We start from the raw sequence: 72,089 nt of genomic DNA, 5'->3' as shown, positions 1-72,089 counted from the left end.
TCAGCTTCGTCCTTAAACAATGCTCGAGGTGATACCGTAGATCGAAAAGATAATAGACGCTCTAAAGCATGTCGGACCTCACTACCCACAATCATACCACTCGAAAAGTGATGCTGAAGTTCAGTAATCTCGGGCGGTACATTATCTACCGCATCAGTATCCCACTCTTCTCGCAAAGATTTACACATTTCCTCGTACACAAATCGTTGTGTGGGCTCATTAAACTGAGAAAATGTCTCGAAGACTATACGGGAAGTGTACTTCGCAGGATAACTAATCCATGTACGCGCCAGTTTTACCAACGACTCACATTCTCTACCATCAGGAATTTGACTACGCCTCTGAGAGACATCAGAAAGATCGGACCCAAGTATCGGCCCAAAAAGCGGAGAATAGAGATTAGCGACAGTATTAAATATGCGACTACGAACAGAAGGGGAAGAAGAGGGAAGCACAGGAGTAACTACATTAGGGGTAACCGTAGAACTAGTAGAAGTAGTCGAGATAGCAGGAGTAGTAGTAACAATAGGCTGAAGAGGTACAGGCAAAGGAGCAATAGGGAAAAGAGCGGGTAGCGGAGGATGAACAATTTGCGGCACAAGAGGATTCGTAAGAACAGGAGGAACAACAGGCTGTCCAGCAGCCGCCAAGACAGCAGGTTGGGGAGCAGGAGGAATCACAGGACCCACAGTATCTGGTGCATAGGGAGGTGGTGATTTCAATAGATAAGACAATAAGGAATCCTCGACCGTTTCTTCTCCCGTCTTATCAGGACTAGACGGTAAAACCGGATAACATTTATCCACCGCCATATGATGCAATCTAGCAGAAACTTCCTGCTCCTTCTCATCCTTGTCTCGCTGATACTGTTCTGCATTTCGCATCACCGCAATAACACCTTCTCTCTTATTTTTCTTAGACTGTTTAATTTCTTTCTGCTTGGCCTCTTTATGCCATAACCGAAAGGAATCAAACATGGCTGGCCTAGCCTTCTTTTTAAACAATTTAGTTTCAAGATTATCCAATATTGCAGTTTCGAAACTACCATGTGGTGGCCAACTAAGAACACCATCGTTTTTAGTATATCGAATCCAATATGCATTATATACGATAGGACCTACTCCATGGCGACTATAGAGCTCATAAATTGGAGTTCCAACTGGAGGTATCGGACATGAATCCTCTAGTCGGGAATCCGTGCTACAACATTTAAAGAAACCAAACAAAGTACTACGGCCAGGCATCGTGCACACTAACCGAGTTTACAAACTTCAAGGGCTATCGAATTACGATGTCCTCGCAAAAAAAAATGCAAGACCCTGGGTTTTGGGCAATTGCAATCGTCTAATAAAACCCAACAACTAAGAATCAACGACTAAGAACCACAAATGCAATGGAACCATGCAAACAACCAAGTCTACTTTGGGAGCGACCCACAAATACTTAACTGAAAGAGCAATGGCGTCACCAGGAAGGCCCGTCTATCGTCTCGCCGTACAAAGGACTACGCCAGGCGCCAAAACAGGTCGACAGTCAGGGCATCAGTCCGTCGCAGCCGTCAGGAGGCGGGAATCTTCGCGGGAAAAGTCTTCGGGCCACTTATTTCGACAACTGGATCGATGAAGCGGGGTGCACCTTCCCTCGGAGATTTCACACAAAGTTCCTCACGATCGTCGGGCTTTGGACCGGTACCGCTGATGTCGCCCCACGTGGGGCGCCAACTGAAGGACTGGGCTATTCTAAGGCCCAGCGGTGCCAGGGGACAACACCTGAAACCTTCGTGGGTTACCTGTTCCGGCGTACAAAACACAGAGACACGGGACACTTCCTGCAGTGTCAAAGATCAGCATTTATTCACTGCAGGGATACAGAAATCGCAAGAAGTACACAACGTCTAGGTTCTGAGAGACTGCTTCGAATTGCACAAGTGGATCGCTCCTTTTATACACATTTTCGTCATTGCTCAGCATGGCGAACAAAGGTTACAACTCAGTTCCCACAATAAACTTCAAAAATGTCGCATTCATGTTTTCAGAAACCCGAAACATAATTACAGCAGCATTGCCGGTTCCCAACTGTAAAAGCACATTAAGCACATTCCATTCTGACCGTAACGAATTAGAGGAAGGGACAGAAACAGATGCAAAGGAAAAAGACAAGGATGTACAACAGTTTAGAAAACAGTGTAGAGAGCAATAACGGAAACTTGATTGCAGGATCAAAGGACTCGTGCCTAATGTATGCACGACTGAAACAATAAACGGCATGGCAAGATGAGCCTAAAGCGGGGCCATCTGCCTCTGCCGTGTCAGCCCCCTCACCATAAAAGACACCTTCAAAGGAACATGTGTCCTCCACGAAAGCTTGGGAATCCCAGGGTCACGAAGCAGACAGTGTCCGATCGCTGGCTACTTGAGGGCAAGAGACAAAATGGACGTCGTATCTAAAATGGAACCCAAGGGTTCAGATGGACATACCCAAGAATGAGACGAACCATACATAGTAGCGTAGCGAAAACGCGTACACCCACTAAACTCGTCATTTGCGGTTCGTAGATACCAAATTCATCCATATTCGAACATACCCAAAATGTCAGTCAGATTCTCACGGAACCTCAAAACTTTTATTGATAACCTAGCTGTCTTCTTTCAGACCAAGGTAAACCAGGTCTACGAGGAACTTTTGAATCTACCCCAGGTCAATAGGACTACTCCGCTCGAGACTTGGGATAGACAGTCCTGCCATGGGAGCCTAACCCATTTTTCCAGTCTGGATGTGAAGCAAGTGGTTGGTCTACTTTCCCGCTTGAACTTGAGCACTGACCCCTCTGCTCAATTTAGTGATTGAAACAGGGATCTTTCCAGAAGGATGGAAACTGGCTTGCATCACGCCTATATTAAAAAACCTTCCCTTGAACCTTTGGAGGCGAAAAATTACCGTCCCATTTCATGTCTGCCTATAACTTCCAAGATCTTGGAAAAGGCCATTAATCAGGATCTGACAATCCACCTGGAGAAAAACAACCTGCTGGACTCCACCCAGCATGGGTTTAGATCGCAACACTCCACCGAATCTGCCCTGATCATGGCAACAGAAGAGATTCGAAGGGTTTTGGATGATGGTGGTAGAGCCGCCCTCATATTACTAGACCTCACGGCAGCGTTTGACACTGTAAACCATGCAGTGTTACTAGCAAGGCTGCAATCTGTGGGAGTCAGTGGTAAGGCCCTGTCCCTTCTCGCTTCCTTCCACGACTCCAGGGAACAATCAATTCATTGGGAAGGTCTGTAATTGGAACGGTTCACTCTCCCGGGCGGAGACGACGATACACAACTGCTGGTGTCGGTTACGCAAAACGACAGTTTGTCAGCCGAGCGGTTCCGCGACTGTCTTTCCTCCGTAATGTCATGGATGAGGGTCAACCTTTTAAAGCTTAATACCCCAAAAAACGAGATCCTCGAGTTCGGTAAGAAACCCTCCATCTGGAATCAATGTTGGTGGCCCCCTGAAGCTGGCACATGCCCCTCGCCAGTCACCAAGGCTAGAAACCTTGGCTTTCTCTTTGATGGCAGGCTCACCTGCGACCCCCAAATCAATCAAGTGGTCTCTGCTTGTTTTTTTACACTCAAGATTCTTTACAAAATTCTCCCATTTATTCCGCTTTCCCTCAGGAAAACAGTAGTGGGCGCCCTTATTCTATCAAGGATAGACTATTGCAACGCACTCTATCTGGGCACGGGGGTAAAACAGCTCACCAAACTCCAATCACTCCAAAACGCTGCAGCCCGAGTTCTATATGGCCTTCCCAAACACAATCCCACCTCTGCGAGCATCATATTACCTCACTGGCTTCCGGTAAGACGTCAGGTAGAGTTCAAGGCTCTTTGCCTTGTACACAGAGCCCTTTCCGGAGGCGGGGCAAAAGACGCTCAATCTCTATTCCCCCACTATATCCCGGTGCGCTGTCTACGGTCTTCGGACGTTGGGCTGGTCCATCCTCCCAAAATCAAGAGAGCTAGCTGGGGAGGTAAACGCTTCTCGTTCCTGGCGGCCAAACTATGGAACTCCCTCCCTGCTTCGCTCCGTCTTCAGCCATCGCGATCCATCTTCAGAAAGGCTATAAAAAACAGGCTTTTTATACAAGGCTAACCTTCGGTGCTTCCCCAGATCTTGCTACCTAGCGCCAAGACGCCTCGACATAAGTGCGCTCTATAAATACAGTCAGTCAGTCAGTCAGCTTGGCTCTAATTGGCTGCCCTCCATGTGCCAAAAACTGAAACTTGAACTTTTCATGGCCCAGTATTGCTACAGCTGCAACACTTCACTGAATGTGCAATAAACATTCATATCCACACAGATGTGTCATGCCCACCATCTTTCATGTGTGGAACTATGGATGAATGTAGGGTCAGTGATTCTCCGTACCTTCCTTGTTGGCCATGTTGTGGGACTTGGCTCACAGAGTGAGACATTGGCGCTTGCGACCCGGGTCACGTCAGCACTACAACAGCAACACCCGCATCAGTTGATTACTCATACAGCCCAGAACGGAGCCACGCCCATAGCTCCAGAGTCATTCTTCACAGCCTCACGCAGGACTGGCATCCGCCAGGCCAGCCCACTCCACTTACAGGGAAGGACAACAACGCTACATGGCCCAGATCTCCATTACAGTGATCTGCTGGTCACAGTCTAGTTGTCAGTACGCCACAGCCGCTCCCTCACAGCTGGTATACACCCTCACCACACCCATCCAGCACAGGCATCACAGGACACATGACCCTGCCTATAAAAAAGACCGGGCGCACGTGCTCTATGCCATTTCAGAGTTGCTTGCACCAGATGCACTGCAGCCGGCACAGGCACACCGGCACGGGACGGTGACGTTCGGTCCACTGAGGTACGGGTACTGTAACTGCTGAGTGGGTGTGCAGCCTGCAGTGATGGCCCGTCCCAGCGGTCTGGACAGCTCAGGTTTTGTGTGCCCTACTGGACCGCAGTGTAGTCCTGCGCCATCAGACAGTGCAGGCTTACTGTCACGTGGTGTCGCATCGCTGGTCACAAAGTTAGTGGCGCCGCAAGAGCTGAGCGAGTGTGCAACTTGCGATGAAAAGCCAGGTGCACTGGTATGTCCTTTACCATGGCGAAATCAAGACCCAGCACCAAATGTGAGACCTGGTGGCCTGCGAAGCGGGGCTGCATGATATGCAGGGTGCCCTGTCTGCGGGCCCCAGGCTTGGGGATTGCAGCGGCATGTGGTTGACCCTCCAGGTTGCGAAAGTTGAGCAGAGAGGCTTGTTTGTGCAGCGGCAGACAGTCACCTCCGGGCAGTGGGAGTGGATGTGGTGCAGCAGCCTGGGTGCACAGCGGTGGGCAGTCACCTCCGGGCAGTGGGAGTGGATGTGGTGCAGCAGCCTTGGTGTGCAGCGGCGGGCAGTCACCTCCGGGCAGTGGGAGTGGATGTGGTGCAGCAGTCTGGGCGCGCAGCGGCGGGCAGACACCTCTGGGCAGTGGAAGTGGATGGGGTGCAGCAGCTTGGATGCACAAAGGTGGGACAGCGATTTAGGCGTGCGCAGACGTATGTACTCTGCCATTACTGATTCTGTACTATGTTTCAGATGAGGGAGCTTGAGGGCTCCACTATGTCCTGGCACAGGGTTGGAGACACACCAGTGGTGGAAAGGTGAGCTGTGAGGGTTTTGTCCACAGTGTGGGCACTCACTTTCCCTCTCCATCTCTTCCTTTCTCTCCCTACACTCTTTCTCTCTCTCTTCCTTTCTCTCACACTGTGTCTCTCTTTCTCTCTTCTTTCTCTCTCTCTCACTCTACCTCTGTTTCTCTATTCCTCTTTCTCACACTGTTTCTCTCTTTCTCTCTCTCTTCCTCTATCTCACTGTTTTTCTCTCTCTTCCTCTCTCTCTCACTCTTTCTCTCTGTCTTCCTCTCAGTTTTTCTTTCTTTTTCTCTCTCTCTCTTCCTCTCTCTCACTCTTTCTCTCTCTCTCTCTCCTTTGATGGATGCATGACGCACAATATTATCTTGCTTTTTGTCTAGCAGGCTGTGATTCACAGATTGACGACGCCCCCACACGGACCTCCCACCACGAGGCGATTACTTCAGTTCACTGAGTTAGTGCCAACAGAGCTGAACGCGTGTGCAGCCTGTGATGATGTGTGGCCATCCTGTTATCAACACCCACTCTGAATTGTGAGCTCGGCTTGACCACGTGTACGCAACGCCTGAGGATGTTGCTTCGGCAAGTGGTGGACCCTCTTACACACGCCGGTGGCGGAAGGTGAGCAGAGTGGCTTGTTTCCGCAGCAGCGGGCAGTCACCTCTGGGCGGTGGGAGTGGATTGTGTGCAGCAGCCTGGGTGCACAGGAGCGGGCAGACATCTCTAGGCAGTGAGAGTGGATGGGGTACAGCAGCCTGCGCAGAGGTGGGCAGATACCTCTGGGTGACAGGAGTCGATGGGGTGCAGCAGCCTGAGTGCACAGGGCAGACAGACATCTCTGGGCGGCGGAAGTCAATGGGGTGCAGCAGCCTGGGTGCGCAGGGGCAAAACAGAGAATTACGCATGTGCAGTTGTATGTACTCTGCCATTACTGACTCTATACTATGTTTCAGATGACTAAACTTGAGGGCAGCACTATGTCCCGGCACCTGGTTGGAGACACACTGGTGGCAGAAAGGTGAGCTGTGAGGATTTTCTCCACAGCGTCAACACTCACCCTCACTCTCCAGCTCTTGCTTTCTGTCACTCACACTCTTTCTCTCTCTCTCACTCTCTATCTCTTCCTTTCTCTCTCTCACGCTCTTTCTCTCTTTCTCCCTCTCTCTCTCTCTCTCTCTCTCTCTCTCATTCTTTCCTTCTCTCTCTCTTCCTCTCTGTCTCACTCTTTCTCTCTCTCTTCCTCTCTCTCACACTGTTTCTCTCTTTCTCTCTCTTCCTTGTTTCTCACTCTTTCTCTCTTTCTCTCTCTCTTCCTTTCTCTCTCACTCTTGCTCTCTTTCTCTGTCTTCCTCTCTCTCTCACTCTTTCTCTCTCTCTCCTTTGATGGACGCAAGAAGCACAATCTTATCTTTCTTTTTGTCTTACAGGCTGTGATTTACAAATTGTCGAGGGATGACACGCCATGCCTGTACCCACATTTATTTTGTTGTTTTGTTTAAATAAAATGTTTTAAATGTTAATCCATAGATGACTGAGATTCTTATTTGTCCAACCTCACCTGCATCTTCTTTATTATAATTGTGCGACATCAGCCAATTTGTTACGTTCCAGATTTCCTATGGTTGCTGTCAGATTTGTTTGTGGGGGGTGGGGGTGAGGGGGGATGGCGGACAAGGGGCTGGTGGCAGGGGGTGTCGGAGCAATGTTGGTTGTCCGAGCTGTATGATCGTTGGCTCCATTGCATCTGTTGTCACATTTATTTGTGGGGGTGGGGGTGAGGGGGATGGTGGAGAAGGGGCTGGCGGCGGGGGTTGTCAGAGCAGTGTTGGGTGTCCGTGCTGCATGATCGTTGGCTCTATTGCATCTGTTGTCATTCAGGTGTTGCTCTGGGCTGGGCTCCCTTTCATGTTGCAGGTTGTAGTCCGACTTTACACCAGCTCAGAGCAGGTGTAAACTTCCTGCTACTAACACACCTTATTGCCTGTTTTGTACTCTCTTCGACGATCTTGCTGGTGTTTGAGAAACTTGTGATGTGATGTGTTCGCTGCTTTTTGCATGGGAATGCCTACTCTACATCTCATTAGAAATATTTGCCGGGGTCATCCGTCGCGATGCTTTTTGAGGCTCCTATCGCTGGTAAACTGGTGATATGGGCTGTTTGCTCCAGCTTGTGAATGGTGCGTTAAATTCATCGCCATTTTGGTTGCGATAAAGTGCCGTTAACTTAGTGATGTGTCCTTCAGAATATACCCCTCGGTGTTTTAAAGACTTAAGAAGTACTCGAGTGCCGCACTGAGAGCCGCGCACCCATCGCTTTCACAAGGGGGGCTGCGCTGAGAGCCGAGTCCGAGTCCGACTCCATTTTTTATTTTTTTTTAATACGTCCACTTTCACCAATTTACTTTCGCCTTGGGGACCCCATCCCCCGAAGCATGCCGACGTGTTCATTAATAAAAAAATTTAAATTAAAACGAGAAGAGGGCCATGTCTGCCCCCCTCCCGTGGCCAATTCCGGCCCCAAGGACCCCATCTTCCGGGGCCTGGCCTCACTGTTGAGGACCATGGGGGGATCCCCAATGCCCCCATGGTCCCGCTGGCTCCCCGCGTCCTGCGGGAGCCGGCATTGCTTTTCCACACTGGGAGCTGCTGAGAAGCAGCTCCCCGTGTGGAAAAGCAATCAGCTTTTGATTTTGGAAGTGAGAGCAGGTTTCCCTGCTCTCGCTTCCAAAATCCAAAGCAAGTTTGCTATGACAGGGCGGGAGCTGCGCGCCCCCCGCCCTGTCATAGCAAACAGCAGTGTCCTGGGGGAGGGCACACCGGGACAGTGCATGAGGCGGTCCCCAGGGCCATCACGGGCTCCAGGAGGAGGGCCGCGCACCCCCCCAACATGAGTGAAGCCCCGGGGGTGGTTGTTCCCGGGGCTGCGGGGGCCCCAGAGGGCCGCCGCTATTATTTTTTAAGAAATGCCCCCGGGACCTAGACCACCCGGGGGCCTCATTAAAATAAAATGCGGGAACCAGTGCTTCATTGTTTTTAAACAATTTTGGCGGAATTCGCGACCACAGCGCGTATTGTGCTGAAATTTTTATATCCTTGTTTCTCTGTTTTCTGGTGACCCGCTTCTACCGAGTCACAAGATGGCTGGCAACACTTCCTGGTTTGGAGTGCCAATTAGAATGAAGCTTGTGGTCGTGGCAGCCAATTAGAATGACGCTCGTGGTCGGGAGGGGTCGCGACTCCACCGTTGCCCTAGATATTGAAACTTTTATTGATTGAATTTCTCAACAACTACTGAACGGATTTACACCATTTAAAAAAAGGTCACTTTCTGAACCAAGCACTACCCTTTTGCTAAATTTTGTAGCAGTTTCGTTCAGCAGTTTCGTCTGTAGCCTTGACCAAAGTTTCCTATAGGAAATTGATTTTTTGACTCTTATTTTTTAAATTCCTCAAAACTACTGAATGGATTTACACCATTTAAAAAAAGGTCGCTCTCTAAACCAAGCTCTACCTTTTTGCCAAATGTAGGGTAATTCCGTTCAGCAGTTCGGGCTGTAGCCCGTCTCAAAATTTCCTATGGAAATTAACATGGAGAAAACTTTCAGGATAGGAGCTGACCTGGATAGACTTTTTTGGGGGAGAATTTTGCGAAGATTCGTCAAATGACACCAAACTTATTAGCAAATCAAAAAATGCTTTTCCTATGAAAACTAGGTTCTAATTATATATATTATCTACTGGCGGTCGCCAGTAGATAGTTATAGTTAGGACCGTGTTTCCATAGGAAATCTCAAAATTCTATTTTGAATAACTTTGGCGCCGGTTGACGAATATTCGCGAAATTTTCAAAACTAATGGGGCGCTCCGCTCAGCTCCTACCCTGAAAGTCTCGGGGGGATTCGTCAAGCGGGGGCCGAGAAAAAAGGGGGGTCCCAGAACGCGTTTTCCCCATGCATTTTCCCATAGGACCTTTAGTCGAAGGTACAGCCCGAACGGCTGAACAGAATTACTTGAAATTTGGCAGAGAGGTAGTCCTCAGGTCAGGGAAGTGCCTTTTGCATATATGGAGTCAATCTGTTCAGTAGTTCCTGAGAAAATTGCAGTTAAAAGCACATACACATCTATAGCCGTGCACGGTGTGCACACAGTGCGCGCACCGTGCGCGCACCCTAACGTGCGTGAGCGTAATTCTGATTGGTTGTTACATGTCAGTCAACGTTCGAATCGGTCGAAATCAGGAAGTGTCGGCCGCCATTTTGTATGTTTTCAGTGCGAGAGTGGAAAAGGAAGGTGGCGAAAGTGAAAAGGGGGCAGGGTAGAAAGTTCCTGACCCCCTAGCCTTTGTCAGGGGGTCCCTGAAGGACCCCGAAGGCATTTTTTTTTTTTTTAAATCGCGGGGGTGAGCGCACCATGCGCGCACGGTGAAAAACCATTAAAAAAAACATTTTTAATACGTAGTTTATTGAAAAATAAATATATAAAAAAAATAATAATACATACATAACTTAGCATTTAAAAAAACATACAAATTCACTGAAAAAACCATAGGTTTCACACACGTTATAGTTAGGAATTAGCATTTAAAAAAACCTTGCAAATTCACTTAAAAATCCATATATACCAACTATAACTCGTGCGACCGCCACTCTATCACAAGGATGATGTCATCAGTGATGTCAAGAGTGATGCCACTGACCATGTCATGAGTGATGTAATATGTGACGTCATGAGCAGAGGATTGCGGGCGCGCGAGTTATAGTTATCTGAAGTAACTATAACGGGGGAATTTCATTGGTTTTTTACGAGTGAAATATCCACCTAACTATAACATGTGTGAAACCTATGGTTTTTTAAGTGATATATATATATATGTATAGCACTGAAAAAACCATAGGTTTCAAGGGCGTTATAGTTAGCTGGACTTTTCACTCATACAAAACCATTGAAATTACCCAGTTATAGTTAGTTCAGCTAACTATAACTTGCGCGCCCGCAATGCACTGCTGATGACGTCACATATTACATCACTCATGACATGGTCAGTGACATCACTCATGACATCACTGATGACATCTCAAATGACATCACTGATGACATCACTGATGACATCATCCAGTGAATGTGTGTTTTTCTGAAAATTACATATGTTTTATATATGTATATCTCAAGGTCGATGGAAGTATAAATGGGTATATAAGTGTCTAAATGGATGATTTGTTTTTGAAAAATTGATTGTATAACTGACTGATTAAGTGTATCTTAGCGAATACATGGCTTAGTGAGTAATGTTTAAATATGTAAATATCTGTATCAGTCTCTCACTTTGTGTATAAGTGGCTGCATGGGTTGGTGAGTAGCTACATGAGTGTCTATATAGGTTATTAGTTGGTTTTTTGAGTATCAGTATGAGTGTCTGAGTGTCTGTATGGTTCGGTGGGGGGTATTACGTAGTGCATAGTAGGCCTGGGCTAAAAATCCGTTCCGCTCGCGGAAATTGTGCTAATTTGACATTATCGCGTTCCGCGGACAGCGCGAAAATGTAAAAATTTCCGCAATGTGCATATTACCGGAAATTTTTTGCTTGCTCGCGCTGTAAAATAATACATTCTCGCGTGTGGGCGATCGCCTTACATGAATCCCCGCGTTCGCCAACAAGTTTTCCCGATCCGGTCGCGTTCTCCACGGGATGTTGGATTGTTGGTAGCCATTTGCGCTGTCTCGCGACAGTTCACGCCCGCAGTAACGTCATGCGTCGCGCGATCACGTCTTTCTTCTCGCGATCATGCACCGTGAGACAAGTGAAAACAAGATGGCCGCGCCAGCGAGCAACCGCATGGGTAAGTTGGCGAGCCGCGACCACGCAGAAAATACCGCGAACGGGCGGGAAAAAAACTTCCACATCTTCGCGATATTTCCGCGTGTTTGCGGAGATTTTTAACATTTTCGCGATAATTTGCGGAAGTGAATTTCGCAAATTCCGCCCACCCCTAGTGCATAGGTGCATGAATGAGTGACTCACTGTTTGTATGTGTTGAAGACAGCATGTGTGCAGGACTGTATGGGTGGATGAGTGTGTGCATGGGTGTGTTAGTGAGTGAATTACTGTCTCAATAGTGTCTTTATGAGTAACTACATATGTTTTAAAATAGTATATGTGACTATTGGTGTATATAAGTGAGTATATGTGAGAGTGAGAGATTGAAAGAGTTCCTGTATGAATAAGTATGTGTTTCTATAAGTGATTGTTTAAAAGACTAAGGGGCATATTATCAAGCCAGGCGATAAAATTATCGCCGCTTTAGCGGCAGAAAACTGCCGCTAAAACGGCGATAATGGGCTTGATAATATACTCTATGGAATTCCAATTGAAGCCCATGTTAGATGTCCTTCACATCTAACATGGGCTTCAATTGGAATTCCATACAGCATATTATCAAGCCTATTATCGCCATTTTAGCGGCAATTTTCTGCCGCTAAAGCGGCGATAATTTTATCGCCAGGCTTGATAATATGCCCCTAAGTATGTGTAGAAATAAGTGTGGTGGTGTGTGTATAACTGTATATGCAAGTAAATGGATGTTTGATTCTTTATTAGCATGAGTGACTATGTGTGTGTGTAACTCTATGGATGAGTGGCGTTGTGTAACAGGATGTATAGGTGTATGAGTACATATGATGAGTGAGTACATGTATGAGTGACTGTATAGGACTGTTGGTGAATGAGTGGATGTGTATGTGGATCTTAGAATTACTGAATAGGTTGTTGTAACTGGTATTGGTATGTCCATTGTTTTGAAAATTTTAGTTTCTATTTTTGAATGTGTGTATCAAAGGTTATATTAGGGGGAGAGGAGGTCTGCCACTATATCACAAGGATGATGTCATCAGTGATGTAATTTGTGATGTCATGAGTGATGTCACTGACCATGTCATCAGTGATGTAATATGTGACATCCTCAGCAGTGCATTGCGGGCGCGCGAGTTATAGTTAGCTGAACTAACTATAACGGGGGAATTTCAATGGTTTTGTACGAGTGAAAGGTCCAGCTAACTATAACGCCCCTGAAACCTATGGTTTTTTGAGTGAATTTCTAAGGTTTTTTAAATGCTAATTCCTAACTATAACGTGCCTGAAACCTATGGTTTTTTCAGTGAATTTCAAAGGTTTTTTAAATGCTAATTTCTAACTATGCCTACAGAGATAGGACATGTGAAGAAAGAAGAAAAAACACACATAAAGCAACAGACGTCCTCAAAGACGAAGAAAAGTGCAGAAGGAAGGATAACGTGCAGAAAGAACAAACAGAAGAGCAGAAAGAAGCCTTGTTGCAAAATCATCCGGTACCCTCAACTTTTTCAGACGGATACTGGTGGTAACTGAGTCTGACTAACCAGTCCTAGAGCCAGTGCTATGTTAAAAGACACTCAGAATACAGTGAAAACACGTACATACACTAAGGAACACTATGCGTTGGGGTCCCCCTGTGATTAGCATGACCTCCTCTGTAAGCCCCTAGTATATAATAGGGCATGGGATTAAAACTACCTCTTAAAACACGCCACAGGTCGTGTTTGCCCACGTCACCTCAGGCCCCGTCCCCTTCCTTACCCACAGTGTAAACACGCCCTGTGGCCGTTTTAAGTTGGGAGATTAAGTCCCCTTGAATCCTGAGGATCCCTAGGGTCCAACTAGACCACTAGGTACCTCCAGTAAGCGCCACAAGGCTGTGTTACAGAGAGTTGTAAAAAGAGGCACGGCCTAGACCACCTCTCTGCAACGCAGCGTAGAGGCGCTTACTGGAAGCACCTGGTGGGCTAGTTGGCCCCCAGGGTCCCTCAGGATTGAAGGGGAATTATTTCCCCAACTTAAAATGCCCCACAGGGCGTGTTTGCACATGTTAACTCAGGCCTCATCCCCTCCCTTCACCACTGTGTAAACACACCCTGTGGACGTTTTTGGTTGGGAGATTAAGTTCATTTGAATCCTGAGGGTTCCTAGGGTCCAACTAGCCCACTAGGTCCCTCCAGTAAGCGCCACAGAGCTGCGTTGCAGAGAGGTGTAAAGAGTGGCACGGCCTGGACCACCTCTCTGCAACGCAGCTCAGTGGCGCTTACTGGAAGCACCTGGTGGGCTAGTTAGCCCCCAGGGGCCCTCAGGATTGAAGGGGAATTATTTCCCCAACTTAAAATGCACCATAGGGTGTGTTTGCACTCGTCACCTCAGGCCCCGTCCCCTCCCTTCCCCACTGTGTAAACACGCCCTGTGGACGTTTTTTAAGTTGGGAGATTAAGTCCCCTTGAATCCTGAGGGTCCCTAGGGGCAAAATAGCCCAGGTACGTCCAGTAAGCGCCATTGCAGAGAGGTGTAAAAGGGGCACGGCCTGCACCACCTCTCTGCAACGCAGAGCAGTGGCGCTTACTGAAAGGACCTGGTGGGCTAGTTGGCCCCTAGGGTCCCTCAGGATTGAAAGGGAATTATTTTCCCAACTTAAAACACGCAACAGGGCGTGTTCGCACACGTCAACTCAGGCCCCGTCCCCTCCCTTCACCACTGTGTATTAACTAGGCCTGGGCTAAAATTTCGTTCCGTTCGTGGAAATTGCGATAATTTGACATTTTTGCGTTCCGCGGAAATCGTGAAAATGTCAAAATTTCCGCATTCCGCAGCTTAGCGATAATTTGGTTCTTGCTTGCGCTGTAAAATAATACATTCTCGCGCGCGCGCGATCGCCTTACCTGAATCCCTGCGTTCACCGGCAAGTTTTCTTGATCCGTTCGCGTTCTCCATGAGATGTTGTATTGTTTTTAGCCATTTGCGCTGTCTCGCGACAGTTCGCGCCTGCAGTGATGTCATGCGTCGCGTGATCACGTCTTTCTTCTCGTGATCATGCACCGCGAGACAACTGAAAACAAGATGGCCTCGCCCGCGAGCAACCACATGGGTAAGTTGGCGAGCCGCAACCATGCAGAAAATCTCGCGAACATGCGGGAAAAAAACTTCCACATCTTCGCGATATTTCCGCGTGTTTGCGATAATTTTTAACATTTTCGCGATAATTTGCGAAAGTGGTTTTCGCAAATTCCGCCCACCCCTAGTATTAACGTGCCCTGTGGCCGTTCTAAGTTGAGAGATTAAGTCCCCTTGAATCCTAATGGTCCCTAGGGTCAAACTAGCCCACTCGGTACCTCCAGTAAGCGCCAGAGAGCTGCGTTGCATAGAGGTGTAAAAAGGGGCGTGGCATCAGAACACCTGTCTGCAACGCAGCTCCCTGGCACATACTGGAGATACTTGTTGGGCTAGTTGGCCCTCAGGGACCCTCAGTATTGAAGGGGAATTAATTCTCCAACTTACAACTGGCCTTGGGGTGCGTTTGCAGAGTGCTGCAAGGAGGGGGCGTGGCCTCTGGTGCGATGCCGGTCTTTTATTTATTTTATTGTTTCAAGAAAGAGGGCTGTGTGGCCCCCCTTCTTTTTCTAATTTATTGACCCTGGGGACCCCATCCCCCAGGGCCCGCACCCTAATTTTTTTTGTTGAAAAAAATAAATTTGGCGCTCCCAAGACCTTAATCGGCCCCGGGGACCCCAAACCCCGGGTCATGGCCTTTTTAAAAAAAAAAATCTTTAGGAGAGGGGCTGCGTTGCCCCCCTCCTCAGGACACTCTTGGCCCCGGGGACCCCATCCCCCGGGGCCAGCCTTTGTTTTTTATTATTATTTTTTTTAATATATTTATAGAAACACCTAGGACATGCTGGACAAACCGTATGTACCTTTCACCATGACGATTTGCGTGATATTCATTAAAAGGCGACTATGCATACAATGAATCCACGTGGAATGTATTTACACCGCTAGTGAAGCTCTGAAGTGTCTGACGCCCTACCGTGCCTAATCCCGGCGCCCCCACCGGTGGGTACTCTCCAAGTAGACACCCTTGTCGTTTATTTATACAAACATGGGTAGCTTTTGACGGGCACATTTAATACACATGCACACCAAGCCCTTCAAAGGGGATTCGACAAAAATTCGACAAAACTATGCAAGAATCCCCCCTCACGGGTAATAAAACACACATCCACCGCCGGATGTGTAATACCTTTTATTTTACTCTCTGGAAAGGAGACAAACCTCACTTGAGAGTCACAGCGTGCTCCTGGCTGAGCCCAATGCTGTGTTACACCCACCAGTGCCCTCCGAGTTCCACACACCTCTGTGTTGTATTCCACCACCTAGTGCGTATGCTATGACACTCTCTAGCCCATGTGCACTGTAACACCACCACCCCGTGAATATGTCATGCCACACTTGCCTTCGCACGGGTTATATTGCCCCATCTAACGTGCCTTCCTCGATGCCTATGTTATTACGCACAGCGCTATGCCATACATATTACAATCTGGGATCCATATCTTTGTCACAGTGCATATGCAACGTTACACTTCCCAGCACATATTTTATATTACAACTTTAGAGACTAGTTAGGTTACACAACACTGCCCTGTGCATATTACACTCCAAGGCGCATATCACATAGCAAGCGCTAGTGCCTGTGCTATCTCGCGCTCTCCAATGAATCTGCCATTGCACACAATGTATTGCATATTATATTTCACACCCCGGTTCATCTTATATCACACTTTTTGGTGCATAGTTTATACCATATACTATATCTAGTTTTCATTTTCAATCGTGCTCTCAGGACTATGTTCTATACAACACTGCGTCCACCTACCCTTTTCACGGGCATTACATTTTGCGATGAGGTGGAGGGTCAGGGGGTGTTTCTGCCAAGTGAGCCCGGAGTCACAGTCACAAACGTCCTCTTTTTCCTGAATAAAAGTGAGATTATGCTGCATACTTGTTCATATTTTAACTAGTTCGCACAGACACACATTTTAAAAACAATAAAGTTCCTAATACCCACCTTCTCTGAACAGTTAGCTTGCTGCCCCATCCACCTCCTCCATATCCTCTGTTGTCTGAATCCATGGACTAGCCTCATCCCTCCTGCCATGCATGGTCTGATGTGCTGCCACTGCCCTCCATTTAACATGATGCACCAGTCCACTCCTCATGCCCTCCATTACCCAATTCTATTGCCCATCATTGACCTCCTGCTTAGCCTCTGTGCTTAGCTTGCTGCCCCTATTCTCCTTCCCCCTGCCCTCCAATGTCTTTGTGCATGCCCCTGCTCCATCCTTTTTGCCCACTACGTTCCATGGACCTGCCACTCCTATCTACTCTGAGTGTTCTGTTGAGCTGCCACTTCCCTCCCACCTGCCTAGCATTGTCAGATGACTGTAACCTGTCCCTGCCACCTCCACCCTGCCTGTCCACATGCCATGCCCCTATTCCCTTCCTCCAGTCCTCCATGGTCCATTTTACTGCCACACCCTTCTGCCCTCCCTGATCTGTTGTGCTGCAACTGCTCCTCCTGCCTGCCCTGCGCGGTCTGTTGTGAGGCCCCTTCCCCTGAACTCTCTTGACTGTGCCCAGGTCCTGACTCTCCCTTCTATCCTCCATGGTCCTTTGTGCATGCCCCTGCACCCTCCTTCTTGGCCATCATAGCCATTGTACTGCCACTAAGCCTCCCGCTTGCCATGCATGGTCTTCTGTGCTGCCATGGCCCCTCCCACCTTCCCTGTGTGGTCAGCTAGCTGCCCCTGACCCCCTCCCACCTTCCCTCCACGGTCTGTGTGTATGCCATCATAGTCTCTTTGTTGCTCTCCATGGTGTATCTTGTTTCTAGTGCCCATCCTGCCTGACCTCCATGGTCATCTTGCTACTCCTGCCCTGCCCCCTTGCCCCCAGCCCTCTGTTTCCATGTGCAGACCCTTATTCCCTCCCTCCTGGCTTGTCTGTTCCATTGTAATGCCCCGATCCATCCCTCCTGCCCTTTATGGTCTGTTATGCTGCAGCTTTCTCTCCTGTCTATCCATTATGGTCAGCTAGCTACCATTGCCTCTTTCCCCTCTGTTCTCTGATGTCCATGTGCATGGTCCTGTCCCCTCCCTATTGCTTTCTAGGGATTGTTGTGCTGCACTCCCGTCCCGCATGCCCTGTGTGGTGTATTGTGCTGCTGCAAACTCTGATACCTGCCCTGTAGGGTCAGTTTGGTGCACCTCTCCATGTCCCTCCTGTCCTCTGTTATCCGAGTCCATGTCCCTACACCAATTCCTCCTGCCTACCATGATTCAATGTACCATACTTGCGAACATTTTGAACTTGGTCAGAGGGAGATTTTGAAAATGAAAAAAAACTGGGGTATTGATTTTCCCCTTTGAGTTACATTGAAAAAGAGGAGATTGTAGACAGGAGACAGATCAAATAAAGCCCATTTGAGCTTAAAAACATTGGACGTTTCCTGGCTGAAACGGGTCTGTTGGCATGTATGGTTGTACTACCACTGCCTCTTCCTTCTGCCCACAATGGTCTATTGTATTGCCATAGCCTCTCTTGCCAGTCCTGTATTGTTGGTTTGTTGCCCCTGCCCCCCTTTCCACTGCCCTCCATAGTCTGTTGTGCTGCCACTGCCCTTCCTGCCTGCCCAGTGTGGTCAAATTGTTTCCTCTGCACTCTCCTACCTGCCTTCAATTTTTAGAGTCCGTGCCCTTGGCCTCTGCCTCTCAACAGTATCCCAATGAACAACTAGATTGCTAACATTCTATATTTATTACAAAAGTGTGGAACGCCTGACGTCATCTTGATGTAATCAAAACTGTAATACCTAGAGCATTTCCTTTAGAAATTACATATATGAGAGGGTCTTATTTGCATCAAAATCATGGTTAGTGCTCTAAAAAACTAAAATGAGGACATATTTTCTGAGTTTTCAAATAGCAACAAAGAACTTTTAAATTATTTGTAATCTTTATGTTTGTTTATCCAGTTGACCACTTGATTAAATGTTGCACCTAGGGGAGAGGATGTGGTGTTACTTCCAGAGCTGCAGACTTTGCAACTGGGGAACCAGGTTGGAGTTTCTGCTTCAGCTCAACGTTCTGTTATTCTGGTCAAATCACTTAATCTCCCCATGTCTACAACCAAAATGAATTTGATCTTGTGTGATGTAACCAATGCTCATGTAAAGCACTCCAATACCTGACAAGTCTGCACTATATAAAACTGCAAATACACAAAAAATAAGTGTTTTGCACACTTCTGTCATTGGGCTACATGTGGGCTATATCTGGGTGATATTTCTGCTGCATTTGGGCTCTTTTGTCTCTGTTGGCCATCTTGGGAGATTTATTTGTTATGAAGTTTCCTAATTTCCTCATTTACTGCAGTCTCCTCAGTAGGAAATGCTTTCAGTTTTTTACTTTGATTCCATCAAAAAGGTATTCAGTTATGTCACACATTTGCCATAAATTCTGAATGTTAGCACTCTAGTTGCTCATTAAATCACTGTAGTAAAGCTACTGCTCACCATGGAAGTCTTCTGCTGGTATTAAAAGTGCATGTTTCAGTCTGCATATCAGAATGTTTTAATGAAATAGAAGAGGATTTGATAAGTCACTCAAAATGTGCCCTCATTTTTCTTTCTTTAGCACTAATCATAATTTATATGGCAAAATGAACCCCCTCGTTGTGTTCCTTTTTAAATTAAATGTTTTAAGTTTTACCACTTTATTCCAATCAAGATGGCTTCAGGTGTGCAATACGTTTGTCATAAGTAGGACTGTTAGCGCTCTAGTTGTTCTTTAGAACACTCTGGGAAGCTGCAGTAGAACACAAAGGAATCAACTGACAGTCTCTGCCCTTGTTGGATGTACATGTTTTACTGAGAATGTCAGACTTCATTCTCACATGACTGAGAAAGATAATGTGAATTTACAGAAAATATGCTCTCAGTTTAGCTTAAAGATCACCTCCTAAACCTCTGTGGGAAAAGCATGAGAAAATAGTTTTTTCTCAAACGTGATTCATGATATCACAGCAGAAGGCTTTTTCACATGGTAAAATCACCTTAGAACACACCACAATTCCTAAAATGAGTATGGTACCATCAACAAATGATTTATAATGTAACTAAAGTCTTAAAACCTTCTATTAACTGCAATGCTTTTTAATGAGGTGCTATCAAGTATATTGGTCCCAAGATGGCTGCCAACACTTCTTGTATGAAGTACTGACAGCCAATCAGATCTCACGATGAGGTGTGTGGTTAGGCTCCGCCCAGATATATCTATCTATTTAACTCTAATTTTCTCAGGAACTACTGAATGGATTTACAGCATTTAAGCAAAAGGCACAAGTCTGAACTGAGGACTACCTCTTAGCCAAATTTGGTGTAATTTGGTTCAGCAGTTCGGGCTGTAGCTGCGTCAACAGGTCCTACGGGAAAATGCATGGGGAAAATATATATATATATATAGATATATCCCTTAACATAGTTTGCTCCTTCCGCTCTCCCTCGCCCTGAGGTAGTTGAAGGACTACGGCCGGCAGAGCCAGCTGGACATATTATCATACAATTTCAAAGAAAGTAAGCACTCACTCAGGAGATGTGTCTTCAGCGGTTGTTTTATTCCAGTTACGCGTTTTGACTGCCCCGCAGTCTTGATCACACACTGGATGCATTACAGACCACACATTACATACAGGGATTACCAGATAGTGAAAGCACAAAGGTAAGATTCCTTCTCATAAGTCTGTACAAGTGTCGTCCATTTTGAATTGACTTATTATACATTATGTTGCTCACTGTTTCACCTGTGTATCTTCATATTATGTTCTTAAAATAAATATTTGTAAATAAATAGAGATGTATATATACTAAATGATGTCCTTGCCAAGTGGCACAGTTCTAGTGAATTCATGGAGCAATTTGGTTATCACAGTCATTACTAGCCAGCGCTGCATCTCAGCCTTTCCACAATATTTTGGAGGCAGGTACAGGTATCGTAGTGCATGATAAAGTTAATGGAATAGTAACAAAATAACATGCTGAGCAAATACCCAATTTGCTTAATGATTGCCCAGCAGACATATCTTAAGCAGTTTCCCACCGTCTGAATACAGTCCTAGTCGCAGAGTAGCCAATAATCTCTTAGCTGCTTCCCATCACATTGCACATAAACAACAAAGTGTTGTACGAAAATAAATTCAAATGAACACTCCCCTTGCTTCAAGCTTAATTGAAACATGTATTATCCTCATTCTTTGGTATTTCCGAAAAGTGCTCAAATTAGATATATTAACAGCATAGTGCTCAATTAAAACACAATATCTTCATTATTCGGCATGTCCTGTATCCCTGTATACAATCTTGTGGCCATAGCTTTCGTCAGCTAAAAGTTCCATATTAATAAATTGCAGGTGAATAACACTTTGAATAAAAGAAGTGATTTTAACAAAGAAATTAACATAAAATAACAATCAAGAAAAAGTTTTCTTATTTGTACAGTACCCTCCACCATGTTGATATTGAAGAAAAGGGTAGAGGTTTATGTCAACACCTCCATTTTTTAGATAAGGCCCCTTCCTTTCCTCTTGTGATATAAAAAAAGAACACAAATTAATGACAGCTGTCAGGTAAAAAAAATCAACGATTTACACTATACTGTATGAAAATACAAATTTTTCTGAAACTTACACTTTGAAAGAACATCTGGATTAGTAGGGTAGAATTGAAGAAGGATCCAAATCTCAGAACTAATCCTCATGAAGATGAATTCCTAGCTCCTCATCTATATTGTGCCCCCCAGGGTTTCTAATCTGTAGGTCTAGTATGTGCCAGGATTCCCTTTTCCTCAAATGAAGGACTTTTTTGCACCCCCCCCCCCCTGGAAAATCTGTTGCTCTTGTTCTATCATAAAATATTTGAGGAGCGAGCTGTTGGATAGATGGTATTCAGCAAAATGTCTCACTACAGGGTAGTGTGCGTCTTTGCTATTAATCACCCTCAAGTGTTCCAACACCCTTTTCTTTACAATAAGTGTAGTACCACCCATGTACTGTAAATTGCACAGACATTCAAGAACGTAAATTACAAAATTTGAAATACACGTCAGAAATTGATTGATAGTTTTCTCCATGATAGGTGTTTTGTATGTCTTTTTCATTTAGCTGTTTTGGCATGCCTTGCAGTGACCGCAAGGAAAGAACCCTTGAAATGAAATGAAATGAAATTAAATATTTATAAAGTGCGCGGATACTCACACGGAGTGTCCCGGCGCTAATCTCATGGCAGAAACCCCAGAACACACTAACCCCCCGTAGTTACTGTTGGAACAGCCACATTTTCAGTTGTTTCCTAAAAGACAGTAGGTCCTGTGCTTGCCTCAATTATAGAAGTAACTAATTCCATAGACGCGCAGCATGCACCTGAAAAGACCTTCCTCCAATCCGGGATTTTGTGAATTTAGGGATCACCATAAGAGATTGCTTAGAGGATCTAAGGACCCGTCGTGGCTGGTAACATTGGATCCTGTTCCTCAGGTACACAGCACCCGTATCGTGGAAAGCCCAGTAGGCAAGAACTAAGGCCTTAAACTGAACCCTTTCCCTCACTGGGAGCCAATGAAGAGTTTCCAGGAGAGGAGACATACGAGTTCTGGTGCTTACCCTAACAATAGCTCTTGCCGCAGCATTCTGCACAACCTGCAGCCATTTGAGCAGATACTCAGGCAGCCCCAGATACAGGATTTTCACATAGTCCAGCCTAGATGTAATCAAGGCTTGCACCACGATTTTACGGGATTCCATCGGTAGGAAAGGAAGGAAGTTCTTTACCATTCTTAGCAAGCCGAAACAGGTGCCGGCGACCGCTTGGATTTGGGCCTTCATCGTAAGGCTCGAGTCCAGCTTGACTCTTAGATTTTTGACCATGCTGACTGGGGCAGAAGGAGGGGACATATCACTGGGACACCATTCATTCCAGTCCTCATTAGGGGAGCAACCGCAAAAAATTATTACAGATTTTTCCGAGTTACATTTAAGTTGGTTTCGTCGTAGCCACGCGAAGACCTCAGTGAGACATTCTTTTATCTCCTGTCCGCGAAAGCACGCTCCTTTATCACAAGTGAACAGGAGTTGCATATCATTGGCATAGGAAATAATCTTTGCTCCATGCCGCTCAGCTAAAAAAGTGAGAGGGGCCACATATATATTAAAAAGGGTAGGGCTCAAGATGGAGCCCTGCGGGACCCCTACTTGCATTGGGGTGATAGCCGCTGAAAATGGCAGAGACCAGATTTCCTGTTGCCTCTCCGAAAGGAAAGAAGGAAACCATTTGTACACCGTACCCCCAACCCCACACTCTGCCAGCCTACACAGAAGCCGGTCGTGGGGCACGGTGTCAAAGGCCGCAGACAAATCCAGCAGTATTAAGACAGCGCTTCCCTCTTTATCCAGTTGAGCTTTAATAGTTTCAGAAACCTCCAGTAAGGCTGTTTCTGTACTAAGAAAGGCTCTGAAGCCCGACTGGCTCTCATGCAGCACATGGTTACCTTCAATGAAGTCTGTTAGTATGGAGTTAATGTACTTCTCTTGCAGACTATGTTGGGTTTTCAAATGTTTACTCGTAATGTCTCCCTTGACTAGAATGAATTTAAGGTGTCTCCCTTTTCTGTATGTAATCATGGGACATTCAGATAGATTCCCACCCTAAAATGGGATCACTTGCTAGTATGTTCCAATTCTGTGTAAGAATTCCAGAGATTTTCTGTGATTCAGCATTGAATGTAGGAATCACTCTTGTATTGTTTTCTTCTAATATTTCTTGTTTTTCCTTAAGTGTCTGTTATCTACTGATCTTACTAGCTTTTTCCTTTGCTCTCTCCAAAACCTACCTGGGATATCCCCATTCCCCGAATCTGTTCATCATGTTACTCTATTCACTAACAAAGTCTTTCTGATTGCTACAGTTTCTCCTTGCTCTCAGCAGATCCCCATAGGGGATACTCCACTTAAGGGTATTGGGGTGGCTGCTGAGAGCATTGAGTAAACTGATGCCTGCTATTGCATTGCGATGTAGTTTGGTGCAAAGTTTGTTGTCGTCTATCTCAACAAGGACATCAAGAAATTCAATGGATTTCCTGCTCATCATGTAAGAGAGTTGTAAGTTAAAGCCATTCAAGTTTAGACTTTCAATTACTTTTTTGGTACTGTCCTCACTTTCCTTCCCAATATGACGAATAGATCGCCTATGTACTGGAACCAGTTGACAACTTTTCCTCCCTCACCGTGTACTGTGAGTTCTTTCTGTACCTCCTCCTCCCACACTCCTAGAAACATATTTGCAAAGCTAGGAGCGAAACACCTTCCCATGGTTGTCCCAAGGATTTGTTTGTAGAGTATTCCATTGAACATAAACATGTTATTGTGCAAACAAAATTCCATTATTTCTAACAACATGCTGGTATGCTAGAGGTTACAAATTTCCCTGTTCCTAAGGAAATGCTGACAGGATTTTATACCCAAAGTGTGGTCAATAATCGAGTTTAAAGAGAGTACATCCGTAGTTATCAAAAGAAAATCATATATAATTATTTATATAAAAACACAAATGTAAAACAATGAAACAATTTACATAATTAATAAACAATTTAGTAAATATCAATAAAACAAATTATCATTATACGTATAAGACAATTTATGTATAATTATTATTCAATTAAATATTTAATTAACAATGCATAATCCATTCTTAATAAATTATTACTTAACAAACTATTATTAGGCCCCTACAAACTCAGCAGCTCTCACCTAAAATATTACTAAAATATATATTTATTACACAATATACAGAATTATTAATGAAATAAAATAGTTACAAAAGCTTTTAGCTCATTTCATTTAATTTTTACTTAATTAACTTCCAACCCTATACCCCTAAAACCTAGCAGCTCACACCTATAATTAAACTAAAATAAATCAATATACCATGATGTACAAAATTAATATCAATCACAAACTTACTTAAGAATTAATAATTAATTTATAATTTACTACAACTTAATTAACTTCCCACCCTTTTCCCCTAAAAACCCAACAACCTTGTTCAACACTATAAATTACTATTAGCAATAACAAATTTAAAAAACGATTTCACTTAAAATTAAAAAGTATATTAAAAAAATGAATATCAATTACACAAACAATAATAACACATAAAAATATGCATTAAAACATTAAAATAATCAGAAAACAATATTTTAACAACAATATTAGCGAAACTGACATTAAACAATAATAATATTCATAACAATGATAATACTTAACTAAATAAAGGATATTCTTGATGATATTTCTGCATCACAATATTTTTTTCCTGATATTTCTGTCTCCCGATATTATAGACTCCATATTTTCTAGACCAGCGGGAAATCCCCCTGACTGATATAGTATTTCCTTTGTGCAAAAGGTTCCACCAACATCAACCAACATTAGTACAAACACAAACATTTTGTGCGATCGATGGTACCTCACGAACCTTGCCCCACAAAACCTCTGCAGACAAATAACACTACAACTTATTGTTTCTTTGCTATCCCGGGATCTTGGACAACTGCAAGTCTGATAATGACTTCAACTACTCAACATCAAGTGCTTATACACAACTAGTCTTTTGATTTGTACCACAATACAAGACACATTGCTTCAACACAGTGACGAAATTCAACAAAGACAATTGTGATGCATAATCCTATTGATACACACACCTCCACCATGGCAATTGCCGTCAAAACTGATAACTCTTCTAATTTTCAAGTTTAGTCTTGGGACTTGAGGAATATGGGCAGTTTATTTCAGCTCCTTTCTCTCCTGTGATAATACCATCCTCTTGCTACCACTTGATGGAGTGGGGTTTTCTATACGTTAATCTTCAAGTGTAATCATTAAATAAACCCTGCCACTGGTTGTATGGACCATTGTTCTTTAATAAGGAAAAATTAAAAGCAGAAATCATCTAAATCAAACCACAGAGACAATAAAATCATTAAAGATCTTAGTACAGCGAATAAAGAGAATTTGTAAGAGTTAAAGGGTTTTATTTATCAATTGTTTAAGGTTTCATTTTTTATTGAATCAGTATTAGCCTTTCAAGCATCAGAAATTAATATAACCAACAACTAGAAGTAAAAATATAATGTTGGTAAGAATAACAGTAAATATTGAAATAATACAGCAAGCATGTTCTATAAAGGATTTCCCCTAATCTTAATTAAATTAGAATGGAATACGACTAGGTATCAAGTCATAAACTCAATAAAGAGTTGTGATGAGAGATTAAATACAAAAGCATAAATCCTTTGTACTGCACATCAATTAAAAGATAGCATCAAGCTGGAAAGTATTCTAATTAAGCAGGGAACAGGCTAAAAACAATCTCCCATGAAGAGAGATCTGGTCTCAAGAAACCCATAGATGGCTCTAGAGCAAATATGAGTGAGAGAAGCCCCCTCTACTCTAGGAAAAAGCACTAATATAAACACACAATATTGCAAAGGGAAACAAGTATTACATTCATAGTTCACGGCATGAAATAGGATTTCAGTAAACCATTGTAGTAGGTAACACTTCTTCTCAAATCTTCACAGTGGGCCACAGACACAAGTCCTTGAAAAGATACTTTGTCTACATTTTGCAGATCAGACAGTTCTTCCCTTGAATAATCCTTCCTGTTACCTTCTATTCTACCAGTGAGAAAACAAATTCCTATTTACTAGCTAACAGAAGGCTTCTGGAAAATTGCAGCATGTGCGGTGAAAAGAAAAACATTTTGTGCAAGAGAACATCTCAAAGTGGAAAACAGGCCTTTCAACGCTAGTGAATTATATACAGTTAACAAGGCATCAACAGTTAGGCTTACTTAAATCAGCACAATATTATTTCTTATCTATGCTTATATTGTCTAGGTATGATTACTATTATATTTTTTCTATGTATATGTTCCCTGTGCGCTCACGTGCATGTAGTGAATATAACATGCAACAGGTGAGTTTTACATTGGTTGGAAGCATATTAATTGTTAATCCTTCACTCATTCTCTCACCGGCTGAGCTTGAGGTGAATACAAATTCCATGAGTTTTTTAGTTTCAAGGGTGAAGTAGCTGAAATGTTGGGAGGTGTAGGTTTAGAAACTCAGTTGACACATGAATAACATATTAAACACATTATGCAGTTGGATGCGCCTTCCTGAATTTTTTATGGTTTGGAATTATGAATAAGGAAAACTGAGCTTGTGAAAGTGCATTGAAGTACGAGATTGTGGTAATGGATTGTGGTAATGGATGCCTGGTACTGTGGAGAGTTGTTTGGGTCTGCAAAGAAGATCTTGAACTTAATAGATGGATTGAATACTGTTGTGATGATATACTTTTCAGTCAGCGAAAGCCGGGGACTCAGACCAAGTTGGTGTAAAGGTGGGGCAGGACCCTTGACCGAGGTTGACTACAGGGCTACTCCATCATGCCTAGCAGTCCCCAGAGAAACGGTTTCTCTCCTCAACTTGGATGGAGAACCAAATATGACAGATTAATACATCTGTAGTGTCCACATAAGGAGCAGCTACTCTGCCCTTATTAAATTCACAGGATAGGGACTCCCCTTCCTCTCCTCTCCCCAGGGTGGATGTTCTTTGCCCTGAAGAAATTCCAGGACCTTTACGGCTGACCAAGGACTGAAACATGTTGGAAATAGGGTCATAGGACCATAATACTCCCACCGACCGGAATTTTAATTATTTTAATACCCCTGACAGACCCATGAATAAAGGGAAACCGGGTCCTGTCTGAGGTTTTTATCTTTAATCCCCCTGGTCTTCATTTTCACAAGAGCTCCCAACACTGTGGTTGAGCCCACCCCAACTTGTAGGCGTCGGGGTGACCCGATGATGAAGCATGACACCACTAGGGTGTGTGAGGGTAACTAAACAAAGGGAATTGTTTCCCTCCTCACCGGTTTGTGATTCCAGGTATATCCTCACATAGATAATTCCCATTTCTTGCAGTCGGGTTTCTCAGCCCAACGACCACTTGATGGTCTATTGGAGTATTTTTTGTGGTTTAATACTTTTCAGTCAGTCAATAAAACTTTATTCGGCAGTAATCGCCACAAATACTTTGCACCACATAATACAACCATCCATCATTTAATGCAGTACTTCAATAACTAAGAATAAGAATACCGATTGCAACAATTAAAATCCACCATCAAGATCACACTAATAGAGTGATCAGCAAAGGAGCTGACAGAACATTTCCTGATAGCAATTTCTGTGACTGCCTTAAAATAATAACAAACTTAAATCTGTATTCTGAAACATTAAGGGCATGATTATGATTTCGGGCGGACTTACGTCCGCCCAACACCGTTGTGGTCTCGGGACTGACTGACTGCCAGTTGGTGAACCTGACCCCGCAATTACTATGCGAGCACATTATTTCTCTATGGGAGCTTGTGCTGCAGCCATAACCCGGCTGTAGCACAAGCTCCATAGTTGCCCCCGAGCCTCCAACTGGAGCACCAGGGGGAAAAGTGGCCCTTCCTGACAGCAAATCCATGTCAGAAAGGCTGACATAAATTTTCTCTCTGAAAGTGCCATCATAATCCCGAAGGCAGAAACGCCTTCTTCATGGAATTATGCGGCCCTTCCGACTGGCTGACAGGCTCCTTGAGCGCATTAGAAGTCCGCCAGATTGACTGGCTGGTTTGAATTCCGACCGCCGTAACTGTAATATGGCGGTCGGATATAAATCAGGAATGTTGGTTGAAAGCCTCCGACCAGTGGTTGGAGGCGTTTCGGACCGACATCCTAATTAGCCCATCTGTATCTAAAAACTGCCAGTTCTTAGGTAGAGACACCATACCTTTTCCTCTCTTTTAAAGAACATCAAATAAAAAGCAGATTGTTATGCGTCACAACAGGTCTTCCTGAGGACTTTGAAAGGTGCGGTGAACAGCCAGAAATCCTGCAGAAAGTCAAGACGTAGTTGGGATCCAATAATGGTATCTTGAAGCAGGTGAGTGAACCAATTTACTTGGCTAGGGACCATAAGGTTGCAGACATCCACCATCCAGTCGGAGTTTTTTTGCGAAACAAGCGCTTATTGGAGAACTCCACCAGCAGGTTGGGGTCTTAAAGAAGAGCAGAGGTTCACACAGTTATCTTCCTCCAGCTGGTTGAAGTTGGGTTTGCTGGATTTAATAATGCCGTGAAGAAGGGTCGAATACTTCAGAACAAGCGCTTCGTATGCCGTACGTCTGGAATTGCTCTATTTCCAGGGTCGAAACGATGAGGTTATTGTCATACTTGTCCATACGGCCTCCTTGACCCTAACACAAAATCATCATTGGGTCTAGTATTCATGTTAAAAATCAAGGGACAGGACAGGAAAAATTGTTTTGAATCTAATTTATCTATGTCACCTATGTATGTCATGTGTATAGTGCACCACTGACTTTACTTGTCACCATGTCACTCATTTTCACTATAGCCACGTATGTATCACTGTAATTTAATTGTGTTTGTGACAGCCATACTCCATTTCTTTGGAAATAACAACAACAAAAAAACTTTGTTTTTGCAAATCTTCTTTTCCTGGTGTGTTCTTATCATAAGATTTCATTTCCTTCTTTATTAAAAAATAATTGATTTGCATTTGTTGAGAATCAATTGAGATATATTGTTTTCTTTGTATAAAATACACAGATTACAGCAATTGTATTACCCAACAGGACACATTGTTTTCTATATCATACATACCCAGGTTCTGAGGGACACAGGGTCACCCCATTAACTCTAGTGATTGGTTGGACAGCCAGGGACTCTTCACTAGGGTTGGTCACACATCATCACACACAGTGCTCTGACTGGTTGGTAACTGGCAAAGCCATGCTGTGATATTGTGACCATTAACAGAGATTGGTTTTTGATGACTACATTGTTTGTTGTGGTTTTGAAATGGTTTTTGAGCTTATAGTGTGTTTGTTTTGAGAATAAACAACTGGAAGTTTGGTGTAGAAGTCCAGACTCACTGAAATGCCTAGAGAGTACCAGAAAATGCCAACCGAGAGAGCGTCAGCCTATGAAATGAAGGCGATTGAGCACTATATGTGTCCTTGGATTTTAGAATGGAACAAATATATTGCACATGATGAAAAATTACAGTTTCCATTAGAGGGTTCCTTTAATGTTAAGAAGGTAGATTATTTGCGACAAACTATACATTACATGAAACCTATCCCAGACCTACATAGTTTGAGGTGCTTAATAAATGGGCTAGCATGCCTACAGAGACAGAGAGAAAGAAATCCTCCAAAGAGGTAAATAGTTCATTAGACAGCGATTTAAGAGCACATAGGATAGTGTTGTGTAGTTCCTACAAACCTATATATGATCTGCGCCTTTAGACAACATATACTGTGGGATTGGAGTCAGACTGATTTTAGACACTCCTACCGAATCTGTTAGCCTGTATACCAGCTAGCTCACAGGGCCACTAGAAACTCCTCTTACCAAGGAGAGATTAGTTCTTGGCAACTATCGAACATGACAAACCTGATCCCTCAGAATCGTGGAAATAGTGCTACTAGTCGCTCAGTCTCTCGTGCTCACTTTGTCTCAGATAGATGCACAGAATAAACAGTGGGGACATCTTTAATAAGCATTTATTAAACCAGTGTCATTCTAGTGTAAAATAGGTGTGCTGAAACAGCCATTAGACAGTAACAGATATAAATTATTATAAACACTAACAGAGTAAAAGGATGGTAGATATCTACCATTGTGCTAACACAATGAATACAGGCAAGTATATAAAATACATGACAACAAAATGCATACTCCAACGATGCGTCCATAACTAGATGTACCTGAATGTACCTAGCATGCATGTGGGTGTAAAGCCAAGAATACCTCAAGGATAAAGTCAACCCCATTACCTGAAGTGAGAGACTGTGGGACCCCATCTTGGTCTCGAGATGGACACCACGCAAGGGATCTCAGACCACTGCGAGCTGGAGTGTCTGCGTGCAGGAGCCTCACCATCTTGCATCAATGTGTCAGAATGGAAGTCCTTTTCTTCCCCTTCTATCTCAGCAAGAGATGGTGTATATATACCCAAAGTGGTACCCCCTGGGGATATACCTTGCTGTGTCATGTCAGAATGTGGTGAAGAATGGAATGACCCTTATACATAGTTATTATGCAGGAGAAGGTAGGCTAGCTGTCCAGCTGTGATTCCAAGAATCCTCATGCATAATGAATGAGGCTTAAGCTTTCCGGAGAAAAACCTGTGTCATCTTGGGACATTACCATAACTACGTAAAAGGTCAGTACTAAGAACCATTATGCAGTGTAATGGTAGGGAGAATAAAGGTGAAGGGTTAGGTGACTACCTGAGCCTATATTAGGGTACCTATATGGAATATAACAACTACTCCTCATCCGACTGGATGACATACCAAAAATTATACGTACTGCTAAAACATGGTACGCAATTATTATTCAGTCCAAAAATAGTACTTAAAATTTTAAAATTTTCTAAAAACAATGCTAGAAAAAGGAAATATAGTGCAAGCGATAGAAGTCTGTACTAAACAAGTCCGTATATATAGTACGAACAATGAGAGTCTGAAAACCATGCAGTTTAGCCAAAGTGTCTTGTTTAAAATTACAAATGTGGCTGTTTTTGAAAAAAAGGCAGAATTTTACCAGCACACGATGAGCCAAATGTTTATGTGTCCTGGCTGGGAGATGCAACATTACTGTTGCCTGCAATCAGAGACGACATTTCCTGCAACACCTCGCAGATCAGGTCAATTGAGGAAAGATGTTCCCCCGCATTCAGCACAGCCGTTGCTGGGCATGTACTAGTGTCATCCAAGCCCTGAGTATTTGTTGAGGAGCCGGTATACTTTCCGACAGGAGCTGCAACATACCGTGGTGGCTCTAAGAATGCAGATATCAACATTGGAATATGCTGAGGACACTGCAGAACATGGGCCGTTATCGGGTCCAGTAAAGCATCAACATCCGGTGGCACAATTGTTGGAAGTGTTAGACAGAGATCCTACAAGCATTCTTGTCCGCAGAACAGGCATCGGAGGACAGGCAGAAAACAGTTGATGCAGACTGGTCTAAATGACATAAACCAAGACTCGGTCAGTTCTCAAAGACGAGGTGTGCCCAGATGGATTACAATGCGATCATGGTATCGGCGCTCCAAGAGCATGCATTCCATCTCCTTGGTGACTGGGACATCCACTAGATACCTGCTATGAAAAACAGGATTAGCTGAAACCCTCCAAAAATGCTTCTGAGTGTATAAAGTTGGGAGAAACTATGAGGATTGTCTGAAAGGTGCTTAACAGTCCTGAACCTATGGTGTTGAACAGGTGGACAATACCCTTCGTATCATACATGTTAAAGATACGTTGTAAGATGTCTGTGAAATGGAAAGGGCAGTTAGTTCGTATCAGTGCCTGTATCTCAGCTGAGGACCTTGCAACCTGATGATCATAAGTTTCTCGGGCCGAGGTTTAGGGCATGGTTTTCTGTAAAAGCATGGCTTTCATTTGCAAAGAGTATCAAACTGTATAAAGAAAACATTCAATAAAGGCCATAACGGCGCCTCCCTGATTGTGTGGGTCGGTGGAAACAATACTTGCGTACAGCAAGGAACCCTGGAGCTTACAGTGACAAGATTTGCGATGCCCGGGAGCATCCCACAAAAACCTTGATCATTCAGCATCAAGTAACTCCAATTTGAAAGTAACTTGAACACCAGATTAATCATGGCAGCTGGAGAACCTTCAAGTGGCAGGATAAGTTTGCAACTGAACCATTACAGGCCCCGTGAAGCATGATATTCTGACATATGAGAGATTCACTTAAGGAATTCCTGCAGTTGGTACTGCTAAGAAACACTTCTGTGTCCCCATTCCTACATCAAAATCTGTATTGTAAATCCCAAGATTCCTTGATGAATTCCCAACATATCACTTTATATCTGCCTGCCTGATGTAGTTCTAGGCAGTACTGAAACTGGAAAGTTGTGACTGGTAGAGTTATATGGCCATGATTTAACAACAATAAAAGGTAAGTTGTCAAGCTTTTCAATACGCAGCATGGTATATTTTGCTCCTCTTTGTGCCATTGTAATCTGTTAGAGACGTACTGTTGATAAATCGCCAATGCATAGAACCAGCATGCAATGATTGCAGCGTCCAGCTTAATAGCATAACAGAACGTAATTGTGATTGTCCAAGTTGTGGAATGGCCAAGTCTTGTTCTAGTAAATCTATAGCAGAAGATACAATGTTGCCCGGTGAATAATTCCTGGATGTTAATGTAGTCAGACCGTTGTCAACTTCTGCAAACTCCTTGTCTAGGTTAATCTTATCTATTTCACGAAGTCTCAATGCAGCTTCTTGTTGAGAGATTTTCCAGATTTCATTATAGACAGCATAATAGAAATGTTTCTGATGTGGCTTTCGGGGTATCTAGCAAAAAATCCCTTAAATCCACCTCATCCGAGAGTAAGGATAAGTGCTGCTCCACCTGGGGCAGTGTCGAGGTTTTTAGCCAATTGAGGCACAACTTCCCAACACTGTATGATGTTACTACCCCTGGATGTTCTCTTTTTACATATTGTGTGTCTGTAGGCCAAACTAACCATCCCTTCCTATTGGGGTCCGATGTATTGTACTGTATTACGTCCTCTATTGTATCCCTTCCAGGTGATGTAAAATTGATGTGTAAAGTTGTTGGAAACGTGGTGTGTTCAAATCCTTTTGCGTGGCTAGTCCAAGACAGAAAGTGTGTTACACAGTTTCATTCAAAAATATAATTTGTTGCAGAGTGAGGCACGCTCTAAATAGTGCTCCTGTTCCCTGAACTTGCCATTCCTTAGAACCCTAGACTGATTTTGTGTCTGTAGTGTCTTTCCATAAGTCGAAACCCTGTTCAGACAGTGGCGCAATAAAGGATGTGGAATAAATCTGTTTGGTGTTAGACAGCATATTTTTCTGTGCAGTTGTAGGTGCAACCTTGTAGTAATATGTGGCCGGGTCAGAAGTGTTAGACCCTGAAAAATATGAAAATTTCTGTGCAAAAGTTTTTGAACTGACTTTCGGTGGTGTTGGGCAGTGTTCACATTGGTGGTATGTAAAAATATTACGAGGAATACTCAATTTGTGTAAAGAGTGATCACCATAATGATGAGAACAGTACATACTATCAAAGTCAGATGTGTCTTCTAACATTTCATGGCTTGAAAAAGCAGCTGATTTTTCTAAATCAGACTACATATTATTGACAGTTTCAAAATCCCAATTGTCAGAATAAGTACCGGAGGTAACAATATAATTTAGAGAATTTTTAAATAAATGTGGAATCTTCAGAAGTTCAGTAAGACCAAATACATCACAATCAACTTTGTCCCAGACTATACCATCAGGAATTGGAACAGCTGTAATGTTTATGAAAAACAAGTCTCTTTGTTCACGATGAGATGATGTATGAGGTTTCAAGACCAAGTTCACATTGGATATGGCAGAGCATTTTGGGAGATATTTTCCATTTGGGAGTAAGCACAAAACAGTTACCAGGCCAATCCAGAACAGAAAATACAATACTGCAGATAATATCCAGAGCAGGAGCCAAGGTGATACTAAGTAAGTTTTTTTCAGAAAAGTGTAGAATTCATGAATTTGTTGCTTATGGGAAACTGGTGCTAGCGTTGTCTCAGGTTCACTGGGATCAAGAGAGAAGGTATCAAAATCAATGAAGTAGCCAGATGCAGTTTGATCTATCTTTGGTAGCTCAGCAGGTTGTGTTGAACTAGTAGGTGTATCGTGTTGAGGCATATTGATGTAGACGTCGGTGGTTGGCTGAATTGATATTTGTCTTTCATCTGTGTTTTGAAGTACTGTTTCCAGAGGAACTAGTTCCATTTCATTGTTGGAAATTCCATTACTTTGAATTGGTGACTCTTTGAATATTATGAGTCTTTCTGTCTGTACTTCTTTAATGGTAGCGAGGGGAGAGCGTCAGCTGCCAAGGAGCCCAAAAGACCTACTATTCAGTATCAGCAACATAGTGTGGTTTGATCAGATCAATGGAGACAAATTTCTTTTCTTTTTTGCCGGCAAGAAGCGGAAGACATACTGTTCTTGTTCCTTTGACAGCCAGGACAGGTACAGGGTTTCTGTAGAATGGCCCAAATAATTTTTTGTACGCGATCTTTTCTCTGACCAGATACCCGACTTTTGGGATCCAGGCCAGTCTTGCTGTGATTGATTTGACTTCCCCAGTGGTGGTGCATTTGACCTGCACGTTGCTTAGAAGTGCTTGGATTCATTCAGATCCTGTAAGACAGCCAAACATTTATTGATGTCAAATCGTTTTTCATCCGCCACTTTGCCTTCACAATCGAGATCAGGTACCCACATTCTGGTCTCCAATAGGACTTCGTAAGGAGTGTAAGTAAAGATTTTACTCTGTATAGTTAACTAAAACTATTACAATTTTGTATTAAAAATCATTAGTTTTGTCAAAACTTTCCTATTTACAAGCAGAAGTCATTCGTTCTTAATACACAAACACTTTAACCTAGTGTATTGGCTCCCAATTCGGCACAATTTAACTACCAATTATATATAAGTCAGCTAGCTGTTTCCCAATTTTTGTGTGCAATGCTCTTGATGCGTTCTTGTAATTGTTCAATTCGTTGCACCAAACTTAAAAATTAGCGATATACCTCTAAAGCCCAAGAGAAATGTAATCTATATACAGGTTGCTACTGGGTATTAATCATCCTCGATGTCATAATTAAACGACTAGTGCAAAAAATTTAAAGACATGTATCATAACAAAGTTATAATGTCTAAAATCGACCTAACAATGAAAGCAGTAAACATAAAAAATTGTGTTTTACATGATTATTGGAGTCAGGTAAACAGTAAAAAAAAGAAAAAAATAATTATATACGAGTTAGTACTCAGTATTAATCGCCCTCAATTTCATAGCTGAATTCACGTGAAAAAATACAAATGTAAACTAGATATTACAGATCCTCAACTTCATGACTAAAAACATGTGCAAAAATGCAGATATGAACTGTATACAAGTTAATGCCATATGTTGATGATCCTCGATTTCATGGCTAGAATCGTGTGCAAAAATACAAATGTGCTTGTCACTAAGACAATGATAATATCCAGAGTCAACATAGCGCTAATGGTATTAAGACATGTAGTATAATATATGGCATGGTTGTTGATATCTAGATAATTAATCATCCTCAAAATCCTAGCTATAATCATGCGCTATGGTTCCATACTAGGAGTGATGCCCCCTAGAGAACTTCTTGGCATATTGTTGAGGGCACGCTGTACACCATATAGGTGATTGAGCCAACTACCACCCAAACCTCATAATCTCGCTGTTAAAGACTGCTTTAAGTCCCGTTTTTTTCCTCTCCACAATCGAATTTCCCTTCGGATGGTATGGATAGGACTACTGCAATGCTACACCCAAACCTTCCATGGCTTCCTTGTAAGTCCGAGAGCTAAACGCGGACCCACAGTCAGAATTCAATGTGCCAACTGCGTATACCCCTATGAAGACTCAAAAATCTTCAACAGTTCAAGCGTCAGCTGAGCGCTGAGGCCATACCCATAGGAATCTTAAGCATGAATCCACTACCACCAAAATATTCTTGTAAGCCCCATCCAACTGTAGCGGGCCGCAGTAGTCCAGATAGACACATGCTAGTGGTCTGTCTGATATTAGTAAAGGTGTCTGCGCTGGACGTGCCACGGTGGAATCCTTCATCTATTGACAGATGTTGCATTGTAAAACAAAATTCTTCGTCTGTTTTCGTAAACCAGGTCACCAATAGCACTGTTTTCAATAATGAAATGTCACTGTTATCCCTGCTTGTGCAGAACCTAGACCCTCGTGCACAGCAAGCATTAAACCTAGAGACTGAGTCTACGTATCACTGGGATGGAACTTGCCTTCCCGCATATGACCTTTTACAATCCCACAAGCAGCGCTGTATTGCTGTTTACTTCCTATGGTCGGCTGAGCAGATCCATCTGTGTAACTGATGTATTCATACTGATCTAGAGGCATTATTTCATTTGGGAGCGGATATTCTTGTTCATATTGCATATTGCTTGTGTTTTGAAGCTTGGGTCATATCTGTATTCTACATCCGTTGCAGTGAGAGAATTAGCCCATTGTATCCATCTTGGATGTAAGGCTTTCGCATTAGGAACACTTTGCCTTTGTAGCAGCCTCTAAGGCTGGTACTGGAGTTACGACTATTATTCGTTTCCTGTGAGCCAGTGCTCTTTCTCTTACTACAGCGGTCTGTACTGCGGTTAGTATTTTCACTGTCATAGCAAAGCATATTTCAGCGTTTGTGTACAAATGTGATTTTTAAGCTATGGGAACTGTTTCACCTTCATTTAAGGTTAGGTAGGTATACCCAGATTGACCCGCTACTACGCGGATCAGCAGTTTGTGTAGGTTTACGTGTGTCTGCAAGTGTTTTAAAGCTATCATGTCAGCTTCTAGAGAACAGAGAATATCTGTGTGTTCCTGAGTTCAATGCCCAACTGAGGAATCAAGTCTTATTAAGTCATTAGAAAGGTTTTACTCTTTCTGCGTAATCCAAAATGTATGTTCTGCCAAAGTTTAAAAATCCCAACATGAATTGTACGTTTTTCAAAGAATTAGGAGGTTGGAGCAGTGCCCACTTTTCTAAAAAGTTAGCTGCAAGGCTTTTTCCTTCACTTTATAACTTGTATCCCAAAAATAGGACATTGAGGTAGGTTATTTTCAATTTTTTATGTTGAATTTGTAGCCCACAGAGGCAAACCCCAAAACTATGGTGCTCACTCTGGTCAAGTGCTCCTGTAAGTCATCATCCATCAGAAAAATATCATCTACAAAGGACAATGCCTCTTCATCCAAATTCTGAAGTGTTTCTGTTACCCTAGCACTGAACAACCTGGCTTATTCGTATACCCTTGGGGACTCGACAAAATTGACGCTGATAACCTAGCGCTGAGAATGCTGCTAAGTAACTGCTTTCAGGTGCTATATTTTGGCAGAAGAATCCATTTGAGATATCTAGTGTTGTTTTGAATTTTTTCCAAACAATGTTATTCATTCATGCAGCACTGTGTGCATTCTGTACTGCAAATGTTTTAGTGCATGTGTTCAGATGTCCGTAGTCTAAAACTAGACAATATGAATTATTGGGTTTCCTTAGGGAAACAAAGGATTATTCATTGGGGAGGTGCAAGTTTCTATTACACCCTGGTATTTAGGTTGATATAAGATCTCCCTGACCTGTTTTTTTGCTTCTTGTTTTATTGGGTATTGTCTCTGTGGAGTTGGACTAGTTTTTAGTAGGATTACAAGGTAGGGGACTCAGCATCGAATATGTGATATTACAACGCATGCCAGTACATCGCATGCTATTGCAACGCCAACCTTTACCCCGACTTTCTGTCGGGGGAGTGCTGGAAGTTGGAATAGTTTAATTTTCTATGCCAACTCCAGTGTTTGCAACAGTAGGGAAGGTGTTAGCGTTAAATCTAACACCTTCTACCCACTGCTGCACACCTTTTTCGTTGCAACGGCATGCCATGTAATGGCATGCGTTGTAACGGTTGCATAGTAAAGGCTGTTGCCCCTCAGCATCCCACCCAACATGATTGCGATAAAGTGCTGAAGCAAGAGCTACCACCCACTCCTGTGACTATGTGTGTTTTAAATAAATTGAAACATGGTCGGAAAATATGGTAGAATTACCATTTCTCCCTTTGGGCAATCCATAACAATTTCAGGCGGCCATTCTTGTTCAGCTAAAAGTATGTCATAACCATAAGTCAAGTTCTTCCAAAAAAGACCCTTAACTTTTCTGGGTTTGTCCCCCTCCATTTGGAGTGTTATCTCATGTAACCTATGTGGGTAACTTACCCTTGTATCAGGGTTTTCCACCATGATGTGCTCATTCAACTCCGCTGTCACCAGAAATTCCATCAGGTTCTGGAAAGCTATTGTTACATCTGCTGTGCTATAGAGCATCGTCATAGCCCATTTCTCATTCAGAAGTTTTGTCCTCAGAATTCTGTGCATGTATAACTTTGAGACCTGCTACCTTCTTCTTTTTAGATTGAGGTTTAGATTGTGACTTGCCTTTCTTTTTAGAAGGATAGCTTGAAGCGCATGGTGTGTCATACGCTCTTCTTGTCTGTGTTTTGACTGACCTTCTCTCTCAGAGTTTTTTGGTGACCATGAAAGGAACGAGAGGAACATGTATCAGTATCCAGATACCTGTCGTTTTTTTTTATGTATCCCTATTTCTAAGGCTAAATCTCCTTTCGAATGGCTCCTGTTGAGGAGACCCACTCCTAGATAGAGATCTACTTTCTCAATTTTTTTGTTTTTGATTGTTAGTATCCCATTTATTTTTAGAAGAATCAGGTGCTCGCTTTGTGTTATCCTTTTCAGGACCACCAATTAGCTGGGGTTTTGTTGCTCGAGCTCCCAAACAAACTCTGCATAATTCAGCATAGGTGTCTGTATTAATTTTAGGTAAATCAAGTTCCTGTTGTAAAGGAGTGAAATCCCTCAGACATCGGCGTAGTGGCACTGCTGCTGCATCCCCATTGATATTAGCTAATATGATAGCAGATACTTGGGCAAAATTACCTAGTAACTTCATCCCTACGTTCAGAGCAGGTTCTGCTCCATTCTCAGTCTGTATTTGTGATATTGTGTCTGGTACTACTGCTAATGACGGGATGCCATGTGTTCTGGTATATATGGCAGCAAAAAGTTTACCCCAAGTGGTACAATCCTCTATCTGGGGAGTTATCCCCATTGGCAAGCAAATTGTTAGCATTCTGTGTTTTTCTTGTGGGCTTGTGTGTGTAAATGCTGCCTCTGGCTGTGTTATATTCTGAGCTATCCAGAATGGCATTTGTTCACGTTTAGTGGGCATTTGTGGTGTAATTTTAGTTGTAGAACTCTGAACTTGATTTGTTTGTGTAGCTCTTGTTGGCTGAAGTGTGAGTGTTCTCATCACAAACTGTGTCATGTTCCTGTAGAGTTTTATCATTTCTTTGTGAAGTGTACGTAGGTCTGCTACTGGCATTGTGTCAATGTCCGGATGCGGTGTGTAAGCAGCAAGGACTGGCCAGGTGGCTCTATCTCTTCTGAGTGGACCTAGTCTTGCTTTGTCTTTTGTATGGGGAAGGGTGCCTTTAAACCAGTTTATGTGCTCCTGGTAGGTAAGCGGAATTTCAATGACCTCATGCAGACTGTATTCCTCTGGTGTTTCATCTTCAGTGTAAGAATGAAATGTATTTGATTGTGCATCTGCTTGTGGGAATTTAACTGGTGCCACATCCCGGGTGGAGGCTGCAGACATTGAATCGGTGGGGGGTGAACAGGACACCTCGGACCATGAGGTGTTGGAGAGCTACTCTCCTCAGGACTCTTCACCTGTGGTCCCTGAAAAGGTGTCCTTGGGGCAGGCCAACAAACAATCTGGGCCTGCCATCAGCCCCTCCCTACCTCTAAAGTTCCCCATTCCATCGGGGGACCCAGCTGCATCCCCTGCAACTAGTCCCCCTCATCGTAGCCGCCAGCTCCCCAACATCATTGGCTCCGGACCTCAGGCACCACATCCCTCCTTTTCCCCCCAGGCCCCTCCCAGTGTTGTTCCTCCTGTGGCTGTGCCAGTGGACTTGATGTGGATGTGTGAGGGTCAGCCAGACATGTCCGCTCGCATCCAGCTACAAGTGTGTATGGAGGTACGCATGATGCGAGAGGACATGCTCCGAACAATGGCCACCCTCACCACCAGCATCAATTCACTGACCGCAGCCATCTCGTCTGTTGTCTCCCCAATCCCTTCCCATACCACTGTCAATGTCTCCCCCTGTCCGTTGGCCCACACTGTTTCCCCCCGTACTCCTCGTGTGGCACGAACCCAAGTGGTGCCTGTTCCTGCACCCGCCAGACGGGTGCCTGCATCGGACTCTGAGGATCTGGACAATGTGCTCCTAGAGGATGACCAGAAGGATACTTGACTTTTGACGTGAACAATTATTTCATTTTCCCATTGTAAATAGACTGTTTTCCCTGACGCTCCCTGACGTGTTATATTTTTTTTGCCCCACCCCAATCCAGGTTCCCATCTCCCTCTGCATTAAGATCATCATTTGTTTTCCTTTCTCCCTTCCAAACGGACGGTTGTTATTTTGTACCTTCTTAAAATACAATTCGGAATAATAATAACTTCCACTTGTTTGACTTCATTCTGAATGTCTGGTTCTGAATATGGACACATATTTGGTGAGTCATCTGCTATGCACATAATGGCTGGTTGCAATGATGGGTTACACTTGTAACTGTGTCACACACACACATACCTTCTCACATCTCGAGGCCACCTGCAACGTTACACAGGACATGATACACAACAGATTTTTTTATTTTGGTAGGTGTTTATTTGGTGCACACACAATCACGTGATCACATTGTCCTGGGTTCCTGTCACTGGTGAGTGCGACGCCACAATTTGGGGGGGATGACCGCTCCGAGTGCTCAGGTCTGGCTCGCCGCCTACGTGGAGGTGGGTACTGTCCAAGGGACTGTCCAGGGTCATCCACATGTGCTGGGGCAGATGGTGTATGCACACTTGATGGTTGTGCCTGGACAAGGGCAGGTTGTGCACGTGGTGGGAGTGCCTGTACAGGTGGTGGTGGTGGTTGTGCAGGTGGCGGGAGTCACTGTACAGGTGGTGGTGGTTGTGCAGGTGGCGGGAGTGACTGTACAGGTGGTGGTGGTTGTGCAGGTGGCGGGAGTGACTGTACAGGTGGTGGTTGTGCAGGTGGTGGGAGTGCCTGTACAGGGGGTGGTGTTGGGAGTGCCAGTTCAGGGCGCTGGTGTGGATGTCTCCCTTTGCTGTGTTGGTGTGCAGTTGGTACAGGTGTGGGGATGTGCTGTCCTGTGGGCAGATATGATGGCTCCCCTCCCTGTGTTGACCGTGAAGGGAAAGGCTGGCTCACTCTCAATATGCCCTCCATCATCTTCATGGCCAAGCCATGGTGTCTTGCACTCTCTTCCCTCTGGATGGATAGCATGTCTCGCATATTTCTGGACATGTCCTGCCAAGTCCTATCCATCCTATCCAACACTTGGCTCAGCCTCTCCACCGCCTGAGGGAAGTGGACCATGTCCTGCAGGGAGTCCGACATGGCGGACAGGGTAGCCCCTATGGCACTAATGTCCTGCCTCACATCGCTCTGCTGTTGGAAGAAGTCCTGCTCCCACTGGTCATCACAGCCAGGTGCAGGCCCTCTCTGCAGCTGTCTGCCATGGATGGGATGTGCAGGTCCTACGGCAGGGGGTGGGGTGGGAGGTGGGAGCCTGTGGGCAGGTGAATGGTGCCCAGGGGATTCCGGCAGCACAACAGGGCTGGTACTACCCCCAGATGGTGGAGAGGATGGCAGGGATACACTGTCTAGGGAAGAGTGGGTAGGGGAACCACCATGTTGCTCCTGGACGTGAGGACTGTGAGGGAGTGATGTCTGTGTTGTGATGCGTGTGTGCTGTGGCTGGTTTGCTCGAGTCTGGGGACAGGCCATGGTATGCCTGGGAGGAGGCGGAGGGATGTTGCTTGGCAGAGGAGTTGATGCCCTGACCGATTTAGCCAATCTGGCACGATATCGCGCATTGGCATCTTCATCGTCAGACATGTAGTCCACATCATCCACCAAGTAGAGGTCCTCAGGAAATTCTTCCTCCTCCTCCTGAGCAGTGCTTGCAGCCGACATCACAGCTTGGAGGATCAGGGGATTCTCCCCTCTGATTCCACGTCGGCCCGCACTGGTCATAGGCCTGTCATCCTCGTCATCAGCATCCCCTGGAACAGAGATTGCAACCGCATTAGGGATTGACCTGGTATGACATGTGGTGCAACACAAGGGTTTGTATCAACTGTACTTTGCATCAACAGATGAGGATCATGTGACCTGTGTAGGGTACCACCACAAATGACAGCTCACACCATAGCACTGAGGTGTTACACAGATACAGGCAAACTCACCAGCTCCAGCCACAACTCTATGTCCCTTGGTGTTCCCCCCTAGTGTCACCTGCTGGACCTGTCTCCTCACGGGCCTAGCTGTCCCTGAACCAGCAGCTGTAGAGGGAAGTGACAACATTCTCCATTATCTGCATCACCAATTGTCAGACAGGCACATGACACTCCTGATTAGTATTTCACTTTGTACACAACAACTGCTGATTACATGCAGAGGGGAATCAAGATCTCTGTCATGGCTTTGGAGTCGAAGCCAGTGACACACCTCATGCTAGAATTACCTGAAGGACGGCTGCGCGAGGGTTGGATGTCATTCAGTCCCCGGGATGGTGCATGCTGCTGGGGTTTAATCCGGTCAGCAGCTGTGATAAGACATACAGGTCTATATTTTGCAACCACAGATGGTAGCTCTGAGCCAACATGTCATTCACAATGACTATTTGTGGGTAATCCAGAACTATGTGCAGCATGTTTAGCTCCTGAATATTACATTTGGGCACCTGCTCACATGCAGCAGTTGCCAGCCGTTCCCTCCACACAGCAGTGACATCAATAAGATGACACATCAACAGACACCTCATGCTAGAATTACCTGAAGGACGGCTGCGCGAGGGTTGGATGTCATTCAGTCCCCGGGATGGTGCACGCTGCTGGGGTGTAATCCGGTCAGCAGCTGTGATGAGACATACAGGTCTATATTTTGCAACCACAGATGGTAGCTCTGAGCCAACATGTCATTCACAATGACTATTTGTGGGTAATCCAGAACTATGTGCAGCATGTTTAGCTCCTGAACTTTACATTTGGGCACCTGCTCACATGCAGCAGTTGCCAGCCGTTCCCTCCACACAGCAGTGACATCAATAAGATGACACATCAACAGACACCTCATGTTAGAATTACCTGAAGGACGGCTGCGCGAGGGTTGGATGTCATTCAGTCCCCGGGATGGTGCACGCTGCTGGGGTGTAATCCGGTCAGCAGCTGTGATAAGACATACAGGTCTATATTTTGCAACCACAGATGGTAGCTCTGAGCCAACATGTCATTCACAATGACTATTTGTGGGTAATCCAGAACTATGTGCAGCATGTTTAGCTCCTGAACTTTACATTTGGGCACCTGCTCACATGCAGCAGTTGACAGCCGTTCCCTCCACACAGCAGTGACATCAATAAGATGGCACATCAACAGACACCTCATGCTAGAATTACCTGAAGGACAGCTGCGCGAGGGTTGGATGTCATTCAGTCCCCGGGATGGTGCACGCTGCTGGGGGTGTAATCCGGTCAGCAGCTGTGATAAGACATACAGGTCTATATTTTGCAACCACAGATGGTAGCTCTGAGCCAACATGTCATTCACAATGACTATTTGTGGGTAATCCAGAACTATGTGCAGCATGTTTAGCTCCTGAACTTTACATTTGGGCACCTGCTCACATGCAGCAGTTGCCAGCCGATCCCTCGACACAGCAGTGACATCAATAAGATGACACATCAACAGACACCTCATGCTAGAATTACCTGAAGGACGGCTGCGCGAGGGTTGGATGTCATTCAGTCCCCGGGATGGTGCATGCTGCTGGGGTGTAATCCGGTCAGCAGCTGTGATAAGACATACAGGTCTATATTTTGCAACCACAGATGGTAGCTCTGAGCCAACATGTCATTCTCAATGACTATTTGTGGGTAATCCTGAACTATGTGCAGCATGTTTAGCTCCTGAACTTTACATTTGGGCACCTGCTCACATGCAGCAGTTGCCAGCCGTTCCCTCCACACAGCAGTGACATCAATAAGATGACACATCAACAGACACCTCATGCTAGAATTACCTGAAGGACGGCTGCGCGAGGGTTGGATGTCATTCAGTCCCCGGGATGGTGCACGCTGCTGGGGTGTAATCCGGTCAGCAGCTGTGATAAGACATACAGGTCTATATTTTGCAACCACAGATGGTAGCTCTGAGCCAACATGTCATTCACAATGACTATTTGTGGGTAATCCAGAACTATGTGCAGCATGTTTAGCTCCTAAACTTTACATTTGGGCACCTGCTCACATGCAGCAGTTGCCAGCCGTTCCCTCCACACAGCAGTGACATCAATAAGATGACACATCAACAGACACCTCATGCTAGAATTACCTGAAGGACAGCTGCGCGAGGGTTGGATGTCATTCAGTCCCCGGGATGGTGCACGCTGCTGGGGTGTAATCCGGTCAGCAGCTGTGATAAGACATACAGGTCTATATTTTGCAACCACAGATGGTAGCTCTGAGCCAACATGTCATTCACAATGACTATTTGTGGGTAATCCAGAACTATGTGCAGCATGTTTAGCTCCTGAACTTTACATTTGGGCACCTGCTCACATGCAGCAGTTGCCAGCGGTTCCCTCCACACAGCAGTGACATCAATAAGATGACACATCAACAGACACCTCATGCTAGAATTACCTGAAGGACGGCTGCGCGAGGGTTGGATGTCATTCAGTCCCCGGGATGGTGCATGCTGCTGGGGTGTAATCCGGTCAGCAGCTGTGATAAGACATACAGGTCTATATTTTGCAACCACAGATGGTAGCTCTGAGCCAACATGTCATTCTCAATGACTATTTGTGGGTAATCCTGAACTATGTGCAGCATGTTTAGCTCCTGAACTTTACATTTGGGCACCTGCTCACATGCAGCAGTTGCCAGCCGTTCCCTCCACACAGCAGTGACATCAATAAGATGACACATCAACAGACACCTCATGCTAGAATTACCTGAAGGACGGCTGCGCGAGGGTTGGATGTCATTCAGTCCCCGGGATGGTGCACGCTGCTGGGGTGTAATCCGGTCAGCAGCTGTGATAAGACATACAGGTCTATATTTTGCAACAACAGATGGTAGCTCTGAGCCAACATGTCATACTCAATGACCATTTGTGGGTAATCCAGAACCATGTGCAGCATGTTTAGCTCCTGAACTTTCCATTTGGGCACCAGCTCACATGCAGCAGTTGCCAGCCGTTCCCTCCACACAGCAGTGACATCAATAAGATGACACATCAACAGACACACATGTATGAGAAGATTACTGATAGGAAGGGATAAATGACCCGGATTCCTCCCCATAAAACTGCTATCACCTTTGCCATTCAGACTTACATATTTACAGAGTCTCATTTTGTTTGTTGTCAAGTCAGAAAGGGTTTCATGTGTGAGATTTGCAATAGTCAGGGACATGATGTTGCTCATTTGTGCTTCCCCACGCTTGAAGTCACACATATTTGTGTGAGAGAACACAGATGTCTTATATCCATCCTTTGAGTGTCCTCTCTTTGCGTACTCTATTTCCCAGATCATGGTACTACTTAACTGACGACGATTGATGTCTTTTACAGCAGACATCCAGACCTCATATGTCAAACACTCACCTATACATGTGAATACAGTAGGAGAGGAGGCAAGCGGAATGTAACATTTGGTTTATACTCACACATTGCGGATAGGCTGAGAGGCTTTGATGCCTTCTGCCTGCACTGGATTAGCGTGTTGCTCTTCTGCCTAGTCATTTAGCAGGTGTAACTGCATGAAGATTCACCTTAGCAGCCCCTACATTCATCTCAAAGGTACACTACTGGCACCAGTGTTGGCCTCAGCCATGCTATTTTCATCATGGTGTTTCCCATCATTGAATTGCAAGCCGGTTGTGTTTTGGTCACTTCATATGACTCATGGTACTATTGAATGTCCATTCTGCACTCACTTGGCATACATTTTGTGTCATCCTTTCATTAGCCAGCAGGGTCTGATCTTGCATGGGTTCAAATGCCATATGTGAGCATATTGTGATGCAGAACAACAGTGTTGTAATACACATGTAACATACGGCGGACGTGAAAGGCACATTTCATGAGCAGTCAGCCTGATATATTCTTGGATTCCCCTCCCTTGGCCCAGCACGGGAACAGTGTGTGGGCCCTGAACAGATGTCACAGCCAACCTTGTAGCAGAAGTCAGTGTGTGTCTTTGATTCTGGGAGGACCTCGTTGTACCTACAATGATAAGTGTGTTTTGCTACTTAACATTCCGGCAGCCACATGTGATGCACTAGATTTCTGGCACAAAGGATGAGCACAAGCAGTTGTGGGCACCAGCGTTGCTGAAGTGTGTTATACGTAATATCATGATTGCTCCCACATAACTTCGAATGGGCCCACTACCTGGATGCAACCTATATCACAATGACATGTCTACGGATCCTGATGTGAGGTCCACTATCGTGTTTTGTTGATGGGCAACACAAAAGCCAGACAATGTAAGTGGTACATGACCAGCTGTGTGGACTGGGAATTTGATCTATATTGGAAACATTCAAAGTTGGACAGTGTATGCATTGTCAATACTAATGACCCTGGGATCACTTGTTCATCATTGCCATATTTCAGTCAATTACTTTGATTGATTACGTCTACAGACACCATTACAACATAGTGGGGGCACCCTTTTGAGTAGTTGTGACACTCGATAACAGGATTGGATTCCCAGGTCTGGGCCTGTTGCTGTAAAACATGTCATGTTCCGCAATTACGAAGGTTTGATGAGCCAAGACATGTAATATATTGTCTTCAGCTGTTCACAATTATAATTAGCTAAAGGTGGATTTCCATTGACTACTCCAATAGTAATGCAGCTATTTGTACATCTCTGGTTGACTTCCATATGTGGGCACTACATGTCCCTCGGTCACTCCTGGCAATGTATGCATTTTGACCATCTCCTGGCCACTTTGACTTACCAGTCGGTGAGGGTGTACGGTGGCGATGCCTCCCAGTCGATGCAGGGACCTCTGCTGCGGCAGTTGTCTGTGCTCTGGCTGAATGTGTCAATGGGGAGAAGAGAGAAAACTAAACATCTGGAATATGTGCTTGTGGAACATTTTTGTGATTTCCCCATTTCTTCTGCATGCTAAAAGTGTTATGCAGTACTGCTGCTGACTGGGTAGGTAGGAGCAGTGGTGCATTGGGGTCGTAGTGGCGTGGCAGGGTGGGAAATGTACAACAGAATAGGTGTCTGACTTTTGGACCAGATGGTTCTCTCACCTTCTGCTTTGTGCTTTAAGCTTGCACGGGGTGATTTACTTCTTTGAGATTTAGTGGCATGTTTCCACTCCCCTTGTAATACATTTACACCGCAGTTGCGTCACTTCTGTGACACAGCGGTGGGGTAATACAGGTGACACATTTAGACTTATTCACAATGTTATGCATCTATGGGGATGCCTCACGGTGTGCGGTCCTGCGCAACATTAAACATGCATCAGCTGTGATGTAGGCAGGGTGTGTGTTTATTTGGTTATGCCTCGTACAAGTGATGCATTGTAATTGACGGCATTTCACGAAGTCACTTTTCATAGGGTGTTGCCATGCAAACTTAAACCAGCTTGAGGCACCTGTAATGAGTTGCCCTGAACGTTAGGTGTAGGCGGTCCATGGACATAGTTGGAGTTGCGTCACACTTGCAACACTACTCCAGCAGAGCATCCCCCTAATGCCATCAGTTGCGACACCCATCTGTCTATCCCAGCGCCACAGTGCACCGCATTGTAAATGTGACGCATCCGCGGTTGCACAAGAGTTGGATTGGGTGTGGCATTGTTACTGGCGCATCGCTGCTGTTATTTGTCAATTGCTACTTAGCGGGCTGGTGTATTAATGCAACTGGACAGTGGCCATGTTTTCTGAAGTGGGGGAGGGATTTGCCATTTCCATCGCTAAGGATTGTGGGACTTGTAGTGCTACATACAGAGGGTGACACAGAAGTCTCTGACTGACGGATTAATTTATACACTTTGGACTACTTCCTTATTCACACTGACAGTGCAACACAGACATTCTATTCATGCACTTTATCTTTTCATCCCACTTACCTGGTACCACGTAGCGGACGTCACTGACAGGCAGCCCATGGACCAAGTGGGGGTGTATGGTTGTCAGGATATCCTCCTCCTGTGTAGTGAGGCGGATGCGTGGTCCAGAGTGTGCGGCTGGGAGGATCCGTTGTAATTCCATCCTGGAGTATTTCTCCTTTACCCTCAGCCGCTCATCCTGCCATTTTTTTTTAAGGTCCTGGACAGTGCGCCTCTCCTCCCCCAATGCTGTGACAGCAGTGGCTAATTGCTGCCACAGGGCTGCCTTCTGTGTCCCACTGGTGCAGTAGGGTGGGAGTCCATAGAGGCGTTTGTGGTGCCTGACAATGAACTCCACAAGCATGGTGGTCTCCTCTGCTGTATAGTTCCTCTTTCTCTTCAGGAGCTCCATTTTTCTTAGCCGGTCTCTGCTTGCAAATACTAACTGTGTGTGGCCAAACCTGTTCCTTCACTGTGTGCTGCTTTTAAATGCTTTTTGCTGCTGGTCAATCTGTGTTAATTGGCTTCAGCTGGATCATGGTGGGGGATGGTAGGCACTAGCAACATGATGGCTAACTGGAGCTGTTGGCTGGGATTGGCTGGAGTGCGTCAGCTGATGCATGGTGGGGGATGGTAGGGACTTGAACAGGTGTTTCCCCTTGGCTCAAATGATCAATGGCAACAGTTAATGTAGTCTGGTCCCAATTCTGATTTTACGGCCCGGGAGCGGGATTTCCGGCCCGAGGCCAGAGTTTCCGGCCCGGGAGCAGATATTCCGCATCCGGAGCGGACTTTCCGGCCTGCGTGCGGACTTTCCGCTCCGGGCCCGGAAATTCCGCTCCGGGTGCGGAAATTCCGGCCCGAGTGCGGACGTAAGTTTAGTGGTCGTAAATGGATTCTGTGAATAGCAAAAGTCCTAAGTTCATTTTGTGAATAGCAAAAGTAGTAAGTTCATTCTGTGAATACCAGAAGTACTAGGTGCATTCTGTGAATACCAGATTGGTACTAAGTTTAGGATTTAGTCTTAAGTTTGTTCTGTGAATCGGGCCCACTGTGTGTAAATTCCCAAAGTGGTACACCATGGGGATATAGCTTGCTGTGTCATGTCGGAACGGTATGGCGGAAGGAATGACCCTTACAAATAATTATTATGCAGGAGATGGTAGGCCTGCTGTCCTGCTGTGATTCCAAGAATACTCATGCATAATGAATGAGGCTTAAGTTTTTTTGAGAAAACCCCATGTCATCTTTGTACATTACCGTGACTAGGTAAAAGGTCAGTACTAAGAACTGTTATGCAGTGTAATGGTAGGGAGAATATAGGTGAAGGGTTAGGTGACTACCTGAGCCTATATTGGGGTACCTATATGGAACATAACAATAGGCAAGAGAAGAGATGATTGCATGTGTAAAAACATTCTCCGTTTTGGTTACTGAAACAGAAGAACAGGGTAAAGATAACATAAAAAGAAAAGCAGGATGAAGAGACAGATAAGGATGACAAATTTGTAAGTGAGCTTTTGAATTCCAGACATTCCAGATTTACAGACAGTCCAGAAGAGACAACTCATACTGCTGTATTGGATGATACTGGTGCTGTTGGAGATGGTACCATATCTCAGACTCCTGTTGGAGTGGTACTGAGTGCACCAGCACAGTTTACAGTAACAGCGGAAGTGCCAAGCACAAGTGCAAATGGTCTGCCAAAAATACAGAAACAGAATACACATGTGAAAGTGTTGATAGTGAAGCTGCCCCCTAAATAGATTAGCATTGGCATTCAGAAGATTGCATTCGGCAGAATGGTACAAGGGAATGTGGATTTGAACACACTATTTACCTACAATTCTGATGAAAATGAGATACTTCATAAAAGAAGCTGCTAGACAGGCAAATTAAGCATATGATAAATTGGTGGAATTGGCTGATGAGTTAGAGGTTGACATCATCAAAATGAAAAAGGTGACCAAAAATTATAAAAATGGATTTAACACATGATGAGGTTAAAGAGATGGGCATGATTACTTTAAGGGCCAATAACAAAGATTTGATTGAGAAAGTTGGAAGAGGGGGACAGGATAAGTAAAGACAAACAACAGGGTTTGATGGAAAAGTGTGAAATGTTGCAAGTGATTCTGAAGTAACGACTGGCTCAATTTTGGAGATTCCTTTCAGGGACATTCATTGAGGGAATTTTGTGCAAGTTCCATGGTCTAGGGGTGATTTGTATGCATTTATACAGATCAACTTACTGAAGTTGCCAGATGACCTGGCAAAGTGATATGATGAGATTCCTAAATTGATGCACATTTCTCTAATGTTGTAGGCAAATAAGAAATGTTGCTATTTGAAATTGTGGTGCCAGGAGACTTGTGATTAGAGTGTGAGGTTGTGATTAGATATCTGACACATTAACCAGCTATCCTTGGTCCTTGATCCTTGCTTCCATAGCTGCACCAGCTACGGAAGTAGTAGACAAATATAAGGCTGTATTTGAATATTTGAAAATGCAAGTTTATGAAAAGGCTATAAATTGGCATAGGATTTTGAGAATCACACAGGAGCTAAAAGAGTCAGTGCATTCCTTTAACAAAAGGCCGATGCATATTTACAAGAAACACAGCAGAGTTGAAAATCCCAAAATAATGCAGCTAGCGAATTTACTTCCACTTTTGTATAGTCTTATTCAGCAGAGTGAGTTGTATTGGCCAATAAAGGAGAAAGATGAGATGTTGATGCTGGCATATATAATAGTGACTTTTTTTAGGTGAAGCAGAAGAAACTGAAGGGAAACTTGATGATTGCATAAACAAGACAGTTTTGAGAATGGGTTGGAGAATCAAATGGGTTCAAATATGATTTTTGTGCAAAATAGAGCGAGTGGAATTAAACAAGTAATGCAAGGTGGTAAAGGTGATGGGATGAATGTGAATGTTGAGATGTTGAAAAAGAAAACAGCATTCTATTTCTGTGGGCAGTTGGAGCATTGGAAGAGTGAATAGCAACAGAATCCTAATAGGATTCAGTTAAATTCAGAACAGATTTGACAGATGCAGAGAAATTATATGATGACAGACATGCATAATTCAGAGCAGAAGGTGCAAAATAAGAAATCATTTTGAGTGCCCATAACATCAGCTCCAGAGACGCAGCAGAATATAGAAAAACAATGCGCCATATAACGCAGGACATCAACAGAATTCAATGTTTCTGAATGATGAAATTGCAGGGAGTAGTTCATAATGATGGTGCATGATGGGAGTGGAGTAATGCTTTCTTATATCAGCCCTAGAGATAGACCAAAGTGGCCCATACATTGACAAAGAGGTCAATGGACATCCTGTTTAATTTTTGATTGATACATGAGTACCCATTCTACAATGCATTCTGTGGAACTTCCAAACCTACCCCTCTTAGGAAGAGAAATTCAAATGTAGGTGTTAGTAATAAACAAATTGTTAATCAGTGTTAGACTTGGGGTTTTCTAGTTGGCACAGGTATGCACGTGTGACAAATAGGGACCTCCTCATCTAGTCAGGGTAGGGGGTACACCCCTAAAATAATAACCCGCTTGGTAGCTTGGCACGAGCAGACAGGCTTATCTCAGAGGCAGTGTGTAAAGCAATTGTGAACACATACAGTAACCAAGTGACAACTCTACAAATGGACACCACACAGGTTTTATATCAAAAATAAGTATTCTTTATATAGATTTACCACAAGACCATTAAACGACAAAAACACACAATACTGTTACTTTAGATTCTTAAGTTCTTAAATGCGACACTTTAAGTCAATGTACCTTTTAGATGCGACACGCTGGGCAACGAAAGTGTTGCAACGATGTTGATGCGATGAAGTTTTTGGTGCAAAGAAATAAAGACGTGAAGATCTTCCAGATGCGGCACGCTTCTCCGATGTTGCGAAAAAACTCGACTCGATGCTTCAGCTGCGACACACTTTACGCGATGCAACAACAGCGGCCTTGGCAGCGGCACTCTGCTCCGACGTTGCGAGACGCTTCCGCTCGATGCGATGCTGCAGTGGCGACACCCCTTCACGCGAGGCGACGACAGCAGCTCCGAAGGCGGCACGCTTCTCCGTGGAAGCGAGGCGCTTTTCTTGATGCAGTGCAATGCGACAACTACGATGGCTGCGATGGCGACACGCTTCTTCCTCGATGCGAGACTCTTCTCTTAATGCGGTGCAATGCGTCAGCTGCGATGGCTACACCCTTCTTCGGCGTTGCGAGACACTTCCTGGATGATGCGAGATGCTTCCGCTCGATGCGATGCTGCAGCGGTAACACACTTCTGGGGAGCTGGGGGGTGAAGTCTGTTGTTCCTGAGACTTCAGCAGGAGGCAAGCTCTTTTCCAAGCCCTTGGAGATCCAATGTTAGACTTGGGGGTCTTTAGTTGGCACAGGTATGCACTTGTGACAATTAGGGACCTCCTCCTCAAGTCAGGGTAAGGGGGTACACTCCTAAAATAACCCCTGCTCACCCCCTTGGTAGCTTGGCACGAGCAGACAGGCTTATCTCAGAGGCAGTGTGTAAAGCATTTGTGAACCAAAGAATAAAAACAAGGACCCCCTGAACAGCAAATAGTTCAATTCCTAGGACAGGGAAATTTTAGTGTAATGAAATATATTCCTAGGCAATCTTCATATAATGTATGAAATTCTATCGTATTACTTTGTAGGGAAACAAGAAAGAATTTATTCATGAAGATATTATAAATATAAAAGATTTATTTTTTCATTATTCATTTTATGAAAAAAGGAATCATGTAACACATTACATTCAATTTTGATTAAAAGTGATGATTCAACAATTGTTAAAATCAATATAACACAAATTATAAAAAGTGGCAGCTTTTGAATAATCGACGCGCGTTTCGGCGTTCACAATGCCTTCATCAGGAGTAGCCACAAAAGTATCGACAATAGTAAAAAGACATATAAACAATCATAATTAACAATATAATATTTATACTTTAACAACATTCTTAAAATGATTCAATTTCTGTATTACAAGCAAATCTAATAGGTACTTTTTTTACAAAGCAGTTTCCCTATATAGACAACTTCATTCAAATCATGATATAATGTCTGCGATATCAAATGTTCATTTAAGCTAATATACATAAAACTAGAAACAATTCTATCGTAAGTTAAATCTGAGGGAGATGAAAAAAGGAAAAGAAAAGGCAACGATAGAAAGAAAAGCTCAATAGAACAAAGAAAACAGTATTCCGAAGTAAACTTACTTCAAATTTAATTAATAGATCTTTTAAAGGAATACTGAGGACAATGTAAAAAGAAAGAAAAAGACAACGATAGAAAAAGAAAAAGAAACTAGATGGAACAAGATAAGCGGTATTCTGAAGTAGACTTACTTTAAGTTTAATTAATTGGTCTTTTTAAAGGAAGACTGCACTTCAGATTTTTTTCTTCTTCCCACTTGGGATAATCGCTGTAAGTACGAATATCACATAATCAGATTTTTATTTGTATAAGTATATGTGTACATATGGTGTTTAACCATTATTGTACAACTCATCCCACACTATATATGTGGAACTTAGTATTAGTATATACTCCAACAGGAAGACTTACTTCCACGGATGTTTGGATCACGTCTTTTTTCTAAAAGTAACCTTATTCTACTGCGCATTTATTGACAACCCTAAAAACGAAACATCGTATTTTAATAATGTCAGTGATGCTTACAAATAATACTATAGATGTTAGTAGTTTAAAGACCACGTAATAAGACTACCTGTTATTTAGGAAGGGATCGCTGGTCAAAACTGAAAATTAGTCAGTATTTATATATGTTTTAATTCACTGGTGATTCTAATTGATTGAAGCAGGGTTTCTAAAAAGAAAAAAAAGGAGTTATCATGAAACTGCGATAACTAACCCTCGTTCATAAAAACCGATATAAGAAAAAATATATAAAATAATACCTCAAAAAGCGCAGTTGTAGGGATATACGCTGTTACTACGATGTAGTTGGCTTCAGAAGTGCATTTCGAAAGCGGTATTTCTGGAACAGAAGATAATGTTTCTCAGAGGCAAATACTATAATGCAAACTACTATTTCCGCTAAACTAGTTTTGTAGAGAAAGCACTATTTAAGTGCTAAAGTTACCTGGTTCTGCTTTCGTTGGGCTGAAAATGGCCTGGTCATGTAGATAAATACTCTATGGTGTGTCATGTGACGAGTCACATGACACCTCATTTTCTCGTTGTGAGATCACGTGACAAGTCACATGCTGTTCTTCAATAGCGTATTTATTTCTTTTAAGAATCTTTAATAATAGATATGTGAGGATAAACAAAAAGAATACCTATTTCCATATTTTCTTTTAAAGATATGACCAAAGTTCAGGGATCACTAATTTAAAGAGCGGGATGAAAAATTTGAATAAAGATAAAAAGAGGACTATTTTATATGAACGTCCAACCATGTTAGTACAGGGAAGAACCATCCTGTAATAGAAGGAGGACTATTCACCTGGATATTCCGATTTTTCAAGTAACTTTATTGGTTCTTAAGCGCAAAGTATAGCTCAAGAATTTATAGGGAATATTGTTTATTAAGATTCATAACATAATTTTAAAAAACTGAAGCAGATAAAACAAAATAAAATAATCTTAATTATTAATAATGTAGTTTATTGAAACCATATCGTGATTATTTTAAAAGAGAACAAAAAACCATATATTAAATACATCTAATAGTATTATATAAGGAGATTAATACATCCGAATAGATCGGCAAAATGAAAGACTGATAAAGTTGAATAATTCATTATCGCACGAGAGTGTATTCGATAAGAAATTAATTGACAATGTAACAGTAATCAGTTCTCTACCTAAAAAGGTTGATCAAAAGATTTTCACATGATGGCATTCTCCCAAGGTATCTCACTATTTAACCCTTTCTTGAAAGTGTTGAGAGAAAAAATCCAAAAAACTTCACGTTTTTTGCGTATTTTCTCGCCACCCTTATTATTAGGGGTTCTGATTTTTTCCAAAATTCTCCATCAGAGATCTTCAGGTTTGTGATTCATTTCAATGAAATGCTTAACCATAGGTGCTATGAGTTTAGCTGTCCTTATAGCCGAGCGGTGTTCAGTAATCCTGGTATGGATAGCTCTAGACGTTTCTCCAACGTATCCAAGGTGACATGGACAGAGAATGAAATAAACAGTATTTTGGGTTCTACAGTTCCACATCTCTGTTGGTTGTATGGTGAAACCATTGTGAACGAAGGTTTCTCCACCCAGAATTGAATCACACGATTTACATGATGAACATTTAACTGTTCCTTTAATAGGCCTATTGCTATCAATAGATTTTTGAATGAAAGCTGGACTACAAGTCTTTTTGTCAAACCTAGAGTGAACAATTAAATCCTTGATATTCTTGTTGCGTCTGTGGGCGAACAAAGGTTTTGCTAGTTTTTGACGTTCAGGGTTACTATTTAAAATATGCCAATTAGCATTAATGATTTGTTTCACTTTAGAATCTACGGTTGAGTGTCTAGTAATACATACAAGCTGGGTATTTTCTTTATTGTCTCTAGATTTCAGGAGATGGTCCCGATCATAAAACCTTGCACGTTTGTAGGAATCCCTTACCAGACGGTGGGGATATCCTCTGTCTAAAAATTTCTTTCTCATATCAGTTGCCTGCCTATCAAAATCCTTCAAATTAGTGCAGTTTCTTCGTACTCTTAAAAATTGAGAAAACGGAATACTCTGTTTCTGGCTACGCGGATGAAAACTATTAAAATGTAACAAAGTATTCCTTGCTGTTGGTTTTACAAAAAGGTCTACTTCTAATTTACCTTGTGCGTGTCTTATTATAATATCCAAGAATTCTACTTTTTCGGTACTTCTTTGGGCTGTAAATCTCAAATTTCTATCTGCAGCATTAAGCCATTCCAAAAATTCAGAGAGTGAGTCTACCCCGTCAGTCCAGATAAAAAAGATATCATCTATATATCTGGACCAGACGGAAATAGACTCAAAGAATGGTGCGATTTCATTATATATGAATTTAGATTCAAAGGCAGCCATATAGATATTAGCTATTGACGGTGCAACCGATGCACCCATACTGACGCCTTTCACTTGCCGAAATAAGCTATCTCCAAATTCAAAGATGTTTTCAGTAAGTACTATATCAAGACATGTAAGAATAAATGCTTTAGAGCACGGTATAGCAAATTCGTCAATGAACCAGTTTGTAGCTTTCATAGCTCCATCTAAAGGGATGTTGCTATATAATGACTCTATATCTAGAGTCACTAAAATGTCTCTATAAGGGTTAAATCTAATATTTTCTACTTTATTAATCATTTCCCTAGTATCCTTAATATAGGATGTGATTTTGGAAATATAGGGACGTAATTGAGAATCAATAAATTTAGATAATGGTTCAGTAATCGTTCCAATCGTGGAAACTATTGGTCTATAGGGAGGATCCTTAATATTTTTATGTATTTTTGGCAACCCATAAATACATGCTATTTTGTTTTTATTAAAATGTAAAAAGTCATATTCTTAATTTCACCTGCGATCAAAGCGTGATGAGTTAAATTTTGAATCTTTTTAGATATTGTAGCTGAGGGGTTAGACGATATCTTAGAATAAAAATTATTATCACTAAGCATGGTAGCCATTTTATGCTCATAATCATGAGTATTAATGACTACTATTCCACCTCCTTTGTCGCAGCTTTTTACAATCAGATCCTTATTCTGGGCTAAAGAATGCAATGCTAAAAATTCATCTCTATCGAGATTGTATAATGGTTTTGGAATAAAATGAAGAGCTTGTTCCAACCTCTGTAAAACGACTAATTCAAATGCTGCTACTTCAGGTCCTAATTGTTCAAGGGAAGGACAAAAGGTAGATGGAAGGGCTAGAGATCTAATGTTAGCATAATCAAAGTTTATATTAGTATCGTGTTCAAAATATTTCTTTAATCTTATTTTCCGGAAAAATGAAATAATATCTTGATATAATTCAAATTTATTAGCATGAGCATGAGGTACATAAGATAGTCCTTTAGATAGCAAATTAACACTATGTCTATCTAGATTATGGGAAGATAAATTGAATATGGGGATTATATCCCCTGTTTCCAATATTGTCTGTTGCGTGTTTCCAACAGATATTGAGCATCCTGCCGCTGATGATGTTGGGGCTGATAATTGCCTCTGTTCTGGGACTGAAATCTTACTCTCGATCGGCCTCTGCGTGACCCTCGATTGGCTGAAAAAGTCTGTGGCGTATTATGTTTTGCTGCAAAAGAGTTATAATTCTCTTCGGGTTCATAATAAGTAGCACTACCTTCTCCTTCTGATTCTGAAGTATCGGAAAATGTAGTTACTCGTTGTTGCTTAGATCTATTTTCATCAAAATAATGGTTTTGTTTATAGAAGTTTTCTCCGAGATAGGGATAGGTGTTCTCTAGTGAATAAAATCTCTTATCTTTCTTGAACTTATCACTTTTGCGTTTATTAAGATAGTTAGCAAAGGATTCTAGCTCTTTATTAGAATCCTCTAATTTTTTCTTAGCTTCATCTATACTGTTAATTCTTTTAATTTTTTCTTCTAGTTCATCTAACTCTATTTTAACTGAAGCAGCAAGTTCTTTAGCTGTTTCAATTATCAATATCATTAAGTCTCTAGAACACCTATTGGCTATCATACTCCATTTTTCTAAAAATGGATTGTGGTGAACGAATAGCCCTGGCATGTTACGGACACGGAGACCAGTGGGAATAATACCTGCTTTCAAATATTCCAACATGAATTCTCCGTGTGCTTCCATTTGTTTTAACTTCTTCTTAAGATCTATTAATTTCCGTATATCTTCATTATTGTGTATACTATCTTTGGAACTATTACAGAAGGAATTACTAGTTCCTACAAGTAGCGCAAACTCCTCATCTGAGAAGCCAAAAGTTTTTAATTGAGCCATGTTTTAGGAGGTAGGATACCAAAAATAACAAAAAGAAAAAGAAGGAAGGTAAGATAAACAGAAACAGAGAGGGGAAGATGAAAAATAGTAAACCAAAATATTATGTACAATATCAAAACACTCAAAATATCACAGACAATTTTGATAAATGATCGCAGAATGCATGAAACAAGCCCTGCACAGTCAAGCTGTGGGTAAAACAAAGAATAAAAACAAGGACCCCCTGAACAGCAAATAGTTCAATTCCTAGGACAGGGAAATTTTAGTGTAATGAAATATATTCCTAGGCAATCTCCGTATAATGTATGAAATTCTATCGTATTACTTTGTAGGGAAACAAGAAAGAATTTATTCATGAAGATATTATAAATATAAAAGATTTATTTTTTCATTATTCATTTTATGAAAAAAGGAATCATGTAACACATTACATTCAATTTTGGTTAAAAGTGATGATTCAACAATTGTTAAAATCAATATAACACAAATTATAAAAAGTGGCAGCTTTTGAATAATCGACGCGTGTTTCGGCGTTCACAACGCCTTCATCAGGAGTAGCCACAAAAGTATCTACAATAGTAAATAGACATATAAACAATCATAATTAACAATATAATATTTATACTTTAACAACATTCTTAAAATGATTCAATCTCTGTATTAAAAGCAAATCTAATAGGTACTTTTTTTACAAAGCAGTTTCCCTATATAGACAACTTCATTCAAATCATGATATAATGTCTGCGATATCAAATGTTCATTTAAGCTAATATACATGAAACTAGAAACCATTCTATCGTAAGTTAAATCTGAGGGAGATGAAAAAAGGAAAAGAAAAGGCAACGATAGAAAGAAAAGCTTAATAGAACAAAGAAAACAGTATTCCGAAGTAAACTTACTTCAAATTTAATTAATAGATCTTTTAAAGGAATACTGAGGACAATGAAAAAAGAAAGAAAAAGTCAACGATAGAAAAAGAAAAAGAAACTAGATGGAACAAGATAAGCGGTATTCTGAAGTAGACTAACTTTAAGTTTAATTAATTGGTCTTTTTAAAGGAAGACTGCACTTCAGATTTTTTTCTTCTTCCCACTTGGGATAATCGCTGTAAGTACGAAAATCACATAATCAGATTTTTATTTGTATAAGTATATGTGTACATATGGTGTTTAACCATTATTGTACAACTCATCCCACACTATATATGTGGAACTTAGTATTAGTATATGCTCCAACAGGAAGACTTACTTCCACGGATGTTTGTATCACGTCTTTTTTCTAAAAGTAACCTTATTCTACTGCGCATTTATTGACAACCCTAAAAACAAAACATCGTATTTTAATAATGTCAGTGATGCTTACAAATAATACTATAGATGTTAGTAGTTTAAAGACCACGTAATAAGACTACCTGTTATTTAGGAAGGGATCGCTGGTCAAAACTGAAAATTAGTCAGTATTTATATATGTTTTAATTCACTGGTGATTCTAATTGATTGAAGCAGGGTTTCTAAAAAGAAAAAAAGGAGTTATCATGAAACTGCGATAACTAACCCTCGTTCATAAAAACCAATATAAGAAAAAATATATAAAATAATAATACCTCAAAAAGCGCAGTTGTAGGGATATACACTGTTACTACGATGTAGTTGGCTTCAGAAGTGCATTTCGAAAGCGGTATTTCTGGAACAGAAGATAATGTTTCTCAGAGGCAAATACCATAATGCAAACTACTATTTCCGCTAAACTAGTTTTGTAGAGAAAGCACTATTTAAGTGCTAAAGTTACCTGGTTCTGCTTTCGTTGGGCTGAAAACGCGCGTCGATTATTCAAAAGCTGCCACTTTTTATAATTTGTGTTATATTGATTTTAACAATTGTTGAATCATCACTTTTAACCAAAATTGAATGTAATGTGTTACATGATTCCTTTTTTCATAAAATGAATAATGAAAAACTAAATCTTTTATATTTATAATATCTTCATGAATAAATTCTTTCTTGTTTCCCTACAAAGTAATACGATAAAATTTCATACATTATACGAAGATTGCCTAGGAATATATTTCATTACACTAAAGCATTTGTGAACACATACAGTAACCAAGTGACAACACTACAAATGGGCACCACACAGGTTTTATATAAAAAAGAAGGATTCTTTATATAGATTTACCACAAGACCTTTAAACGACAAAAACACACAATACGGTTACTTTAGATGGTAGAATTTTGCTTAGTTCTCTTAAGTTCTTAAATGCGACACTTTAAGTCAATGTACATTTTAGATGCATTGCGGTTCCACGACAAGCAATGACACAGCGATGGAAATGCAGCAAAGTTCTGGTGCAAAAGGAAGAAAGACGTGAAGATCTTCCAGATGCGATACGCTTCTCCGATGTTGCGAGAAGACTCGACTCGATGCTTCAGCTGCAGCTGCGACACACTTTACGTGATGCGATGACAGCGGCCTTGGCAGCGACACTCTTCTCCGGCGTTTTTTTGAGACGCTTCCGCTCGATGCGATGTTGCAGCGGCGACACCCCTTTATGCGATGCGACGACAGCAGCTCCGACGGCAGCACGCTTCTCTGTGGATGCAAGGCGCTTTTCTTGATGCGGTGCAATGCAACAACTACGATGGCTGCGATGGCGACACGCTTCTTCCTCGATGCGAGACTCTTCTCTTAATGTGGTGCAATGCGTCAGCTGCAATAGCTACACGCTTCGTCGGCATTGCGAGACACTTCCTGGATGATGCGAGACGCTTACGCTCGATGCGATGCTGCAGCGGTGACACACTTCCAAAGAACTCTGGGGAGCTGGGGGGTGAAGTCTGTTGTTCCTGAGACTTCAGCAGGAGGCAAGCTCTTTTCCAAGCCCTTGGAGATCCTTCACAAGTTGAGCAAAAGTACACACAAAGTTCCTTTCTCCTCTCTTTGGCAGTAAGGCAACCACTGCAGGCCAATCCCCCAGGTTCAGGGATAGTTTCCTCCTCAGCTTCTTCTGGTTCCTCCCTCAGCAGAGGTTCTTCTTCTTTTCCCAAAGTGATCTAAATTCTTGGGATCAAGGTCCCAATATTTATATCCAGAAATCCTTTGTCCTCTGAAGGCAGAGGGCCTTTGCCTAGTCCAAACCAGTTCCTAGCACTCTGTTTACCAGACCTCTCCTTTCCTTTCACAGTGCAGGGCAGAAACATTAGACGTCCCACAGGAGGTAGAGCCAGCATTGTGGAGGGAAAGCACAACCCTGGAGCACTTTGTTGACATGATTCCTTCTCTCCTTTCACTGTGCATGGCAGTGACATCAGACGCACCACAGGGGGTGGAGCCAGTACTGTGGAAGGCAGGCACAGCCCTATTCAGGTCCCAGGTGCAACTCCTCCCACCCATCTGGATGCAGATCTCTCTATTCACCACTGGGACACCTCACCCTGTCTCCTGGAATTCCCCAGCCCTATCACTCAAACTCCAGACAAAGGAATACACACAGCCTAGCAGAGGCAGGTTTGAATGGTTAGACAAGAAAATGCCTACTTTCTAAAAGTGGCATTTTCAAACACAGAATGTTAAAACCAACTTTACTAAAAGATGTATTTTATCATCCTAAGTTCAGGCATACTAAATTCGAATTTCTACCATGTTCTCTGAGTCAGTTAGGATTATAAGATGTAATAACCAAACTGCCCATTATGGCCTATGGAGAACAGGTAAGCTTGCAATAGTGAAAAATGAAAATGGCTGTAATTCACTATTAGAACATGCCACAAACACCAGGGCATGTTCTACCTTATCCTTACAATGCATCCTGCCCTTGGGCCTACCATAGGGGTGTCTGATATGAAGAAAAAGGAATGTTTTAGGGACTGGCAAGTGGGTGCACTTGCCCAGTCAGCATGACAGTACCAGACTGCATGCAGGCTCTGCAATGGCAGGCCTTAGACACACTTTTACAGGCTGCTTCTCTGGGTGGCACAACCAGTGCTGCAAGCCCAACAGCAGCATTTGGATTTACAAGCCCTGGGCACTCCTGGTGCACTGTACTAGAGTCTGACAGGTAAACCAAATCAACCAATCATGGAATCACTAATTCGTACAATAATTTACAATAGGGAGAGCATATGCACTTTAGCACTGGTCAGCAGTGGTAAAGTGCCCAGAGTCATAAAACAGCCAACAACAGGTCAGAAAAAATATAGGAGGAAGCCAAAAAGTTCTGGGATGACCCTGCAAAAAGGGCCAAGTCCAACAATCAGGTTACAGCAGTTGGTCAAGTATATTGCGCACTGGACGGTGTTGCTGTTGGAACACAAGATGAGAATTCAGTCTTTAAACTCAGTTCAGAAGATTCAAAACTAGGGAAAACTAAAATCAAATCAGATGCAATATTCCCTAGAATGAGGCAGTACAGACTTGCGAAAGATGCAGAGGTAGGAATGAAATCAGTGATTGAGAAAATGGTCTTGCAAGGACTTATTTGGAAAGTGCTTGTTAGTCCTTCCAACTCTCCGGGTATGGGAATTAAAAATCCAAATGGCAAATTGAGGATTGTACAAGACCTTGAGAGATAAACATTATTGATGTGCCTTGTTGTCCAATGGTACCACATCTAGCAGTGATCTTGTTTCAGATACCACCAGAAGAAGAATGATACACAGTTATTGAATTGTGCCAAGTATTCTCTTCAATACCTCTACTTGAGGATTCACGATTCCTTTGTGCATTCCAATTTTTTAATAAGGTTTTCATGTGAAGTAGGATCCCACAAGGGTATACTGAAAGTACTTCAATTGTCTTGCAAATATTGACAAAATATTTAGGGGCATATCAGCAACAACCGGCGATAATTATCGCTTAGCGCACTTTGCGCTAGGATAATTATCGCCGGCTAGCGTGGATTTTTATCGCTGAGATAGTGTGCTATTAGCAACGCTTATCTCAAAAGCGATAAAAATCCTCGCGCTAACTGCCAAACATGAGATTATCTCACAAAGTTTGGCGTTAGCCTGATGATAGGGCCTCACATACTTAGCCATGATACCCATCTTCCATAGGATGTCATGGCTAAGTCAGTCCTGAAGCAGGCGAAAGGAACGTAGCGATAACAGGGGGTTATCGCTACTTTTCCTGCCGCTATGCATCATAGCATGGTGCTTGATGATAGAGAAATGTCGCTTAGCGACATTTCTCCAGTCATGTCAGGTCAGGAACGTCCACTTTGCATCTCATTAGAGATGCAAAGCTGGGCGTTAAGAATTCATGCGCTAATGCAAGGTTTCACGCGATAGCGTGACCTTGCTGATTAGGCGATAAAATTATCGCTGCTTTTCGTCCGAAAACAGCCGCAAAAGCGGCGATAATTTTCTATCGCCGCCTTGTAGATATGCCCCTTAAAGAGTTTGAAATTTACCATGTAACTCAGTCTTTGGTGCATTATGCTGATGATTTGCTGATTGCATCTAAGACAAATGAGGACTGTAAGGTGGATAAAATTGCTTTGTTGAACCATCTAACTGAGAATGGGCATGTTTTCCCCAACTAAAATACATTATTGTAAAAGAGAAGTTATCTATCTCGAACACTATGGGGCATATTAGCAAGGGCTGGCGATATAATTATCGCAGCTTTAGCGTCCATTTTCAGGCGATAAGCGCCTGTTTCTTTGATGTAGAGCCCGTTTTTTCACAGCCTCGCCTCGCATCGCTAATGAGATGCAAAGAAGGCATGGCTGTGAAAACAACACATGAAAATATCACGAAGGCTGCTTTGCAATATTAACAAGGAGGTGCAGCGATAAAAAAAATTGCGCTACCTCGGCCTTAACGCTGGAATTTAACATCTGTTAAATTCCAGACAAAGGCATACTAATAATGGTGGGTGGATTATGCTGATACGACCACAGGATTTCATACAAAACAATGGGGAAATTCTGTGTCCCTCAGAACCTGGGTATCAAACAACAAAACTACAGGGGTTCCGTCGGGTGCAAGCTGAATACTTCATAACATTATACACTTTTAAATAGTATCACTCAATGTAGACATTCAAAAGGAACACATTCAAAGCTTTTCTCTTTATGCCAAATTCAATCATAATATTTATTTAGTTAAATTTCTCAGGCTGTCAAGAATAAACAGTGACATATAGTCAATTGAAATAGGTGCTCAGTGACTGTGGTGTGGTAAATGCATTATATACAGTTGCAGATAAAATATGCACAAATATTCACAATAAATTGAGAACAATAGGGGTCAGAACAAAAATAATCGGTGTCTCTGGCGACAGGCAAGAATGCTCATTATTCAAAACCAGGAGACTCGATATTGCTGAACCAATATGTAACGCTGACGTTTCGACCCTGAAGACAGCCTAATTAATAGATGTCAAAGCGGGTCTTTCTCAAGGCTAAATGGTAGGTGTAGACAGCCTGTAGATAAGAAAATTGTGTCAGGGTATGTGTTCCAACTATGGTGTACAATGAATGGCGTCACCACCAGAGTGAATTACTCACCCAATTTGAGGCTTGAGTAGTAAAGTTAGGACTCCTAACTTTAGGACTCCTAAATGCCTTCTGTGAATACCGAAAGTCTTAAAGTTAGGATTTTTCTCAGTTTAGGAGTAGTAAAGTTAGGACTCCTAACTTTACTACTCCTAAACTGAGAAAAATCCTAACTTTAAGACTTTCTGTATTCACAGAAGGCATTTAGGAGTCCTAAAGTTAGGACTCCTAACTTCTGTGAATACCGAAATGAGTAAGTGCCTTCTGTGAATACCAAAATGGTAGTAATTTTATGATTTTGTCTTAAGTTTGTTCTGTTAATCGGGCCTGTCAGCCATAGGGTAGTATTCCCGCACATTTATATCTACCTATCTCCATGTAAGTGCTGACAATTGTATTTCTTTGTCTTAGGACTCTGTGCACTTTACCACTGCTAACCAGTGCTAAAGCTCTTTTGCTCACTCCCCCATGCATGGTTTGATTGGCTGACACCTGATTGGCATACTTACTTTCCTTATAAGCCCCTTGCTGAGAGGCATACCATGTACCCAGGGCCTGTAAATTAAATACTACCAGTGGGCCTGCAGCACTTATTGTGCCATCCACTTAAGTAGCATCTTAAAACATGTCCCAGACATGTCATTGCAGCTAAAATGCAATTTTAAGCTGCCAATTCTACTTGCCAATATAACCCCCTTGCCAAACCTTAAACTCCCTTTTATTGCACATAAATTGTTGCTAAGGTAGGCCCTAGGCAACCCATAGTGCAGGGTGCTTTATAAATAAAAGATTGGCAATATATTTTTAAGTTTTACATGTCCTGGTAGTGAAAAATGCCTGAATTCATTTGTTACTACCGTGAGACCTACCACTCCCATAGAATAACATTGGAGCTTCCTTATTACATTTCATAAGCACTAATTCCCAAGTGGGAGCAGGTAGGTGTTTCATGTTTAGTATCTATGAAATTGTAATAATAAACTCTCTTTAAAGGTAAAGTCTGATTTTTTATGACAAATTTGAAAAATGCCAGTTTTAGAAAGTTGGCTTTTTATTGCCTTAGCCCTTTGTGCCTGCAGCTTGTCTTGGGTGACATCACTGGATGTATCTGACAGTTAGACTTTGTGAATTCCTCCCAGACAATCACACAATAGATTTGTTAGGTGTGCTACAATGGGCCATCTACCGGCAGGATGGAGCGTGACTGAGCACAGCACCACTTGTAACTGAAAATGGTGTGCTCTGCCATCACATAAAGAACATAGAATCTCCCTATTGTCACTGCAGCCAGTTTGGTGCAAGGGCAGGAGAGTCAGGAAATTCCATGCACTTCAAAGGAACTTTCTCGAAGCTTCTCCCACTTATCAGAAGAAGGGAAGCAGGGTATACAAATAGGACCTTCAGACCCACTCATTAGTTCACTCCTGGACCTGTGGATGAATTCTCAGATGACTGCCTGCTGCTGTGACCTGTTGTGCGTTCTGCAAGACTGCTTTGCTATAACTGAAAAGACTACTTTGCTTTCTGGGTTCTGTCTTGAATCTTCAGAGTCAAGCCCTGCTGTTGAGCTCTGCCGCTCACCTCGACTAGCAAAGTGACTCCAAGGGCAAGTTTGCTGGCCTCCTGTTCGGAGCAACAGGGACACAAAAGGCTCCTACCATCTTGAATCCACACCTGGACCCGGCCTGGGTGAGTTCTGAAACACCAAGAGGTGACCAAACAGTCCTGGACCCTTGATTGTGGTGCTAATTTTGCCCAGGTGGCCAAATCACAAAACTGAGACCATAGGAAAAGTTTCCCCAAAAACTGCTCTTAGAACCAGGAGGAGACAGGGACCAAGGACCAACCTGCTCACCTATCCTCCCAAAGTGCCTCGGCAACCAGATTGACATTGGAGTTTCTCTCACTACACTCTTCTCCACAACAGTAAATCTTTTTCAGTGGTCCTGTGCCAAAGGAATATCTAGCCTCATGGAGCTGTCTTCGGCTACAGCCCTCTAACTTGTCCTACTGGAGATTTTCGACTTCCTTTTCAGAGACTAAATTGGAACATAGAAAGCATCTCCGTGGCTTCAACCCAAGGTTATTCAACAACGACGCTCCATCCTAAGACACCTCCTGCAGCCTTGCCCTGCTGAACATTACCATCTCAGACACTTTTTCAGAGAATTTCTCCTAAGTCCGAAGGTAAGTGCTGACCGGGCCTTTTAGAAATGGAGTCTCTTGTTGGGAGAGGGAGGGGCCACACACCTTAAATTAACCTGTGCTCACGCTCTGGTAGCTTGGCACAGAGCAGTCAAGCTTAACTGAAGAGGCAATGTGTAAAGTATTTGTGCAACACTTATCGCAGTAAAATAGTGAAAACACCACACGAAAATAATCGATACCGGGTTAGAAAAATAAAGTATAGTTTTATGAGTAAAACAAGACCAAAATGACAAAAAACCCTTAAGTAGAACCGGAGTTATGCATTTTTAAAGATTATCTTGAATTCTAGTGCTTAGAGACATAAATGACCAACCAAGGCTATTTGGACACCCTGGACTGGGTAAAATCTGAAAAGTCAGGTCGACCGCGATGGAGTGCTGATTGGATATAGAAGCCACGTAGGCCCTGCTGAAAACAGTACCTTTCTGCATGATGTTTCAATGTCAAGGAGCAGCTGCGCCAATTCTAAGTTATGGATTTGTGTCCCGTGTCATTGTTGAACACTTTACGATGAAAATGCAGTGTCATCTATGACCCTCTCACTCTGGCCCTGTGTCATCATCGAGCCCCTTACGATGGAGACATTGCTTTATTGTTGAGCTTCGCAGTCGGGTCCCACGTCATTGTCAAATCCCTTAAAAGGAAGGTGCTGCGTAATTGTCAAGCCATGCTGTCAACACTGTGGAGTCTCCGAGGCGGTGCAGCATCAGCATCAAAGGCAAATGCGTTGGTTCTGACTGGTGCAAAGCAGGCTGTGCATGGATTATGGCAGAAAACAGCTGTAGAGCCCCTTTTGAAAGCCCAGGACTTCATTTGCACCTATTGGCAGGACAGGACTCTCAGTTTGCAGAGTCCAGTAGCTGAAGCAGAGATGAATGAAGTCTTTAATTTCCCTGAGACTTTAGAACAGGAGGTAAGTCAGCAAGCCCTTGGAGTCTCTTAGTTCTGGGGATGAGGAGAGACAGGTCCATGCCTTCTCACTACCGGGCAAGGGGCAACAGGCCACAGGGCAAGCACAGGAGAGCAGGAGTCTAGCAAATTCAGCAGCGTCCAGCCGAGTGACAGTACTTTCAGCAGCACAGCAGTCCTTCTTCCAGGCAGAGTGTCATCAGGTCCAGATTGTACTAAGCTGGGGGTGTCAGGGGTCCAGTGCTTATACCCAGTTGTGCCTTTGAAGTGGGGGAGGCTTCAATGAGGCCTTTGCAGTACACACAGGCTCTGCCCTTCCTGCCCTGACTCCAGACTCACTACAGGAGGGTATGCAGGTCTTTTTGCGGTGACAGGCACATCCGTATTCAGATGCAAATGTTAACTCCTCTTTCCCACCTAGCTCTGGAAGACCCATCAGCCTGGTGATGGGCCATTGAGATATGTATGTCACACCTCAGCTCCCTTTGTGCGTGACTGTTGTCCCAGTTAGAAACTACACTTATAAACTTTAATAAGGTAATCCCAAAGTTGACCCATGGACATGATAGGCCTTGCAGTAGTGAAAAACAAATGTAAGAGTTTTTCCATACTTGAACATGCAAAACTCAAAAGTGCATGTCTAACTTTTTAAATACACTGCACTCTGCCCATGGGACCGTCTAGGGTATACCTTAGGGGTGATAATCCCAGTCCCCTGATATACCTCCACAAAGCAGTGTTGTCCAGATATTTTCATTTTTGATTCATGTTTTTGGATCATTGGAGAAGTAATTTAGCTTGGGTAGGCATTGCTGATCCAAGTCAAATTTTTCTGGATGACATTTTTTAAAATGACAGATGTGTTGCAGTGATGATGTAGTATTTCAGGAACCATTAGACCTATATACTTTATTTTGGTGCCAAAACATAGTTTTTGGAGGTTAAATAGTCTTATAGAGACAGAAAATAACTCCACAGAGCAACCCTTCCGCCATTTTCCAAATTGGTGGCAATAATAAAGGATGAAGAGACATATATGATAATGAAACAAATACAAATGTTTGTTTAATCCTTTTTATGTATACACCAAACAATGTTTATTTTCTGAATATTGAAAAAAATATTTATGACTCCTGTTTTAGATACAATTTCATAGTTCAATTAATTTATTTGTTTCTGCAATCACTTGTGGTACATTTGCAGATTGTTGAACATTTGAGAAGAGCATATCGACAGGGACATCTTTTTGTAGCACAGGTTTTGCATGTATGTGTAAGTTCTGTGGGTAAAGGCTTTGAAGTTTTGTTGGTTTTAGCACCCCATCAACATCTTGCCAATCAAATTCACACAGATTGTTTTCTACTTATGCATGATCCAAAACGTTTACACATCTTCTGATCAAGTAGAACACTATTTTAATGTGTTGATGGAAGGTCACTTAGCAGGACTGATCTCTTGCACTCATAGTACCGAAGACAGTCAGAACTCATTTTCCACACACTCACAGGGTATTTTTCTCCATCTTTAAAGCAACATTCTTCTTCTGTCTCAACAAATCCTTATTAGAAACCTTACATGTTTAGCAGTTTAGGCTCCAGGCTTTGTTCCAATTTTGCTCATAGTGTCATCACTCATAAAAATATGTGCTTTGATAAGAACACTAGGCATCTCTGGTTCATGCTTCTTGTACAGAGTATGAAGCAGGATTAAGTGTCTTTTCTCGCCTGTTCTATAACATATCCACAACGCTGACAATCCTTCATTTATGAACATTGCAAGAAATGTAAGTAGCACAGTAATAACATCTGTGACATTTAACAGTACAACGACTCAATTGGAAACATTTTGAACAGCCCACTCGACATGTGGCACAGCACAAAGGTCAGATTCCTCCAATTTGCTGTTAAGTTCTTGAACAATATGGCCTTTACATTTTGAATATATCCCTGCAGGCACCAACTCCTTATTGACAATCATCCCACTTGCAATAATTGGAAATTCACTGTTCACTGAAGCATCAGCAATGTTGTCGAATTTTTGATGGAGGCAAGGTCAATTGTTCCACTTGTAGTCATTTGTCTGATTCTCTCCCATTCTTTGACAAATAGTTCAAGATAACTGTCAAAGGCAGTGTGCAGTTCTTGCAAGGTGCACACTAACTTTGATATCTGTAGAACAGTCTGAACGACCTCTCAAATGTTTTGCAAGGATGAAATCTTGACCATTCACAATTGCGTCATATATTCCACAACAACAGCAGTTTTCAATGATGATACCTTTTTTAATTGAAATTCTTCAGGTGAAAGGTTTATTTCGAGCTCTTGTATGAGTATGTGCTTCAATGCTTTGGTTGCAGCATCTCCATCAAATAATGCACTTGATGGAAGAAGATCATGCAACAGAATGTCCTTGAAAAATTCACCCCTTTCTTTTGCTACATCCACCTCTCTTTGTGCTTACAAAAGCTGTTTATTGTAACCTGTTTGGTAGTGGCTGATTGGACTTAACTCTTACTATGGCAATTAAAGCATGGAAGTTTAGCTTTAGTGGTTATGTCAAACAGCTTTTTCTCTTTGAATACTAATCTCTCCTGTTTCAGTTTTGCGTATAGTTTCAATCCAATTTCAAGGCCATCTAGTAGTCGTGCCTTATAAACAGTATACAAATTCCTAGTGTGTCATCCCACCCCAGTTTAAAAGCCCCACTGCCAACCATTCGCCACAATAAACAATCCAGTAATCCTTTGTAATCGCTATTATCATCCTTTTTTATTCCTTAGTTTTAAAGTTCAGACGGAGGCAATGTGATTTCAAACCTTTTAATGCTCCAAGAATGCCCATCCACACTTTTTCCAACAGCTCGGTACATCACATATCACTTTAAATAACGTAATTCAATGTCCACCCAATGCATTTCAGGCTTCAAGCCCTTCATCAGGGATAACTGAAATGTAAATACAGCCCATCGGAAACCATGTTCACATTATAAGCATTTGCAAAATCATTTAAAATGCTGTGTATATATAGCTTAGACATCTGCGGTGTCAGAAACACACGTTCTCTTTATCAAATAACCATCAAGTAAGAAAATCACCATGCCATAAAAGTGTGCCTTTACACCATAAAATACGAAACAAAAAGTCAAAGAACCCTGTGTTTAAATCAAACATTATATGTGAAAAACATATGTGTCAAACGTAAATCAAACACCTACCTCAATCGTGCTACAAGCATCTGCTTTAATTCACCTCTAACTTAGTCCTATGAGCATCTGAGAGATTGCTTGTTGTAAAGTGAAGAAATCAACCTTAATAGTGCTTAGCCATAGGCCTGTGAGAAAATGTATTTTTAAACCCACACGTGCAGCCATTTTGAAAATGGCTGTAAAACTATGATAACGCATAGAGTACCATATGACATGTAGAATTACTCCAAAGCAAGTTAAAAAGAATTTAATGCATCTGCCTGATTATGCTGACAAAAAGATTAATATTAAACATAAAAGAATACAATTTTGTTACAATGCAGCATAATGTAATGTTTAGAAATGGCTCGTGATGAGCTCAGTACAAATTAGTTTACTCGAGTGGCCTCCGTGATGGTGTTTTTCCTTGTAAACTTATGGGGTACAAGCATCCACTGGGACAGCCATATTTTGTATCATGAATTAGAGATAGATAGACTGCACACATTTCCTTTCATTTACGTCAGTTTTCAGACTGTTTTAAGTGGTGCCAAAGGCAAGTCTTTGTGTGCATGCTCTGAAGTGTGCTCCGTCCCATTAACACAGTTTGAATAACAAAAAATGCCTTGTGC

Source organism: Triturus cristatus, chromosome 5_1 (genome assembly GCF_964204655.1).
Source record: "Triturus cristatus chromosome 5_1, aTriCri1.1, whole genome shotgun sequence".
Lineage (NCBI taxonomy): Eukaryota > Metazoa > Chordata > Amphibia > Caudata > Salamandridae > Triturus > Triturus cristatus.
This window is presented reverse-complemented; position numbering follows the sequence as displayed.